The sequence below is a fragment of the Camellia sinensis genome, chromosome 12 (genome assembly GCF_055761805.1).
Source record: "Camellia sinensis isolate YWXY chromosome 12, ASM5576180v1, whole genome shotgun sequence".
NCBI classification, from domain to species: domain Eukaryota; kingdom Viridiplantae; phylum Streptophyta; class Magnoliopsida; order Ericales; family Theaceae; genus Camellia; species Camellia sinensis.
This window is the reverse complement of record NC_138972.1, coordinates 111,955,703-112,027,791: the sequence shown is the minus strand read 5'-3', so window position 1 is coordinate 112,027,791 and position 72,089 is coordinate 111,955,703. Positions and strand designations below refer to the sequence as shown.

The following is a 72,089-nucleotide window of genomic DNA, read 5'->3' as shown; positions in this document are numbered from 1 at the left end:
GAGTTATTTACATTGATGCATAAAAAATTACAAATTTAAATAAGAAATAATGTCCTCAAATGAAATTAGGCACAAATCTCTATAATCTTAATAATTTCAGTTTTCAAAGGAGTTCTGATTAATTATTGGGCAAAGCACCAATAAATCCTAAATTAGTAAATGTTAAACCATTTAGTCCTGTGTTTATTTTGAAACACTAATAGATCCCATTTCAATGTTAAAGATGTTAAAACCCATGTTTTATGGAATACGTGTCTAAAAGTAAGGGGTAAATATGGGGCATCATTTGTTGTTGAATTTACCGAAGAGGCCAACATTGAAACGGAACGTCCATCTAGTGTGAGTGAAAATGGGAGGTAATTTCTGGATTGGGATCGTGATTCCGATGTTGAAGCGATTCCGAATCTGTGATTAGAGAGACTGTTTGTTAAGATTGGTGTTGTTGATGTGAAATCCTTATTTGACGTTCGATTGCCGAGTAGAACCCTAGTTAGTGGAAAACCTCATTCGTGGAAATACGGTGTTGGGATCGTCAGAGTTGGGTCTGAATAGCGTGAAGAACAGTATTTGGTGTAGAATACGACATATATAGAGCGTTGGCGCCGGTAATTGCCGTGGAAACAAATGGCAGCAGGTGCATGTTGTCGTTTTGTTTGATGTTGTTATATGTTGATGTCACGACCCAAACCCGCCCCTATAGGTTTAGCATCGTAACCGGCCAATAATCCGTGATTACCGAAGGCCTGATTAACAGTAATGACAGTAATGCAATATAAAGGAGCTGGTGGAAGCCAATCAGTAATAGTTTACATTGTCCAATGAGCTGTGAAAACCTGAATGAGAAAAAATTTTATGGATATAACCACATTCAAAGTCATATATACATACATACCAAAAACACATATATGAAGTAGCATATAGGTTAGGGATTTAATCCCTTCACCATAACTGTACAATCAGAAGCCTTAGACATTCAATATATTAACAGAGACAAAAATGGTGAATCTGAAACACCCCAAACAGCCTTGACTCGTGCAGGTTCGGAACCTCGATATGAGGCGTGATGGTTGGCTTGACAAAACATGAGTTTAAGTCGGCGCCTCTAGCTCTGATCCAGTGTTTGGCCACCTACATATATATATATAAACTGTGAGCTAAAACCTATTGAATAACAAATGTGTAAAGGGGTTAAGAATGAATGTCCTTTCTGTAATTAAAACAATCATTTACATCAGTAGATCAATTATTCAATCAGTGCCTTATATTTCATGTCATGTAAGTCATTTAGGGATCATAGCAGTCATACGTGGTACATCCAATAGCAAAACAGTACAGTAGGTTTTAAAGACCAAATAGTCATTTGATGGCTATCAATACAGTAACTGTAGTTCCAAGGATAGGAACTGACAGAGATCTCTGTAACAGTAGCAGTAACAGTCAGTCGCTATGGATGCCACGAGTGCAGTTCATAAAATAGGACATACATTCATTTGGTAAACAATGTCATTTCAAAAAACAGTACAGTTAATCATTCAGAAAATAATTATAATTGAACATAGCTTTATATCATTGTTACTCATAGATTACTGGGCTATAGGCAGGCTAATCAGCGTCCTTGGGTGCCAAACCTACATAGTTGCAGAACGAACATACACTAAATTACACACTCAGAATTAATAACTTAGCCCCTTGCTTTCCTTGGTGTGGGTCTAAACCATTATCCTCATTATGATGCCTTAAACATGGCTTAGTAATGCCTATGATGGAATGAGGATGCAAAAATGTACTTAAAAATATTTTTCAAAACTTGTTGAAGACAGAGGTCTCGTTCGAGCGTGGCTTCCTTCGCTCGAGCGGACATGCAGAATGTGCTTGGTCACTCGAGCGTAGACTCCTTCGCTCGAGCGATTTGCAAAAATGTGAAAAGTACTGGTTGTTGAAAATCTCCGCTTGATGCTCGCTCGAGCGTGAGGCACAGTTCTTCGCTCGAGTGCAAGTCTTGTCGCTCGAGCGTGCTTCTGCACACGCAAAAATTCTGAGAGCTTGCAATTTACGCTCGAGCCAGTATTCCGTTGCTCGAGCGAAATTCTGAAAACAAAGGTGGTCGTTCGAGCGTGAAATCCCTCGCTCAAGCGAGGAAGCAAAATTCTGGGTTTTCCAGATTTGCTCCCAAAGCTCAAACCATGGATTTAATATGCCAAAACTCATCCTTTTGGGCCAAAATTCTGGAAAACACTTAAAGACTCATAACACAACATGATTTAAAGACTATTTCATAAAATTAAAGCCCAAAGGTATGCCAATTGAACACAAACTCAACTTCAACTTTATGATTGATTCAAAAACATGACATGCATGAGCTCCCATGAACTCCAATACTTCAAAGTATGATCAAATGCAAGATTCAACTCAAAAACATGGTGAATTTCTGGAGTATAACCATAATATGAACATGCATGTGGAAATTTCATGAAAACAACTTCAAAATTCCATGATATGGCCATGCATGCATGAATTAATTTTCAAATCCACTCTTTAAGCTATTTCTTGACTTTAGTCCCTAATTTCCATGAATCCATGCATTAAACAACTTCAATTCACAATTAAAAGGGTAGATTCCTACCTTAAGCCTTGAATTTCCAAGTGTGGTAGCTTAATCTTCAAAATCCTCTCCAATCTCCTCTAAAATTTTAAGCTATTCACTTGTTGAATTCAATCTCTTCCTACTTTCCTCTTTCTCCCTCACGGTTTTGCAAGATGGTGGAGGCTAAAGGTGTGACAACATATGGAGAAATCAAACAAATGGCCTTGTAAAGGCCCACCAATGGCAAATGTGAAAACAACTCAAGCTCAAGTAATTTAACATGATTTATTCTAACTTAATTGTTCTAAATCAAATTTTAATTAAACCTACCATAAAATTCTATAAATCCTAATTAGCATATAACACAAGTCAATTTCTGAATTGGTTGCCGATAAGGCTTTCAATTCGCAATTTGAAATTAAAATGTAGACAGATCGTTTCATATCAAACAGATAGAAATGCAATTAAAACAAGACACTCACATAATCAATTTGGGATTTCATCTTAATCATTTACTTAGCATGCTTAATCATGAATTAATGCTAGGTCAGGGTTGTCACAGTGGACCACTGTATTGGTTCGGGGTAAACATTGCATTGATACTTGTCTCCTGGGATGGCCTAGTTGTGTGTTTTTATATGTTTGTGATGGAGCCCTACTTTTGGGTGTATTGGTGATGAGGGTGGGAAAAGGTGGGAATTAATTTTGATTGGGTGGGGTTTGATAACAAGATAATGGGCAAGGTGGTTTTGTGTAGATGTCAATGTTAATTTAGTCGAAGAGGTGTTTGGTAAATCCAGTTGGTTTTTTTCCCCGATATTAAAATGGCCATGTTGTAGGTGGACCATTGTCTTAGGTTGGGCAAACATTGCATTGGTCGAAGTGGGGATTGTTTTCTATTGAATTGTGGGTAGTAGTTTGGGCGGTGCTTGATAATAAGGTCTCGTTTGGGAATGGGTTTTTTTAGTAACTTTTTCGCTTTTTGGCTAAAATGTGATGTAAAAAAAACTAGTATATTTGGGATGACTTTTTAATTTTTTACGAAAAGATGTGCAAAAAGTAGAGAGAAAAAGAAATCTTTGACTTTTTGTTATGGGTTGTTGGCTTTTTGATTTTTTTAGGGACTTTTTGGCTTTTTGACTAAAACAGTCACTTGCCAAATGAGGCCTAAGTCAATGGTCGAAGTGGTGTTGTTTACATGTAAATGTTAACTTACCGGAAGTGGTTTGGTCAAATTGACAATTTGTTTTTTTTAAAATGTTGAATTGTTAACGTCAACGGTGGACCAGTGTATTGGGTTGGGCACACATTGTATTAGTATTTCACTTCTATTATGGCCCCAGCCAGTTGTGTGTTTCCTATGTTGGTGAGGGACCACTGCTTTTGTCAATGTTATTGTAAATTTGCAAGTTATTTGAATTACATAGGGTTGTAGAATATAATGGGGTGTGTCGAAGTGCTGTATGTGGGTTAGGGTGACGTGGTAATGGGTGGTTAAATATGAGTTGGTAGGCAGTTGGGTTACGAAATAAATTTCTAATGAATCTTGTATTGTTATTATGTCAAAGTTAATTTAAAAGTAATTTTGCAAGTTGATTGTATGCCAATGTGGATTGCTGAAGTAAAGTTGGGTTTCAAAGTGGCGTGTTTGATTTTGAGTGGCGTCGAGTGGAATTTTTTTTTTTTTTTTGAATTTGGTCACGGTTTGTGTATAATAAATCAGTAAAGATCGGTGTGTTATTTGAAGTGCAATTTTAATTTGAATGTTTAAGTTTTTCAACTTACAATGATGAGGGAGTAGGGGTAAAAAATAGTGTCAAGTGTAATGTTTATTGTTAAGGGTAATGTTGTATGTTAGTGCAGTTTCAGTTTGTGTTTTTTTGCGTTTGTTTCGTGGGGGGATGTTGAAGCGTGATATGTGTTTAGGTCTTGTAAATGATATATGCGAATGTTGTGTTGTATGGTTATTGTTAGTCAGGTTTTTTTCATGGTGCTATTTTAGTAATGTTAATGTGATGCAGGAAGTGGAAGCCGGCAGCGTGCGACATGTAAGGCAGAATGCAGAACTCCACAATCACGATCTTCTATTCAAATGTCAACTCGATTAGCTGTAAGGAGACAATCAAAATTGCCATTCAAGACAAGCAGGATAGGTACACGTCCTGGGAGAAAAGCTTTTGTCGACACAAAGAAGCTAATGTACCGGTCGAACATTGCCGGGGTTATGAAAACCGTGTTGGAGTTTGATTTCAGTGCTCGTCATGTCAAGCAATTACAAAAAACCCTGTTTTGGCTCATGATTGACGCGATCCGAGTGCATAAATTGGATCCGGCTGCATATAAGAAGTGTGATGCGACGGTGTGCCGTATAATACAGACGTACAACCCTATTGATGAGAAATTTTACATCGGGGGAATAGGGCTGCCAATCCGAAATAGTGACATCCGTAATAGTGATATCCGTTTATTATTTGGGTTGCAATGTGGGAGGGAGAAGTTAGATTTGGCGCATGTTGGTAAAGGACCGACATATTTTATACAAAGACGATGCCCTAATGTCAATCAGATTTCATCGAAGGTAACCAAAGATGCGCTTGTAGTGGCAATGCATGGGAGGACGGAGCGAGACGAAGAAGATGTTGCAAAGCTGATGTGCCTGTACATATGTGCGAAATTATTTTTCGCAACAACAGGTGAGTCTATTGGGTGGGCGTTTGTGCGGGTTATCGATAAGTTGGACACTTTACGGTTGTATGATTGGACAGCAGCGATCCAAAACTCGCTAGTTTCTTCGTTGAATGAGGCGCACAACAGGCCAGAATGGGTCACCAGGTGTGTTGTAGCATTGCTGGTAAGATTTTGATTTAAAACCCAAAAAAACCATTAAGCTTCCAAATTATTAAGATTTTGATTTTGTATGAGTAGTTGACGTTGTGATTGACCATTTACTATTGTTTTTAATTTGTAGTTTCTGCTTTGCGAGCACACGAACATTATACAGATGGATAGGCCGAATGTTGCACCACGGTTTTGTCGGTGGAACCTTGGAAAAATAATCAGGAAATTGAAAAGTGTGGAATTATCGGTGGAGGGTTCCTTAGAGGTATGACATTCAACTTATTGTTGGCATATGGTATACGTTTGGTTGATTCGTACTTAATATATAGTACCATTTTTTTTTTCCGCCCAGGTTAATCCTAATAAACTTTTGGGGACTGTCATCGAAAGGTATTTCGTTAAGAAATCGGAGGATGCACGAGGCAGTGTGGAACAATGAGGAAAAGTGTTGGTGGTGGAGCTGGTGAGTACGTGGAATGGTTTGTTTACTAATGCTCCTGATGCTGCTGTGAACGTTGCTGTACCAAGTTTAGATTGTTGGCATCCAGATTCACTCCATGGTGGTGAGGTTGAATGGACGTCTGCCAATAAGAATGAAGAAACTTACAATCCACAGTCATATGGTACGAGCAACGAGGGTGGTAATATATTAGCAGATGGGAGATCGTGCCCGGTTTTGTTTCTTGATCTAATAGACCTGGCAAGCACACAACCTGGGGGATCCGTTTGTGAAGACACCAATGACGCAATCGAACAGTTGGGAAAAGCTATGAAGAGAATTAATGAATTGGAGATGGAAGTTTGTGTGAAGTCTGTCCGTGTGCATGATCTAGATGTTAAAGTTGAGGCGATGGAGAGGATGGTAGGTGCACAGGTCACCAACCTATTCATCGGTTTCGAGAGTGTAATTGTTGCGAAAGATGCTGAAATTTTACGGCTGACCAAACAAGTTCAAAAGCTAGAAGCAAGGATAACAATTTTGGAAGACCATGCGGATGAGTTTGAGGTGCACGAGGTAATGCAATAAGTTTTTAAGGAGAAAAACAAACAGCAGGCATCATGGGAAAATAATTCGGGCAAAAGTAACAAGTCTGAAAGTGTGTCAGTAACTGGTAGTGGTGAACGTTTAGCGGATAGTGGTGGAAGAAATGCAAATATCGAGCCTGCCACGACAGATGACATTCAAGAAATGGACTGGGTTTGTAAATTGGCTGATGAACAGTTTGTCAATAGAAACTGTGATATGTCATCGAAAGAGAGTGACGTTGAGAATGTTGTTCTCAGTGAACAAGAGAATAACCTCGTCAACATTGAAAGCATTACGATAAACGGGACTGACAGGTTGAAAGACATCAGACCTAGTCCGGATATGACATTGTTGGTGAGGAGAGTTAAGAGCAAGGCACAATGTGAATTTCGATTAAGTGACTATGATTACCCCAATTTAGGTGGTCGTGGAAAACAGAAATGGAAGATGGGTAATAGGGAAACTGTAGGCCCTGAAGTAATATATGACGTTGAGGATGTTGAAGTTGGAAATAAAACATGGCAAGGATTTGGAATGAGCAGAAAGCATGCTGTGTGGAACATGCTCGATGAAGATGAAATTATGCTTCTGGAAAGAGTGTACACATTTGACGGCGACGGGTAAACAATATGAATGCGAATGCATTTCTATGTAACTGTGTATGTCAAAGTGTGTAATTTTGTACATTTGGTAATGATGTGATGTTGTTTGCAGAGCTGTAATATGAGATGGAGGTGAAAGCAGTATACAAGTTCTGTTCGGTGATATCCGTGACCTAGTGTAGCGATCATCTATTCAAAGGAACGTAAGTATGATGTTAACACACTGGAAACTATGTTTAATACATAATCCAAACATGAATTTTTTGTATGTGATGTTTGTGTAACAGAAATAATATCGTTGCTGGTTGGTGTAGGTCATTGACGCGTACGCAACCATGTTGATGGAATTGTAGGGAAAATATGTTGGTAGACAAGATGCTGGGGACAGTTCGTATGTTTTTAGCAGCGTATGCTCAGTAAGTGTATGTAAAGTAAGCGCGCATAATTAGACGTATATATTCCCACACCACCCAAAGTGTTAAGTGCATTTGTTTTTTTTTTTTTTTTTTTTTTTTTTTTTTCAGAATACCTGATTTTTTTGTACGACTGGCCAAATAAAACAGGATTTTATGAGGAATCCAAGTGCACTGTTGCGGGGGAAATATTTGAATGTGCAAATCAAAGCTGCAAAAGGACACAAATACACGCATTACCTTGTGTATCATGCCAAACACTGGACTGTAATGGTGCATGATACGGTGAGCGGGTCATGGAAACATTATAATTTTTCGAAACCAAGGCGATGAATACGTGATGAACATTACAATGAATCACTGAACGTGGTACGTTTGTCAACATAAAATTAAGTTTTACCACACGTATTTAGTTTTCCCCATAAGTTAGTGACATGTCGGACCATGTGCATGTTTTACAAAAAAACATTCATTATTAAGTTTAGTTAGTTTGATGTAAATATGTGTGTCACAAAACTGACGTATATTAAATTTGATTTCGTAGAAACAGTGGGTGGAAGAATATTATACAAAATTTGTCTGGCCACGGTTGGCACCCGGTACTGTTAGAATGCTGAATTTTGACAGACCGCTTGTTTCAGTCATTGATTGTCCACAACAGAGCCCGGAAACATAAGTTGTAACAGTGGGTTGGTTATTTATTAATTTTTTTTAAACCAAAAAAAAAAAAAAATTAACTTCTTCTTACAATCACGGGAGTGTTGATATGGTTGGTTTTCTGTTTGCAAATCAGATTGTGCAATCTTTGTCTGCTACATCATCAGGCAGTACATGCATGGTTGTGACATTGGCGCCACGATGGACGAACTAACGCCACTGGAGTTACGCGCAGCAATGGTCAAGATGTTCTGAAACGACTCAGTCAGAGGACTTTGCGCTACAATACGTTGATGGAACTGACAGCGCTATCATCCCAGCAATAATGGAAATTGCAAATAGATTCTGGTTTTACATTTTGAAGGTTGATTATATTTTTGATGAAAGTCGTTGACAGATTTGTTTGTTTTGGTTCAATTACTTTGAAGTAGTGTGACGACCCTCACCTCTGATTAGCGTTAAATTATGTTCGAGCATGATAATTAATTGATTAAGATGAAATCCTGAATTGATTGCATGGGTGTGTTGCTTTAATTGCATTTCTATCTGTTTGTCATTAAATGATCTGTTCATGTTTTGATTTCGAACTGCGAATTGCAAGCCTTATCGACGATCGATTCATAAATTGATTAGTGTTATATGCTAATTAGGATTTATGTGATTTTATGGTAGGGTTAATTAAAATTCAATTTGGAATGATTAAATTAGCATTGTTAATGTTAAATTATTTGAGCCTAGATTATCCACATTTTTGCCCTTGAGTGGGCCACCTTTACAAACCTTGTTTGGGGTTAATTCATACACTTAGACACACCACTCTTCAGCCATTTTCAAGACCAAACCATGAGAAAGAGGGAGTGTATGAGAAAATTGATTTCATCAAGAAATTGGCTTGAAATTTAGAAGGAATTGAAGAGAATTTGCAAAATTGAGCTAGCACACTTGGAATTCAAGATCTAAGGTAGGAAATTCACCCTCTTAATTATGAATTTCGGGTGTTACGTGCATAGTTCATGGGAAATTAGTGATTAGAGTCAAGTTATAGCCTTAAGAGTTAATTTGAGAAGCAATGTGTGCATGCATGTCTATATCATTGAGTTTTGAGGTCTTTTACATAAGAATTTCCACATGCATGTTCATATTTTGATTACATTCTAGAAATTCACCATGTTTTTGAGCTCAATCTTGCATTTGATCATGTTTTAGAGCATTGGAGTTCTTAGGAACTCATGCATGTTGTGTTCTTGCTATGTTCATAAAGTTTCATAAAAAAATTGTGTTCAATTGGCATACCTATGGGCTTTAATTTTATAAAATGACCTTTGATACATGTTGTACTATGGGTTTGCTAAGTATTTTCCAGAAAATTAGCCCAGAAAAATCGAATTTGAAGCTTTTGAGGTTGAGTTTCGTACTTGAGGATCAATCTGGAAATTCCAGATTTTTGATCCACGCTTGAGCGGAGGACTTTACGCTTGAGCGTACACTCTGAGTACATGCACTTCTGCTCGAGCGTCGATATTCACGCTTGAGCGTGAAATGCATATGCCCAGAAGTTCTTGTGTTTTGCAGTCCGCTCGAGCGAGGCAATTTGCGCTTGAGCGAGGGTCTGTGTCTCACGCTCGATCGTGGGTCGAGCATCCATCGAGCGTGAAAAACGTGCAACCAGTACTTTTTCATGAGTTTGCAGTCCGCTAGAGTAAGGGAAATCACGCTCGAGCGGAGCCTCTTTGTCTGCATGTCCGCTCGAGCAGGGAAAGCCACGCTCGAGTGAGACCCCTGCTTTCAGCAAATTTTGAAAAGTGTTTTAAAGTGTATTTTTGCATTCTCATTCCATCCTAGGCATTCCTAAGCCATGTTTAAGGCATCTTAATGAGGATATTGATGTAGAACCACACCAAGTCAAGTTAAGGGCAATGTTGTTAATCCCAAGTGTGTAACTTAGTGTGTGTTCGTTCTGCAACTGTGTAGGGTTGGCACCCGAGGACGTTGACTAGCCTGTCTATAGCTCAGTAATCTATGAGTAACAATGTTGTAAAGATATGTTCAATTCTAAATATTTTCTGAACAATTGACTGTACTGCTTTCTGAAGTAACATTGTCTACTGAATGAATGTTTGTCCTATTTTAGGAACTGTACTTGTGGCATCCATAGCAATTTACTGTTACTGTACTGTTGCTGTTACTGCTACTGTTACAGAGATCTCTATCGGTTCCAATGTTTGGAACCACTACTATTTACCGTTTGATGGCCATCAACTGACTGCTCGGTTTATTAAGACCTACTGTACTGTTTTGCTATTGGATGTACCACATCTAATTGTTATGATTTCTAAATGACTGATATGGCATGAAATATGAGCCACTGATTGAATAACTGATCTACTGATGCAAATGACTGTTTTAATTACTGAAAGGACATTCATTCTCAACCCCTTTACGCATTTATTATTCACTGGGCTTTAGCTTACTGTTTATATATATATATATATATGTAGGTGGCCAGGCACCGGATCGAAGCTAGGAGCGTCAAGTTAAGCTCTCGTTTTGTCAAGCTAACCATTGTGCCTCACTTCAAGGTTCTAAGTCTGTTCAAGCCAAGGCTGTTGTGGGGTGCCTCAGATTCACCCTTTTGTCCCCGTTTTGTATAGAATGTTTAAGACTTTTGTCTGTACAATTATGGTGAAGGGATTTGCTCCCTAACATGGATGTTATGCGTATTTGACGTATGTATATATGTTTTGGTTATGAATGTGGCTTTGTACATAAAAGTCGTTTTCCATTCAGATTTTCACAACTCATTGGACATATTTTATTTACTGTTTGGCTTCCTCCAGCCCCTTACTTTGTATTATTGTTACTACTGTTAAGCAGGCCTTTGGTAATCACGGATTACTGGCCGGTTACGATGCTAAACCCATAGGGGCGGGTTTGGGTCGTGACAGAGTGGTATCAGAGCACGAGTTATACCGCACACACGTATCCAAATGAGCTTCAGGATGTCCTAGAAAAGTAATTAGGGCATTACATGAGCATGAGAAAGTGTGTGTGGCCATGATATGAATATTTGTGCTAATGTGCTAATGTGCTTAAGTAAGCAACTTCCTATGTTTATTATTACCGTATTGCATATAGTGAAATGAAGAATGCAAGAAATACCGATGAATCTGAATCATCTGAGACAAGAATGGCAAGGTTAGAAAGAACGGTTGAACTGTTGATTGAGGTCCTAAGGCAATGACAGAACCAACAGCTCTCACCTCCTCCAGTACAACCAGAATCGAATGTTCATGGTGATGTAATTGCTTTGACACAGAAGTTTAACAAAATGAAACCACCATCATTCCAAGGAGGTCTTGAGCCATTAAAGGCCGAAGCATGGGTTTTGGAAACCGAAAATTTGTTTGAAGTGTTTCCGTATTCTAAAGCACACAAGGTATTACTGGCTACCTTTACTTTACAAGAAGAGGCTAGACGGTGGTGGATGCTCGTCTGTGACACCGACAATGCTATGACTTGGGCTCAGTTTAAAGAATCTTTTTTTGAAAAATACTTTCCCCAGTGTGTCCGAGACCACAAGGTAACTGAATTTGAACAGTTAAAACAAAGTACCATGTCCGTAGCAGAATATGAATCTAAGTTCACTGAACTCGCCCGATATTCACCACACATGGTTGATACTGATTACAAAAAGGCCAGAAAGTTTGAAGGCAGGCTTAATGTAAAGATACTGGATCGAATCAATGTTTTGAAATTACTTAAATATGTGGATGTCCTTGACCGAGCAATTATGGCCGAGGCAAATGTCACTGTATTGCAACAAACTAAGACACCGGTGACTGAATGGCGGGGTAAGATGCGAGGCTTCAATTTCAAAAAGGGCTGAAATAACTCATTGAATAAAAAGCAAAACACAGGGTCAACGAGCAGCTCCAGTCAGGGAAACAGTTCCATACCACCCTGCTTCGAATGTGGAAAAAGGCATATGGGGGTTTGTTACAAAATTTTTGGTGCTTGTTACAGGTGTGGCAAGTGGACCACATGGTCAAAGATTGCCCTTCCACGTCTCAAGGCAATAGTAAGGTTGCAGCTAGTGCCGCAGCATCAACTGTTACACCGAAACCCAATCCCAAAGCTACTGGAAAGGAGCCTTTAAGGCAAGCCTGGGTGTTTGCACTCGTACCGGGAGATGTGCAGAACACTGAGACAGTTGTGTCAGGTATACTCTCAATTTGTGCCCAAAATGCTTATATTTTGATTGATTCGGGGTCTACACATTCATTTGTCTCGCATGCTTTTTCACGAAAATTAAATAGACCACTGGAACCCATGAACTATTTGTTGGCTGTATCTTTATCTGCTGGGGGATCCATGACTTGTGCTTATGTGTATCCTGCATGTGAGATTGTTATTGGGAATGCACTTTTGTATATTGATTTACTGCCTTTGAATATTGATCATTTCGATGTGATTTTGGGAATGGACTAGTTAACAAAATATCATGCTTCCATAAATTGTGCAATGAAACAAGTTATTTTTTGTCTACCTAGATTGCCTGAATTTGTATTTAACGGAGTTGGTGTAGTACCTCCCCCGTATCTAATTTTGTCCATGAAAGCTTTTAAATTAATCAAAAAGGGGTGTAAAGGGTATTTATGTTGCATATTGACGGTACTTGCTGATACTAAAGCTAATGTGGACATTATTCCTATAGTCAGAGAATTCCCAGATATTTTTCCAGATGACTTGCCAGGGGATTTGATTGATAGGGAGTTTGAGTTCACCATTGAAGTGTTACCGGGTACACAGCCAATTTCTAAAGCTCCGCACAGAATGACACCTACTGAATTGAAAGAATTGAAAATTCAGCTGCAAGAATTGTTGGATAAGAAGTTCATTAGGTCCAGTACTTCACCATGGGGCGCGCTAGTTTTATTTGTGAAAAAGAAAGATGGCTCACTAAAAGTCTGCATTGACTACCGTGAATTGAACAAGGTAACAGTGAAAAACAAGTACCCACTGTCTCGTATTGATAACTTATTTGACCAGTTACAGGGTGCTCAGGTTTTCTCCAAAATTGACCTTAGATTCTGTGGAGAAGTGGTTTGGAAATACTCTTCTGATCCTGGAGGACGCTAGTGATCCTCCGGTAGTCACCTGAAAAGGAATAAACACTTCGGTCGAGGATGCTAGAATTAGCACTCCGACGGGCAAGTCAGTCTCTACACTCAGGATTACTTGTATTCTAAGTTAAGCATAATAGTTCTCACATACCTTTCTTTGACTGTTGTTCCTTTATTTATACTCGTTTCTAGGGCCTCGAGACCTGGTCCACTTTTCGCTCACTATCTGCTTATTTATTCGGCCCCATAGTTCAATAGTTACTCGCCCTATTAATTGTATTTGGCCTCATAATCGTACAAGTTAGGGCTGAGTAATGTCTATCTTCTAAAGCGTACGCTTCTGATTTTACTAATTATTCAGCTCCCACAATAGCCCCTCAAACTCTCCATTGACGGCAGTTAATGGGTGTGTTTGGTTTTGAATTCGAAAAATCAAGAGAAATATAAATTAGGCAGCTTCACCTATCCCAATGTGAATGTCAGAACACACACGCCTTTCGGTCATCATTATACGTTCCCACCTCATTCATGCATCTTTTGCATTTATTATGATTTGAAACTTCAGTCTCTTTGAATGCATACTTTTTGAATATTTGAGCCTCTTGGATTGCCAGCCGGAATCTCTCCTCTATTTTGCGTCTTTTGTAACTCTTCCCGTCTCTCCTTGCCTCCTTTGCCTCTCGTAAGTTTTCTTCTCTTCGCCTCGTAATCCTATTTTCCGTGTCCATTTTTGATTTAGAATACCTCTAAGCCCTTGCTTGAAATGGCTACGCATTTGAAAGACCTCCTTTCCAAGGGTCGTATTTCTGGGTTCCGGTGACATTTTCTATCCCTGATGATGTCTATATATCTCTAGTGACGGACAACACCCTTGATATGGAGAGGGAGGACCAAAATACCATCATCTTTCCCCTCCTATCCATTGCGGAGGGCGGGGTTCGCTCTCCCCTACACCCATTTCTTAGGGCTGTCCTCCGCCATTGGGATCGGATTCCTTCCAACCCAATGTGAATTTCTTTTGAATCATAATGGGAATCGTAGAATTGAACCGGTGCCTTAGGATCAACCTTGGTATTTCGGCGATTCGGCACTGCTATGCTTTAGCCAAATCCTCTGGTCGGCTTGGGCGCTACTTTCTCAAGGCCAATGACACCAACCATCACTTGGTAACCATGCTTGCCAGTTCCGGCAAACGAGTTGACGATGTAATGGTCAATGTCCGAGGTAACTGGGAATTCGGCGAGGGCGAAGATCGCCTAGACCCTGTTCCCAAAAAGAGGGGCGAACCAGGTTTCCGTGTAACTCCTTTTGTTTATTGATCTTTCTTTTATTCGACTTTTTGTTTAAGTCTAATCCTTTGTTTTTACAGGCAATAAATTGAAGAAGATTCAGACCTCGGCTGACGACGCAGTCCTTGCAGAGATTAAAACTGCACTCAAGTATTTTGGTCGTCCAAACGTATAGAAGCAAGGGAGAGCCGCCCATATACTTCTGCGGTACGAGCCTACTTATACTACGTTCTCGGCCGCAGACGACATTTCGATCCCATCCGGCGAACACCACCTTACGGCTCTTATCTTCCCCACCTTCAAGAGCCTTAGGCAAATTGGTTTTGAAGCCTCTGATTCGAAGCAAGACGTAGAGACGGTGGTCGAGGTAGTTGCCGAACCAACGAGAGAGTTCATTACGGAGGCTGAAGAGGTCGACGAGGCTCTAAACTCAGCGTTTGAGGCAGCCGGTCTTAACCCGTCTGACTCACCGTCCACTTCTGGTCGGGCGGAGTTTTCCTTCGAAGATATTTTTACAAATTTGGGAGATCTACCTAGCGATTTTTCTGGAGGTATGGCTAAGGAAAATCTAACGCAAATGGCGCGAAAGAGAAATGTCGAACACATGGCCGCGCGACGGAAGGTTGAGGCCACCCGTTCTGGACCTGCCCCGATTGAATCTTCACAACCCGTTATTGTAGAGGAGACGGCTCAAGTTGTTTTGGCCGAGTCAGATAATTAGGCCGAGCAGTAGATTCCAGAAGAACGGCCAATTCAAGAAGTGCGGGGTGAAAAACGTACCGCCGAAGGAGAGGCCGTCTCAGAGATGAGCCCTGCTGACAAACGGCCTCGTCCAGAGGAGTTAGATGTGGTTGTTCCTTTCGTTGTTCAACCAAAGATCAAAAACACACCGATCTTCTCTGACGCAGCTGCCCTGAAGGATCCAGTTGTAGCGTTGAACTTGGCCGTTTCAGTCTCGTTGCCGGTTGACAAGGCCACCTTTCGAGCAGAGCCAGATTTGGTAGTTATTGCGTTAGCTGCCCAGACGGCCCTTCTGGTATGTGACTTGATCTGTTTACTCCCTCTTTGGTTTGGTTTGCATACGATATTTCTTGGTGTGTGATGATCCTGACTCCTTGTTTTGTAGACGGTATGAAGGACAGCCGAACTAGGTTGTCGCCAGCACGAAGCCATTGAAAGAATTGGCCGCTTAAAGTCGGAAGCTAAAGGTGAGAGGAGCAGGGCCGAGTTTGAGGCGATGAGAGCCGCGATGGAAAGTGCTCGTGCCGAAGCTGAGAAGGAGAGGGCTCAAACTGCTGACCGGCTCAGATCCAACGTCGAGGAGAGGGCGAATGCGAGCGAGGAATCGCTCAAGTTAGCCAAGGAGGCGCTTGCCAAGGTGGAGGCCGAGTTGGAAGAGTTGGGGAAGGCCAAGGAAAAAGCCGACTCTAAGGCTTCTGCGACGTTCGAGGTTGGAAAGAGCGATGCCCTTAAGGACTACGTAGAAGAAGTCCCCAAATTCGAGAATCGGAGATTCAAACATGGGTGGCTCAAAGCCCTTGCTGCCGCTAGAGTTACATTGGCCATGCCATTTCCATACGAGCAAGTGGACGTTAAGCCACTCGAGTTTGATCCCGAGGATTGATCTGGGAGACACTCTAGTTTTATTAAGTATTTTCAATTTCAATGTATGTTTTTGTTTTGTAGATTTCTGTTAATTCTAGGTAATTTTCATGTATAAATTAGTTACTATCTGCACTTAATTTATTAATGAAAATTGACTTTTCATTTCACTATTAGTTGTACGCAGTTTTTGATTTTAATGAAGAGTTTTTCTTTTCACTACTTTGGATGAAATGATTACTGCCTGTTGTGCTTGCTAACTATCGATCCGATAGGAAGTAGGATCATGAGATGAATAGATTAAATATCCCACTGCATAGCTGCCGATTGGATAACAGTGTAAATCGACTCGGCCCCGTCGCATGCCTTTGCTCCAGCTGGTTCATGAACATTAAACACTGAATAACATGAACTTATGAATATTGTATTGATGAATTGATGCGTGGAACGGCTGGGGCACTTAAGCCCACTAGATTGATGAATCTGCCCTTGCCCCAGCTGGTTCATGAACATTAAACACCGAATAACATGAACTTATGAATATTGTATCGGTGAATCGGCTCGTGGAGCGGCTGGGGCACTCAAACCGACTAGATTGATGAATCTGCCCTTGCCCCAGCTGGTTCATGAACATTAAACGCCGTATAACATGAACTTATGAATTTTGTACTAATGAATCGATTCGTGGAACGGCTGGGGCACTCAAGCCGACTAGATTAATGAATCTGCCCTTGCCCCAGCTGGTTCATGAACATTAAATGCCGAATAACATGAACTTATGAATATTGTACTGGTGAATCGGCTCGTAGAGCGGCTGGGGCACTCAAGTCGACTAGATTGATGAATCTGCCCTTGCCCTAGTTGGTTCATGAACATTAAACACCGAATAACATGAACTTATGAATATTGTACTGGTGAATCGGCTCGTGGAGCAGCTGGGGCACTCAAGCTAACTAGATTGAAGAATCTGCCCGTGCCCCAGCTGGTTCATGAATCTTAAACGTCGAATAAAATGAACTTATGAATATTGTACTGATGAATCGATTCATGGAGCGGCTGGGGCATTCAAGTTGAATAGATTGATGAATCTGCCCTTGCCCTAGCTGGTTCATGAACGTATAACGCCAAATAACAGCGGTTGATGGGGCGCTTGGAGCATATGACTCAGTCGGTGCTGGGCTGTTGATGTTTCAATATTAATGAGATTGTCTCGGAGGTGCTGCCCTCGTAAGGAATAAATGGGCGTGTATTTCGTCAACTAAGGTCCTATTTATGCGCTCAGTCAGTAACTCAGTCCAGCTTTTTAAGGAAGATTAAACAACTGCGAATGTCGAATAGCCTTTTTTTTAACAACAAAGGGGAAGCGATGACGCTAGCTGAGCTGGGATGAGGTATAGGTCGAAGTGGTGAACCTTCGCGCATGGGAAGTAGGACTTCGAGGGATCGGGAGAGACACCCATCTCCTTGTCGTCGAAGTAGGTTGCCCAGGAGGGACAAGCAGCCACAGGGCAAATCTCTTCAACCCCATTCTAGAAGGGAATCTGACGCGAATCCACGCCCATTGAGTTTTGCGGTCTTTGTGGGGAATAAAGCCATGACAAAGGCAGATTCGATCGTTTGAGATCCAAATGTGGCAGTCGAGTTCGCTCGACAGATTTTTTCACTCGAGGTCCAGCAGTCAATGGTGGGTTGGCAGGACTTCGAAGTGTTTCGTGAAAGCGTTCATGGGGCAGTGAGGGGGCTCTACTTCGCTTATGAAATCGGCATGCGTCTCTGCGCCACCCGGCGCGATATAGAGCAGAGGGATGAACGCATTCGGAAGTTAGAAACTCGTGTAGAGAAGGCCGAGCGCGAGCTAAAAAAAATCAAGTCCGTTGAGTCTCAATCAGCCAGCCATCCCAACCCGGTTGTGGAAGAGAGGGTGACCCAAAGGCTGATTAGTGATGCTATTGCCGATCGGAACACGGCTAGCATGTTCGCGATTGAGACTGGAAGGGCCTCGGCCTATGAAAAAGGCTTCCATGACGGCCGAAAGGTTGGAATTCAGAAGACCAAGGAGAAGCTTGCCGAAGAAGTTTACTGATGTGAAAATCGTGGGTATAGGCACGGTTGGATCAAGCACTTCAGGAAGTGTAGGCTCTCCAGGCAGCAGGTATGAATTCAGCGTTTCTGTTGTACCAACAAAGTGATTTTCCCTTCTCCGCTTTCGAAATTGAGAAGAGTGATGATGGGGGAGCCGCCGAAGAGAAAAAGGCCTTGTAATGCTTATGTAGAAATTATGTATTTATTGGCTGATTTTAATAAAACGCTTAATTTTCAATTTGTAGCGTACTTTTTATTTATGTCAGTAAACTTGAATGTTCGCATGTTTTTAGACTATTTTTGTGCGGCCTGAACTATTCTATTTTGAATAGATGCATATTTCAGTAATAAACTATTCCATAAGTCGGGGCGATGATATAATAAACTTTGACCGGCCCGAGTTAAGTAAGCATTTCATTTCGAATGTTCATGTGCTTTAATGTGTAAACGGTTCTTGCCGGCTCGATTTAATCGACATATATTAAATGTTTAATATTATTTGGCATGTATGCTTTACGCGCGACACTGGCTTTGAATCCGAAGGCTTTTTCGGCCCAAAGACGTCATGCGCCAATGGGGCTCCGAATCCGGAGACTTTTTTGGCCCAAAGACGTCATTCGCCGATGGGGCTTCGAATCCGGAGACTTATCTGGCCAATCATGATATCCATGAAGATTGACCAATCGTGTTATCCTCGAAGGGCGCTTCGAATCCGGAGACTTATTTGGGCAATCGTGATATCTACGAAGGGCGCTTCGAATCCGAAAGCTTTTTCGGCCCAAAGACGTCATGCGCCGATGAGGCTCCGAATTCGACGACTTTTTCGGCCCAAAGACGTCATTCGCTGATGGGGCTCCCAATCCGGAGACTTATCTGGCCAATCGTGATATTCACGAAGATCGGCCAATCGTGTTATCCGTAAAGGGCGCTCCGAATTCGGAGGCTTCAATCGGCCAATCGTGATATCCGCGAAGGGCGCTCTGAATCCGGAGGCTTTTTCGGCCCAAAGACGTCAATCGCCGATGGGGCTCCAAATCCAGACACTTATCTGGCCAATCATGATATCCACGAAGGGCGCTCCGAATCCGAAGGCTTTTTCGTCCCGAAAACGTCATGCGCCGATGGGGCTCCGAATCCGGAGACTTAATCGGCCAATCGTGATATTCACGAATGGCGCTCCGAATTCGGAGGCTTTTTCGGTCCAGAGACGTCATGCACCGATGGGGCTCCGAGTCCGGAGGCTTTAATCGGCTAATCGTGATATCCATGAAAGGCGCTCCGAATTCGGAGGCTTATCAAAAATCTTTTGAACTAGATTGCACTATGAATAAACAAGGATCTTTTCATTACAAAAGTAGAGCGTATACACGTTGAACTATTCAGAACTAGTATCATTCCCCATAAGCCGCGTTTAATGATAGAATTTTCATAAGTGCGTTGAATTCCAAGGCCGTGGAAGACACCGTCTAGACATGTCTTTTAGCCGATATGCCCCTACTCTCGCGATCGAGTCGACCTGATAGGGGCCGTCCGAGTTTGGACCCAACTTTCCATCGGCCGATTTTCTGGCAGCGGGAAGTACTTTCTTCAGGACCAGCTTCCTTGGTGAGTAGCGGCGCAGCTGAACCCGTTGATTATACGACTTAGCAAGCTGCTGCTGATACCACACCACGGATGCAAGGGCACGGTCTCTTCGTTCTTCAATCAGAACTAAATCCAAGGCAAGCATCCTGTCGTTTCGGCCTAAATAAAAAACTTTCAATTTTAAGGTTGGGAGGCCGATTTCTAGGGGTATGATTGTGTCACGACCCAAACCCGCCCCTATGAGTTTAAGCATCGCAACCGGCTAGTAATCCGTGATTACCAAAGGCCTACTTAACAGTAGAGACAATAATATAGAGTATAGGGGCTGGCGGAAGCCAAAACAGTAAATAAAGATGTCCAAAGCTGTGACATTCTGTATGCAAAAAGACTTTCTTGAACATATGCACATTCATTACCAAAACATATTTACAACATATACACAAACATCCAGGTTAGGGACCAAATCCCTTTCACCATAACTGTATAGTCTAGTCTTATTCAGTCAGTACAAAACAGAGACAAAAAGGGCAAGTCTAAAACACCCCAAAGACAGCCTTAGCTTGAAACGACTTGGAACCTCGCAGTGAGGCACAACGGTTGGCTTGACAAAACAAGAGCTAACCCAACGCTCCTAGCTCCTATCCCGTGCCTGGATACCTACATATATATATGAACAGTGAGCTAAAGCCCAGTGAATAACAGTTGTGTAAAGAGGTTAAGAATGAATGTCCTTTCAGTAATTAAATAGTCATATCAGTCATTTAGAAACCATAACAGTCATATGTGGTACATCCAATAGCAAAACAGTACAGTAGGTCTTAACAGACCGAACAGTCAGTTGATGGCCATCATAACAGTAAACAGTAGTGGTTCCAACATTGGAACCGACAGAAATCTCTGTAACAGTAGCAGTAGCAGTAGCAGTATAGTAACAGTAATTTGCTGTGGATGCCACGAATACAGTTCACAAATAGGACAAACATTCATTCAGTAAGAAATATCTTTTCAGAAAGCAGTACAGTTGATCATTCAAAAAATATTCATGATTGAACATATCTTTACAACATTGTTATTCACAGAGTTCCGGACTACAGACAAGCTAATGAGCGTCCTCGGATGCCAACCCTACACAGTAATAGAATGAGCACACGCTAAGTTACACACTAGGAAATCAATAACTTAGCCCCTTAACTCGACTTGGTGTGGTTTTACATCAATATCCTCAATAAGATGCCTTAAACATGGCCTAGGAATGCCTAGGATGGAAAGATGATGCAAAGATGTACTTTAAAACACTTTTCAAATTTGCTGAAACAGGGGTCCACGCTCGAGCGTGTGTTTTTACGCCCGAGCAGACATGCAGACAAAAGAGCTCCACTCGAGCGTGACTTTCCCCGCTCGAGCGGACTGCAAATTCAAGAAAAGTACTAGATGTGCGATTTTCACGCTCGATGGGCGCTTGACCTACGCTCGAGCGTGAGACTCAGGTCCTCGCTCGAGCGTGAATTCTCTCGCTCGAGCGGACTATAGAACACATGAACTTCTGGGCATAAGCATTTCATGCTCGATCGTGACTTTCCACGCTCGAGCGGAAGTACATGTACTCAGAGTGTACGCTCGAGCGTGAAGTCCCTCGCTTGAGCGTGGATCCAAAATCTGGAATTTCCATATTGATCCTCAAGCTCAAAACTCAACTTTTAAAGCTTCAAATTCGATTCCCTTAGGCTAATTTTCTGGAAAACTCTTGGAAACTCATAGTGCAACATGTTTTTGAAGATCATTTGTAAAATCAAGCCCAAGGGTAAGCCAATTGAACACAAAAATTAAGTGTAAGCATGAAGAACAATGCAAGATCATACATGCATGAGTTCTCATGAACTCTAGAGTTCCAAAACAAGATCAAATGCAATGTTGAGCTCAAAATCATGATGAATTCATGGATCAAAACAAAGATATGAACATGCATGTGGGAATTCCATGAAAAACAACCTTAAATTCCAAAATAAGGACATGCATGCATGAATTCACCTTCCACTCAACACTTTAAACTAATTCTTGACTTTAAACTCCAAATTTCCATGACCCATGCAAGATACAACTTAAATTCACAAATGAGAGGATGAAATCTCTACCTTAGGTCTTGAATTCAAGGTATACGAGCTCAATTATGCAATCTCTCTTCAATCCCTCTAATTCTCCAAGCCAAATTCTCAATGAAACCAATATACTCTCACTCTCCCTCTCTTTCTCGGTTTGGTCTCAAAAGATGAAATGGATGATATAACAAACTTGAATAAAGTAGGAAAGAGATGGTCTAGAGTCAAGCCACTAAGTGGTAATTATGTAAATAATCAAACTAATGTAAATCAAAATTATTTAATCTAATTTAATCATCCCAAATCAAATTTTAATTAAACCTACCATAAAATCACATAAATTCTAATAAGCATATAACACTAATCAATTTCTGGTTCGGTCGCCGATAAGACCTTCAATTCGCAATTCAAGGTTAAAACAAGAACAGATCATTTAATGACTAACAGATAGAAATGCAATTAAACAACATACTCATGCATTCAGTTCAGAATTTCAGTCTGATCAATTACTTATCAAGCTTAATCAGAGATTAGCACTAATCAGAGATGAGGGTTGTCACAGATTGCCTGTGTTCCAAAGCATAGGGCAAACGACGTTTCCCCAGTGGATCACCTCGGCGTAGTTCGATGAGCCCACAACACACTCGGCAATTCTTCAACCCATTTGCCTTTAGCTTTCTCCAGCCTCTTCTTGATGCCGTCTAAGATGGATTTGTTAGAGGCTTCAGCTTGACCATTGCTTTGGGTGTAAGCCGACGTGGAAAAGTAGAGCCGGATATCATACTTGCTGCACAGCTCTCGGTAGACGCCACAATCGAACTGGGTGCCGTTGTTTGAGATAAGAGCTCTCGGAATGCAGAATTGTGTTATGATATTTCTCCATACAAAGCGCTTGACATCGGCATCTCGAATGTGCGTTAATGCCTTCTCTTCAACCCATTTCGTAAAGTAATCTGTGGCGACGATCAAGTATCGCTTGTTCCATGGGGCCCTTGGCAATGGTCCTACGATATCAAGCCCCCACTGGGCAAACGGCCAGGGACTGGTGATAGAGTTTAACTCTTCAGCAGGTAGGTGGGTTAACGGGGAGAACTTCTGGCACTGTTCACATTTCTTCACATAGCATTCGGCATCAGCTCTCATTGTCGGCCAGTAATACCCTTGTGTTATAATTCTATGGGCCAAAGAGCGCCCGCCAGAATGGGCACCACAACTGCCTTCATGTATGTAAGTAAGAAGCTCTTCGACTTTGTCAGGGTGCACATATTCCAAATATGGACCAGAGAAGGATTTTTTATAAAGCCTTCCTTGCGGATCCAAGTAGTATCGCAGGGCTTTGTTTCGCTGCTTGTGCGCTTCTTTCTTGTCCTATGGGAGCTATTTGGAAGAGAGGAATGCAGCAATGGGATCTATCCAACTCGGTCCAGACTCTATAACATTGACCTGGACTTCTTCCGAAGGGCCAATGCTTGGCTCCGAGATGAAACCTACTTCGATGGTCCGTTTAATCTCTGAGTTAATGGCGGAGGTTAGGCAGGCAAGGGCATTTTCATGTGTGTTCTGATCACGAGTTATCTGGTTCAATTCATGATAGTAAAATTTTGCTAGCAAGGAGTTGGCCGTCTTCATGTAAGCCGCCATACGGTCGTTTCTTGCCACGTATTCCCCCTTTAGCTGATTGATCACCAGTTTTGAATCGTAAAATACAAGCAATCGCCGAGCACCCAGATGATGTGTATTCCGCAAACCAGCTAGAAGGGCTTCGTATTCGGCTTCGTTATTTGACGCTTCGAAGCCGAGCTTGATGGCCGGCTCAATTATTGCACCGTCGGGAGCCATGATCACAACTCCAACTCCGCTGCCCCGCTGATTGGATGATCCATCACAGTACAACTGCCAGATGTCCCCAACATAAATTCTCCAGTTCGGCTCCGGTCGAATGTCATCGGACTTGAAATCGACAAGACCCCCAATGAATTCGGCAACAAAGTCGGCTAGCACCTGGCCCTTGATTGAGGCTCTAGGTAGAAACTAAATGTCGTACTGGCCGAGTTCAAGAGCCCACTTTGAAACACGTCCCGATTCTTCTGCACTTCGTAATACTGATCGGAGGGGATAATCTGTTAGCACCCCAATGCTATGTCCTTGGAAGTAATGCATCAGTTTTCTTGCCGCCATGACTAGGGCTAGGATGAATTTTTCCAGCGGAATGTAGCGTGTTTCGGCGTCAACCATTGCCTTGCTCACGTAATACACTGGCCGCTGCTCCTCAGGTCTTCCTTTATCAGTACGGCGCTGACGGCCCTATCGAAAACTGCCAGATACAAAATGAGCGGGTCACCAGCAACAGATGTTGTCAAGAGTGGTACTGAGCAGAGGTAAGTCTTGAGGCCGTTGAAAGCAGATTCATATTCAGCGGACCATTCAAAAGCCTTGCGCTGCCGTAGTGTATGAAAGAATTGTCGGCAGCGATCTGTAGACCGACTGATGAACCTGTTGAGTGTCGCGGCCATCCCCATCAACTTTTGAACCTCTTTTACTGAACAAGGGGATCTGAGTTCCAAGATTGCTGTGGTTTGCCGCGGGTTGGCCTCGATTCCCTGGTGGTTGACAATGTAACCCAAGAACTTGCCAGAGCCGATCCCAAGCGCACATTTGGAAGCATTCAACTTCATTTTGTATTTGCGTAAGATGCTGAACGTTTCTTCTAGATCCGCTAGATGGGTTTGCTCTTCTTTAGACTTGACCACCATGTCATCAATGTATACTTCCATAGTGTGGCCGAGTTGCTCCTTGAACATAGCCGTGACCAGTCTTTGGTAAGTTACCTCTGCGTTCTTCAGCCCAAAAGGCATAACCTTATAGCAGTAGGTTCTTCTTGGGGTGAGGAATACAGTTTTTCCTTTGTCCTCAGGGTGTATGGCGATCTGATGGTAGCCTTTGTAAGCATCGAGGAAGCTCATACGCTGATGGCGTGCTGTCACATCTACGAGTTGGTTTGGGCAGGGGAAAACAATCTTTGGGGCAGGCTTTGTTTAGGTCTGTGAAATCGACGCAAACTCGCCAAGTCCCATTTTTCTTCTTCACAACCACTGTATTGGAGAGCCATGTAGGGTAAGTCATTTCCCTAATTGCCCCGGCATCAAGCAGCCTGTCAACCTCCTCAACAATGGCGGCAGTGTGCTCTGCGGCTGACCGCCAGCTTTTCTGAATAATCGGCTTGCGTTTAGGGTCAAAATTCAAACGATGCTGTGAAACGAACAGATCTATACCCGACATCTCATATGGAGTCCATGCAAAGACGTCAAGATTGCTGAGCAAGAAAGAGATTAGCTCTTGTCTGTCGGCTTAACTCAGGGAGGAGCCGACCATGAAGAACTTCTCCGGGCTTCCGTCAATTTCAACTCGGTCTAGGCTTTCCGTGGCCTTGTCACTTGGAAGCCGCCCAACATCGTTGAGGCTCTCCCGATCCGGCACCTCAATGGAATTTACTTGCAACTCCTTTGCCATCTTTCCAGCGAGGAGATAACATGCTTGTGCTGATTTTTGGGAGCCGCGGATTTGCTCAATGCCGCGTTCTGTCGGGAAGCGTAGCAACTGATGATACATACTCGGCACGGCCTGCATGGTGTGCAACCAAGTTCGCCCCATAATGAGATTGTACGGTGATGGTAGCTTGACGACCAAGAATTCTACATCCATTGTTCGGGAGCCCGCTCGTACAGGTAGTGTGATTTTCCCTAATGGGTACTCTGGATTGGCATTGAAGCCGAATAGTGGATAAGGAGCCGGAGAGAGATCTGATTCGGAGAAGCCGAGTTTGGTGAATGTCTTGTAGTACATAACCTACGATGTGCTCTCCAGATCAATGAGTACGCGCTCAACTGTGAATCAGTTTACGCGTAACTCAATTATCAAAGGGTCAATGTGGGGCAGTGTCACTCTGGCCAAGTCTGAGTCATCAAAAGTAATGCCTGCGGCTTCATGGGCCTGTTTAGTCGGAGTGAGTTGGTTTTGAGGGTTGGAGCTCGACGGAATCGTATGCACCGCCGATGACGTCGACATGCTGTATATCATGTGGATCACGCCAAGCGGAGGTGAATCCTGTCTTAAGGATATTGCTTTGGTCGGGTTGTCTTTTCGGACGTACTGTTGTAGTCGGCCATTTTGTGCCAATTCCTCCAGGTGATCCTTCATTGCATAACAACTCTCAGTATCATAGCCATGGTCCTTGTAATACTTGCACCGTCTATCCCGTCTTCTCGTGTCGGGAGGTCCCACCATTTTCGACGGCCATTTGAAGAATGAGAGGTGTTGGATTTTGGACATAATCGCACTGATCGGCTCTGTCAACTCCGTATACTTCTTGTTGGCGCACCTGTTGCGCCTGCTGTCAACTTGCAGTTGTTCATTTTCTCGGTGGGAGCATTGGTCACTTGATCTGCGAGAATCTCGTCTCTTATCTCGTTTCGCTCGATGTTGTAGTTCAGGGCTCTGAGGTGCTACAGAATTTAATGGCTGTGCAATTTCAGCAGGAGCCGTCTTGTTGGTCGCATTTCCGATTTTAACCCTGAAGGCATCATCTTTCACTTTACAGTATTCTTCAACTTTCTTTATCAACGACCAAACTGTTTTGGGGGGCCGTCTGGTCAAAGAGCTGCGGAGGGCACTGTCGGGATGCAGCCCCATCTTGAAGGCGGTGATGGCCATGGAGTCGTTGTAAGCATTTTCTACCAGATTGAAACATTCCCAATACCGCGCCGAGTAGGCACGAAGGGTTTTCCCCAGTTGAATCTGCATTGCCCAGAGGGAATCGGCTTGCTTTGGCTGGACCTCATTAGTGATAAACCTCACCCTGAAAGATTTTTGGAGTTGGTGGAAGCTTTTAATCGAAGCCGGCTCCAGTTTATAATACCACCTGACAGCTAGTGGTCTCAAACTGCTCGGAAATATTCTGCACATCAAGGCCTCGTCATCCGCATGCCGCGTTATGGCTTGCTTGTAATGGTGGATGTGATCGGTGGGGTCTGATTTACCTTCGTACAAAGTGAAAGATGGTGCTTTGAATTTCTTGGGTAGCACTGCCTTTGCAATCCGTCGTACAAAAGGGTCGTGCTGGTCTTCATCTGAACTGTTTCTTCTTCGCTTATGCCTTACATGGGGACTCTCTTTAGAGAAATTGGTGGTTTCAGATTGCCCCTTCTTCTTGGGCTCCGGGGATAATGAGTCAGAGATGCTATCAGTGTCTTGTTATCAGGCTCGAGATCGTCGACCACCTGCCCTCACAGGTCGTTCTGGGTCTTGGCGTACAGCTTGTTTGGACTTCGCCACCTCCAAGGCCAAATCCTGACAGAGACGTTCGTTCTCTGCGATCATGTTCTCCAACCTTTGTTCGTTTTGTTTTGCTTGTTCTATGATCGCTTGCATTGCTTCATGCTCTGGAGTCGAGGGTGAGGCAAAGTTCAAAGCGTGTCTTACGGGGATAGTCTCCAGTCCAAGCATGTTTGTTGGAGTGAGGTCGTCTCTCTGCGTGGTTTCGTCAGTGACTATCGGAGGGTCTTCCGTTACGCCCGCCATAGATGTGTTTGAGTATTTCCACAGACGACGCCAATTGTGGAGAAGTGGTTTGGAAATACTCTTCCGATCCCGGGGAACGCTAGTGATCCTCTGGTAGTCACCTAAAAAGGAATAAACACTCCGGTCGGGGGTGCCGGAATTAGCACTCCGACGGGCAAGTCAGTCTCTACACTTAGGATTACTTGTATTCTAAGTTAAGCATAATAGTTCTCGCATACCTTTCTTTGACTGTTGTTCATTTATTTATACTCGTTTCTAGGGCCTCGGGGCTTGGTCCACTTTTCACCCACTATCTGCTTATTTACTCGGCCCCATAGTTCAATAGTTATTTGGCCTATTAATTGTATTCGGCCTCATAATCGTGTAGGTCAGGGCCAAGTAATGTCTATATTCTAAAGCGTACGTTTCTGATTCCGCTAATTATTCAGCTCCCACAGATCCGGATATCACCAGTTGAAAGTCAAAACAGAGGACATTGAAAAGGCCGTCTTTCGAACGAGGTACGAACATTATGAATTTCTTGTTATGCCTTTCAGAGTTACTAATGCGCCTGCTGCATTTATGGACCTTATGAACAGAATTTTCAAACCATTCCTCGATGAATTTGTGGTTGTTTTTATAGATGACATTTTGATCTATTCCAAAAGTAAGGAAGAACATGAACGTCATTTGAAAATTGCCTTACAAACCTTAAGAGAACAGAAACTGTATGCAAAACTAACAAAATGTGAATTTTGGCCTGATAATGTGATGTTTTTGGGGCATGTAATTAGTAAGGATGGCATCTTAGTTGACCCACAGAAGATTGAAGCAGTGGTGAATTGGCCTAGACTGACTAATGTTACTGAAGTTCGAAGTTTCTTAGGTTTAGCCGGGTACTACAGAAGGTTTGTGAAAGATTTTTCCAAAATTGCTTTACCATTGACTCAGTTGACTCGAAAAAGAACATCATTTGATTGGATCGATCAGAGAGAATCAACTTTCCAAGAATTAAAGACTTGACTTGTGACTGCACCGATTCTTACCCTACCCTCAGGTACGGATGGATTTACTATTTTTAGTGATGCTTCTTATAAAGGTTTGGGGTGTGTATTAATGCAGAATGGTAAAGTTATTGTGTATGCTTCTTGACAATTGAGGCCACATGAAAAGAACTACCCTACTTATGATTTAGAACTTGCCGCAGTGGTATTTGCATTGAAAATTTGGCGCCACTACTTAGATGGGGCAACATGTGAAGTGTACACAAATCATAAGAGTCTGAAATATTTCTTTACACAGAAAGAGTTGAACATGAGGCGGCGGAGATGGTTAGAACTAATAAAAGACTATGACTTGCAAATTTTGTACTATCCGGGGAAAGCTAACACCGTTGCTGATGCACTGAGTCGAAAATCAATTGGAAATTTGGCCTGTTTACTCACCAAACAGAAAGAACTGCTATGTGATCTTGAGAAATTTGAAGTTGAGATAGTCTTACGAGAACAAGGTGGGACATTGGCTGCTATTTCTGCTCAACCGACACTTATTGAGGAAATTAAAGAGAAACAACACCTAGATGACTTTTTGTAGAAGGTCATTGATAAACGGGAATCCAAACCTAGGCCGGACTTTAAATTTGAAAACAATGTATTGAAATTTCAGGGAAGGTTGTGTGTACCAAATGATTCTGAACTGAAAAAGTGAGTTTTGCAGGAAGGCCACAACTCAAAACTTTTCATCCATCCAGGAAATACAAAAATGTACCAAGACTTGAAACTTAATTTTTGGTGGCCGAGAATGAAGAAAGAAATTGCCGAGTTTGTGTCGAAATGCCTACATTGTCAACAAGTCAAAGTTGAATATCAACGATCCGCAAGCTTACTACAGCCCTTACCAATACCGGAGTGAAAATGGGAACATATTACTATGGATTTCATTGTTGGACTGCCTCGCTCTAGTAAATGTATGGATTCAATTTGGGTTATTGTTGATCGATTGACTAAATCTGCTCACTTCTTACATGTCAAAACAATTTATAATACGGACAAATTAGCTACAATTTATATTGATGAGATTATCAGATTGCATGGAGTGCCTGTATCTATTGTTTCTGAAAGGGACTCGAAGTTTACACCGAGATTCTGGCAAAGTCTGCAAACGGCATTGGGTACCGAATTGAGACAGAGTAGTGCATACCATCCTCAGACAGATGGCCAATCAGAAAGAACCATCCAGACTTTGGAAGACTTATTGCGTATGTGTGTTCTTGATTTCCAAGGAAATTGGGAAAATCACTTACCTTTAGTTGAATTCGCCTACAACAATAGTTTTCACTCGAGCATTGGTATGGCGCCTTTCGAGGCTTTATATGGCAGAAAATGCTGATCTCCTATTTGCTGGGCAGAAGTTGTAGATGGGCCTTTACTTGGGCCCGAGATTGTACATGAGACCACAGAAAATGTGAAACTGATTCAACAAAGATTGAAAACCGCACAAAGCTGACAGAAAAGTTATGCGGATGTACGAAGGCGAGACAGGGAATATGAAGTGGGTGATCATGGTTTTGTTAAAGTGACACCAATGAAAGGATAGACTCATTTTGGGGCTAAGGGTAAGCTAGCACCGAGATATGTTGGGTCATATGAAATTATTGAAAAGATCAACCTAGTGGCGTACCAAGTAGCGCTTCCTCTAGAAATGGAGCATATGCATAATGTCTTCCATATTTCAATGTTGAGAGATTATCTTCGGGATTCCTTCCATGTTATTGAGCCTACTCGTGTAGTGCTAAGTGATGACTACACTTATGAAGAGCGGCCTATCCAGATCGTAAACCGACGAATCAAGAAGTTGAGAAATAAGAAAATTCCGTTAGTGAAAGTGGATTGGCAAAACCATGGTGGCATCTATGCCACTTGGGAAAGGGAAGACGATATGATAAAGAGATATCCTGAATTGTTCCCCCTGAACCCAGTGTTCTTCCGAAATGAAAGTAATCCGAGTTTGAAGGACCAAACTCTTTTAAGGGGGGAAAGACTGTGATAACCCTCACCTCTGATTAGCGTTAAATTGTGTTCGAGCATGATAAGTAATTGATTAAGATGAAATCCTGAATTGATTGCATGGGTGTGTTGCTTTAATTGCATTTCTATCTGTTTGTCATTAAATGATCTGTTTATGTTTTGATTTCGAACTGCGAATTGAAAGCCTTACCGACGACTGATTCAGAAATTGATTAGTGTTATATGCTAATTAGGATTTATGTGATTTTATGGTAAGGTTAATTAAAATTCAATTTGGAATGATTAAATTAACATTGTTAATGTTAAATTATTTGAGCCTAGATTATTCATATTTTTGCCCTTGAGTGGGCCACCTTTACAAACCTTGTTTGGGGTTAATTCATACACTTAGACACACCATTCTTTAGCCATTTTCAAGACCAAACCGTGAGAAAGAGGGAGTGTAGGAGAAAATTGATTTCATCAAGAAATTAGCTTGAAATTTAGAAGGAATTGAAGAGAATTTGCAAAATTGAGATAGCACACTTGGAATTCAAGATCTAAGGTAGGAAATTCGCCCTCTTAATTATGAATTTCGGGTGTTACATGCATAGTTCATGGGAAATAAGTGATTAGAGTCAAGTTATAGCCTTAAGAGTTAATTTGAGTAGCAATGTGTGCATGTCCATATCATTGAGTTTTGAGGTCTTTTACATAAGAATTTCCACATGCATGTTTATATTTTGATTACATTCTAGAAATTCACCATGTTTTTTAGCTCAATCTTGCATTTGATCATGTTTTAGAGCATTGGAGTTCTTAAGAACTCATGCGTGTTGTGTTCTTGCTATGTTCATAAAGTTTCATAAAAAATTGTGTTCAATTGGCATACCTATGGGCTTTGATTTTATAAAATGACCTTTGATACATGTTGTACTATGGGCTTGCTAAGTATTTTCCAGAAAATTAGCCCAGAAAAATCAAATTTGAAGCTTTTGAGGTTGAGTTTTGTGCTTGAGAATCAATTTGGAAATTCCAGATTTTTGATCCACGCTCGAACGGAGGACTTTACGCTCAAGCGTACACTCTGAGTACATGCACTTCCGCTCGAGCGTCGATATTCACGCTCGAGCGTGAAATGCATATGCCCAGAAGTTCTTGTGTTTTGCAGTCCGCTCGAGCGAGGTAATATGCGCTCGAGCGAGGGTTTGTGTCTCACGCTCGACCGTGGGTCGAGCATCCATCGAGCGTGAAAAACGTGCAACCAATACTTTTTCATGAGTTTGCAGTTTGCTTGAGCGAGGGAAGTCACGCTCGAGCGGTGCCTCTTTGTCTGCGTGTCCGCTCGAGCGGGGAAAGTCACGCTCGAGCGACCCCTGTTTTCAGCAATTTTTGAAAAGTGTTTTAAAGTGTATTTTTGTATCCTCATTCCATCCTAGGCATTCCTAAGACATGTTTAAGGCATCTTAATGAGGATATTGATGTAGAACCACACCGAGTCAAGTTAGGGGCTATGTTGTTAATCCCAAGTGTGTAACTTAGTGTGTGTTCGTTCTGCAACTGTGTAGGGTTGGTACCCGAGGACGCTGACTAGCCTGTCTATAGCTCAGTAATCTGTGAGTAACAATGGGTTAAAGATATGTTCAATTCTAATTATTTTCTGAACGATTGACTGTACTGCTTTCTGAAGTAACATTGTCTACCGAATGAATATTTGTCCTATTTTACGAACTGTACTTGTGGCATTCATAGCAATTTACTGCTACTGTACTGTTACTGTTACTGCTACTGTTACAGAGATCTCTGTTGGTTCCAATGTTTGGAACCACTACTGTTTACCTTTTGATGGCCATCAACTGACTGCTCGGTCTATTAATTTGATGTACCACATATAATTGTTATGATTTCTAATTGACTGATAGGGTATGAAATATGAGCCACTGATTGAATAACTGATCTACTGATGTGAATGACTGTTTTAATTACTGAAAGGACATTCATTCTCAACCCCTTTACACATTTGTTATTCACTGGGCTTTAGCTCACTGTTTATATATATATGTAGGTGGCCAGGCACCGGACCGAAGCTAGGAGCGTCAAGTTAAGCTCTCGTTTTGTTAAGCCAACCATTGTACCTCACTTCGAGGTTCCAAGTCTCTTTAAGCCAAGACTGTTGTGGGGTGTCTCAAATTCACCCTTTTGTCCCCATTTTGTATAGAATGTTTAAGACTTTTGTCCGTACAGTTATGGTGAAGAGATTCGGTCCCTAACCTGGATGTTATGCGTATTTGACGTATGTATATATGTTTTGGTTATGAATGTGGCTTTGTACATAAAATTTGTTTTCCATTCAGATTTTCACAGCTCATTGGACATCTTTTATTTACTGTTTGGCTTCCGCCAGCCCCTTACTTTGTATTATTGTTATTACTGTTAAGCAGGCCTTTGGTAATCATGGATTACTGGCCGGTTACGATGCTAAACAAATAGGGGTGGGTTTGGGTCGTGACAAGTAGGTTACTTAAATTTTGTTTGTTTGCTTCACCACGTACATTGTGCCTTGCTTTTTATAAACAAATGTCACGACGTTGAATAATTTACATATCCACTCAGGCTCAAATGTTTTGTGTACATGGTTTTGTTGGCTCTGCTGGAGAATGTGATTGGAACGTTATGTCGTTGAGATTTTGGGGACATGCAATTATGTGCAGAGACTATAATGTTATCCAAATGCAGTTGTTATTCTGTTGATTGTTGTGGTAATATTGTTGTCGATGTTGGTTATGTTTGTTCTTGTTGGTCGAAGTGATATAAGTGTTACATTGGACGCTTAAATGTGATAGTTGACTAATTTGTTTCGGTATTTGGCAATAATAATGTCGAGAGTGGGTGTGTTTTCAATTAATATGTATGTTGTTTTGTATGGATGTTGTCAAATGATGGTAGTGCATAATTTCATGATAGATTTGGCTAAGGAAATGACGACTTTTGGGGTTTTTTTTTTGTACGTACACAGATGATGTGATTGTGAGGCGTGTACAACATGTACATTGTGAAGGTTGTTTTGGCGTGAAACGTTAACTTGAACGTAAGCCATTTAACTAAAATCAAAGTGGGTAAAGCTGCAGTATGGTTTTATTGCAGGTGGCTTTGAAAAATTTCATCATTCAACACAATTCTTTATTTTGTTAAGTGAAAGGAATGTAGTACCCCCCCCCCCCATCGACATGAACTACAAACAACATTGATGATCAATTGTTTGTTATTGTCAAATTATCCATGATGTACAACATATTTCTGGGCAGAAGGACATGTTATGTAACGTGTTTAAACAAGAAACTACACTGGTGTTATAGTAAGATGAGCGAAAACTGTGAAAAATATATAATGTTTCATAAACTTCTATTAATGTAGAGTAATACGGTAAAGTTCTGGGAAAGTTAACATAATTATTTAATAATGTAAGTCAAATATTTCAGCAATGTTCTGAGATAAGCTAAAGTTGACAACAAGTCTGCTACATTGCTTCCTTGCATGTTTTTCTGTTATGATGACCCATTTTGCCACAGCGACCACACCGAATGTGTTGAACCACCTCGCCCTTTGATGGAATTCTTTTTTGCTTTGGCTTTCCGGGAGGACGTTTGTAAACGAGTGGTGCAATGAGATAGTCTGAGGGTGTGAACTTGGGTTTCGCCACAGTGGAAATTGGGTGAATCAACCCTTCATACGCTGCCCTATACTTGACCACGTGATAAAACGGTTCAATGTAATCGTACACATTCTTACCACTATTCTGAAAAGCTACAACCACGTGGGGACATGGGAAACCATTTAGTTGCCATTGAAAACAAGAAAATGAACGATTGCCAATGTCAACTAACACTGATGGGTGTGACCGAACCTCGAAAACATTGTTATCCGACTGGCTGACAATCCAGTGCCTGCTATCTTTAAACTCAGACATCAAACACTTTTCCATTTTTGGACAAAGTTCACCAACCCAGACGATGGATTTTACTTTACGCTTTGACATTTTTTTCCATAATCTTCCCCCTTATTGCATCCACCAATTGAGTAATGGGCTTGTGGCGAGCTTCCCGAATCCAATTATTGAACGACTCTGCGGCGTTGGACCACATCTCACCATATTGATAACCCCTGTGAAAGGGAAACATTTAGTGATGTACATACCCTTCAATTAGTAATACACGAACAAATGAAAGACACAAATATGACGATAAAAAAATACACGAAGTACGCGTTGGCCCAATGTTGGGGATGCAGGTCTTGCAAAAAATTACCAACCACTGTTGGGCTACATTGTTTTAAAATTTCAATTTTCTGGTTGAATGACGTTACTGTAGGTGCGTAAGCACAATCTCGTAACTTCCGCATTAGACCAACTTTCTGATCAGCGTTAACATATTTCATCCGGTCACAAAGATTCATCTGAAGATGTAGCAAACAAAATGCACGGTGTGCCGCAGGAAAGACAACGGGCATTGATTGTATTAAACCCAAATTACGATTAGACACAAAAGTTAAATTCCTTGACTCGTCTACAACTTCGGCCAAATGACGCAAGAACCATTCCCAGTTTGATGAGTTTTCAGAATCAACAATAGCAAATGCGACGGGGAATAAACTTGCATAACATCATGTCAGTACCATTCTAGGCAGTCAAGTGGTTGCTACATAATGCAATATAAAATTATACGAATTGCAAACTGTAATTCACATGGTATGGTGACAGGCAAATGTGTAACATAGTCCTGAAGATAGTACAAATAACCATTACAAATTGTCATCCATACCTTGGTTTCCATCCTTAACGGTGGCTGCGAGCAACGTCCCCTTGAACCTTCCTTTCAAAAACGTACCATCCAAAAATAGAAGTGGACGGCAACCATTGAACCTGTCGATGCATGCACAGAAAGCTATGAAATACCTCACAAACCTCCCAGTTTGCTGATCGAAATCCAAATTAATGTAGCTATGTGGGTTGTTTTCCATAACAACATCACTATACCACCTAAGTTGGTCGAACGACATAGCATGGTCGCCAAATACTTCGTTCCTTGCTTTTTCCACCCCTAACAATGCAACCCGGTAACTAATATCCAGGCCATAACCATCCTTCATGTCGAACACCACATCTGTCGGTCGTGTCAGTGGTTGTTCACGCACACGTCCTGTAATCACATCAGACACCAAATTTGACCCAGTCCGCGGATTACGGTACGTTCGTACAGCAGCCCTGCAGGAATGTACACTAATAAATCTCTTCAAACACATAATACCATTCGAAGGAGACACCCGTGCGTGAACCAACCACCTGCATGCAGTTGACGTTACAAATTTGCATATAGCAGTAACACGTACATCATCGTTTTTGACATACTTGAACTGAAACCCATATTCCACTGCATACTTGCACAATACCGTTCGGAATTCATGTGCGCCACCCAAAAAAATTTGGCCGACATGTGTAATACCGAATGCCCATCCAGCAGACAAGTACGTCTTCGTTCGATGGGGACAATATGTCGCCAACAAATCCGTTCAGTCTATCATATCGGCCATTCGCATATCCACAGTCTCACACTCCCCATCATCATGTGACACTGAAACACCACATTGAGTAGCAGACCCATTACCCCGCATTTGAATTATCACGTCAATATGGTCAAGCCCGAAAGACTTTGCAAGTAACAACATGTTTCACACATCATTCTCGGAGTCAACCTTAAACTTATTATATCCTGGAATAGTAAACAATAAATAAACCAATTCCTGCTCCATGATATCAAACTTGTCGCAAACGGCATCAATTAATTGTTTGAAAGTGAATGCTTGATGAATGTGGAACACTGCGTTCGTTTGACTGAACGTACATAGCAACAACACTGCAAACTCCATACCTGCCAAAATAACCTGCAATAACAGACACATTACATCCAAAAAAAATTAACCATAAGCGGTAATGTACATTTTACACCCAATTTCCAATAACAGACCTCCACCCATTCACTATACGAAAAAAAAGATAGTCATACGTTAAAAACTACATTCTTCACTACAACAACACTTCTAACTGCTCCAAAAACTTAACAGATTGTCAAAATAACATATGGAAATTGAGAAACTAAATATCGGCAACATAAAATTGGTAGCAATAAGTAAGAAAAATAGCACAACCCGCAAAGGTATTTAAACATACAAAATTAAATATATATGTATGCATATAGACAAGTAGAACAGATACATCACACTTCACTACCAACCAAAATAACTTATACTCAGTCTTGGAATGTATTCGATGCAATAAATTGCACTGTCATATGTTTAAACACTGCATCAACATATGCTAATAAACTCCTATTCCATCAAGATTAACATCAATACGGAGAAACTATCACAACACAATCGTGGTCGGAACATCGCCCATATATATGACCCACAAACCAACATCAAAACACACATTACCAAAACACCAAATCCCCCATATATTAAGCAACCCCAAACACACCCACCCGAACTGTTGATGTTGAAGGAAAGTTACAATAACACAGCCCCACCAACACACCGTCTATACATACCATCAACAATTCAATACTGAAAATACACTTCACAAAAGAACAAATCCCCCGCAAATAACCCCAAAAACAATTCCGAACACCCCTATACAAAATAAAGAAACGGCAATGCGAGAAACAATAATAATGAAGCATAGAAAACAACATAAAACCACAAACAAGCATCATACATACAATAGTCCAACAAAACACACCCAAAGACCATCAGAAATCAATCGCAAACATAATACACAAACACTAACATCACCCGAACCTGGACGAACGTCAATCGAATAAAAAACTGCAAGGATCAAACCGCAACACGCAAATAACACACCAAGAAACGAACCACCACAGACCCAAAAACAACGTTCTCAGCAAGAACACTAGAAGGGAAACATCCTACACTTCCATACGAGTCCACGCCATCCACGAAATTCCCTCCTAATAAAAAGGAATGTTACAGTATGTCCTTAATAAACAAACACCAAAAAAACATCAAAAACAAAACAAAATATGGGCAAAAAGGTAAACATAATATATAATAAATTAAAAAAATATATTATACCAAAAATAAGCAGGACTAAATGGTTTAATAAAAAACACTCAGGACTAACTAGTGTAACAATTACCAAAATGGGATTTATGAGTAATTTTTCCTTAATTATTTGACGCATCATAACAACTGCAAAATTTTTATTCCAGCCAAATTATTTTTACATATCTTTTTTGGTAGAACTCATGAAGGTGCATTATCAGCAATATTATATATTCAAAATTTATATTTTAAAATTATTCAAGAAACATCAATAGGTGCCTTAAATATACATAATCATTTTCAATGAATTATTATTCTTTAATAATACTACATACTATTTATCATTTGGTATTTATCAATTTATCTTCTAAAAATTTAACAAAAAAAAGTATTAAATTCTATTATTTTAATCAATTAATATTAAATTAAACATTATACGTGTATGTAAATAATTTCTACAAATATGATGTCTGAAATAAAATCGCAATGGAATTAAATTTAATTAATGTGATGATATTTTATACTATGATATGTGTTATAAAAGAATAATAATTGTGTTTGGTTTTAATTTTCTGAAATTAAATTTTTTTGAAATTGAGTTTTTTTTTTCGTTTTTGTTTTTAGTAAATATTTTTAAAATTTTAAGCAATTTTTTTTAGATGTACCTTACTTAGATGTATCTAAATAGTAAAATATTTAAGAAAAATATTTTAAATTTTTAATAAATACACAAAAATACAAAAAATATACTGAATTTTCATAATATTTTTTTTTGTATTTTTAGTATTTAGTGTATTTTTTAAGTTTTTTGTTTTTTTTTTTACAAATATTATACTTTTTAAGTGTATTATGTTAGGAGTGTTTAAAAATTAAAAAATTGCTTAAAATATTAAAAAATTCAGTGAAAACAAAAAAACAAAAAACAAAAAAATAGAATTTTTTAAAAAGTGAATTCTAAAAATGGAAACCAAATAGAGTGAATAATTTTAATTTAAAATAAAATTTTAATTTTAATTATTTGTTTTAATAATCTTAGCCTTATCGTTCTATAAAAATATTACTTGAATATTTATATATAATAAATTTAGTTAAATTAATTATTTACTTTGATAATTTTAGTTCTATTATGCAATGAAAGTGTAATTATCCTATAATGATTTTATATGATATATATATTAACTTATAAGATAATAAAATAAACAATCATTTTGATGTTAATGATAATAGTTAAATTAAAAAGAGAAATAGTAATATAAAACTAAAAGTGATTATAATTATTTAATTCTTTTTAATATTTATTTGGAAAATAAAAATATGTATAAATAGAAACAAAATTTATTTAAAAAATTAAATATAAATTTGTGATTTGATTAAGAAGAAAATATATAAATTAAATATGTAGAGTATTGATTTTTTTCTTTAATATTCTTTTTGAATTATTCATACATGCTGTATATACGTATATAAAATTTAAATTAAATATAAATATTTTTTAATAAATAGTATCATGTTAAATAAAAAATAAAATATAAATTAATATTAAGACATCAATAAGATAGACAAAAAATAAAAACTATAAAAGAAAATTAATTTGATTCATGCAATGTACATAATTAAGAATATTTTGTCTTATTTATTTACATATCGAGAATTTTTTTTTCAAATATCATAATAATTAAATTAAAATATAAACTATATAAAAGAAATTTGAAAATGACAAAACAAAAAACACAATGAAAAATATATAGAAAATAAATATTTCTCAAATAAAGTTCATATAAAATTTGTTATTATAATTGAAATTAAGTTTGTATAGAACCCTATATGTAAATGGAAAAGACATGATGATGTGCTTTTTTCAGAAAAAGTACGGTTTTAGAATATGCCACTTAACTAAGGGAAAAAAAAAATACTTTTAATATATATATATATATATATATAAGTAATGCTAGAGACACTAAAAATTTTACTAAAATTTTTACTAAATGTCCCACATGAATTTGGGACCCACATGGTGTGAGTCCTATACTCATGTGAGACATTTGATATAAATTTTGACAGAATTTTTAGAATCTCTAATATTTTTCTATATGAGTAATGCTAGAATATTAGTAGAATTTTTTGACTCACACCATGTGGGTAACATAATTACACCATGTGGGTAACATAATTACATTGAGGCTATGTTTGGTTTTGGTTTTGGCTTTTTGGCTAAAAAAATACAAAAAAATAAAATTGACTACATAAGTCAATAAGATAAAATGTCACATCTAAACTATAATCATTATACTTTTTTTCTCATAAAAGTCAAAAAGCCAAAAATAAAAACCAAACGAGACTAAAATAGCCAAAAAGTTAAAAAGTCAAGCTATTTTAGTTCTTCCCAAACAAAGACTGACTTCCCTTAAGATTTTAATTCACGTAACACTTAAGTCATTTTTCATTAATAATTCGTTAATAAAAAAAATGATGTTGTCATTTTTTATTTTCTAAAATCTATAGTATTTATCTTTATTTATTTTAATGTTTACCCACTATCTGTATTAATTTCAATTGATTTAGCTTTACAAAAGGGTGATCAATGTAAATATATCAAGAGTATAAAAATAACTATATTTTTTTCAAATTCTAAATCTAAACATAGTTGGAATTGCTTTTGATTTTTTTTTTAATTATTTTTTTAGACAATTGATAATAGATTTTTTACAACGGCCGTGCTTCAGGGCCCGAAAACAGGGGGCTCGAATGCCCCGTATTTCCATTTAAGGTAAAAAAAAAAAAAAAAAAAAGGAAAAAGAAAGTAAAAAAAAAAACAGTTTCTAAAAATGGAAATTAGGGGTATTAGGGGCAACTTTTTTAGGGCCACCAATCATTTTCCTTTTTACAATATGAAAAAAAAAAAAAACTATCCCAATAACTTAAGAAAGAGGTTCAGAATAGAAAAATAAATAAAAATAAACAATCTAAAGAAAAGTCTTATAAGTAAAAATTATCAATATTTAGTAAGGATTAACTCCTAATTTTCACACAAGAATGAGAAATTAAGTAAACTTATGTCTCGTTTGAGAATTAATTGTTTTAATTTTTTTAAAACAAATATATAAAAATTAAAAAGAGTTAACAATTTATAATGAATTTTTAACTCACATCAAAATCTCAATTTTACTTTTGAAGATTTCAGTGGTTCACTAAATGGCAAAAACAGCTAAGCTTGGACAAGGACATCAAATCCCTATTTAAATTAAATTTGACTTTATGGGCCTTTTGGTTGCTTAGAACATTTGCTGGACAAATCCACTTTAATTTCTTGGATTATATACAAACTAGTGTTTGAATATGTTTTCTATCACGACAAAAGATGAAGTCATTGTCATGAAATTACTTTTTATTTAATCATGATTATTAAAGTTTTACTTTGAAGACTATACTTATAAATTTTAAATTTATAAAAAAGGGCATGACTTTCCACAGTCCGTAATTAAATTGGAAAGTATTATTAAACTTGTGGAGGTCTATTACGGGTCTCGTTTCGATAATCTAAACTGTGCAATATGTAAAACTCATCGAGTACTATATGTATGTAAAAAATCAAGTTGATCGGATATCGATAGCTTATATGATCAAATCAGATTTTCATAAACTGTTTATTTTTTACCGTCCATTTTTTTTATACAAAACTGATTTGATCACATACCTATCGATATCTGATCAATGGGATATTTTACAGGCGTATAGTACTCGACGAGTTTTACACATTGAATGGTTCGAATTATCAAAACGAGACCTGTGGTAGGCCTCCACGGGTCTAACATTACCGTTCAATTCGTGATCGGACTGGAAGGAAGCCATTCTCTATATAAAAAATAATAATAATAAATAAATAAATTGATGGTTTGTGGTGTTAGCATCTTTGATTCCTCTAGTATGTCTCTTGAATGAATGATAGAACATTTTTTTTTTTTTTTTTTTTGTTGGGATCACTGAGTGTTTGAGTCAATTTACTTGCACCTTGACTAATTTTGCAAACCACGCAAAGCTCACTTTCCACTTAAATTGGACAAATCTCAAGCATGCGTGATCCCAATAAATTAATAACACCTAATAAGAGTTGAACTTGATACTTAGAAAAAATACCTACTAAGTTAACCCTTTTGAATTGAATGATAAAAGTTCATAGCATCTTTGCTTTCTTACCTTGGTGTATCAATTAATTCCTAAGTCTTGTGAACTAGCTTGAACCAGTGTTGTTTTTTATGATCCAATTGAGTTTTGCGTGCATAATTAGGAAACACGTTAGTGAAACGAAAGTCAAACTCGTGATATTCTAATGAGGTACAAAAATTTTAACCATTAAATTAAGAATTTGTTCGGGCAGAAACGTTTTCTGTGATTTTTTATTTGTTAAAATATGAGATAAAAAAATTAGTATTTGACAATGATTTTTTTACTTTTTTAAAAAAAATGTGTAAAAAATAGAGAGAATAACAATGAATTTTAATTTTTTATATGACTTTTAAATTTTTTAATTAATTTTTTGACTGAAAAAATAAATTGGCAAACACACCCTTCCAGTGATTATGTTGGTATTATGTGATCCTAATCTTAAAAAAACAAAGCATGGGCTTCATCATCATCCCCATATATATATATATATATATATATGTTGATTACACTATTGACTAGAGTTTGCTTTGAAAAATTGATTTAAATCTCATTTTTGTTTCATACTATTATTATTATTATTATTATTAGGTTATGTTTGGCATGTTGGTTCTGGACTAAAATAATCACAAAAAAATAAAATGGGTTAAAAAGTAATAAGATAAAAAACCACATCTAAATCATAATTATTTTATTTTTTCTCACATAAAAGTCAAAAAAACCTATTCCAAACAAGGCTTTTTATTCTCTAGTTAAAATAATTAAAAAATTAAAAAGTCAACCCACATCTCAAATAAAGGCTTATTATTATTATTATATTATTATTATTATTTTATGATGAATAACCTTCTCAAGACAGCATCCTTTGATCGTACCAAAGTGTGAAGAAGATGATCTAACAGGTTTGAAAAAAAGAGGTAGCATAGTTCAAATCCAAACAAGACAACCATGTAGGACAACACTTGCAAAAATGAATTAAGGCTATAGCAATAAGTAATCGTTTGATATAGTTATAAGTTAAAAATTGATAATTAAAAAATAGAAGTTAGTCGGTGGTGTTTGGGAAGTCTTGAACTTGGATTTTTTTTTTTTTTTTTCACAAAAAGACAAACTTTTTGCAAAATTAAAAAAAACACATCCAAACAAAATATCACATCTAACCCCATAATCATTTCATTTTTTCTCTCACAAACATCACATCCAATCACAAAAAAACTCACCTATCTTTCCAAACACAAAAAAAAAATTTCTCCAATAATATCCTACAACTAAAAAAATCTACATAAAAACTCACTTCCCAAATTTGTTTGGTTAAAGTTAGGTTAGAGAAGTACAAAAGATAAAATAGACTAAATAAGTCAATAAATAAGACAAAATGTCACATCTAAACTATAATCATTTTTTTTTCTTTCACAAAAATAAAAAAAGTCAAACCAAACGAATTTTTTAGTCCCAAGCTAAAAAAGTCTTAATTCAAAAAAATCAACTAAAAAAATCAATGCCAAACCGCAACTTAAAGGCATCTCTTTATTAACTTTTAGATATTTTGAAAAATTTATTAGAATTTTTTTTTTAAGTACTTATATTTCAATTCGTCCATAAGATATTTTTATATCTCAATAAGACTTTTATCTATCAAATTGTAATTCTCATATTTAAGATATTTTATGAATATTTTTATCCTTACAAATAATTTTTAAACCCTTAACAATTTGTTGATGTGAATATTCATATTTAATAAATTTAACAGTGTAAATGTTCACGTTAACGGTCTTTTGGGAAGAAAATAAAAATCAATTTTTAGCTTTTTTATCTATTTTGGGTCATATCACCTCTCACATTTTTTATTCACAAAAAGACAAAATAGACTAAAAAAGTCAAAAAGTCAACTTTTTATCAACTTTCCTAAACACTCCAATATAAACATCAATATGCACTTCACCCTATTTATTATTGGGGATATTTTGGTAGCTATATCATCCATAAGACTTATTGAAATATAAAAAAATAATTTTGATTAAGTGGAATATAAAGTAGGACATGAGAGATTTAGGAATAAATACTTCTATTTTTTTCTTTAACTTATTTAAACTATTTATGCCCAATACCCAATAAGTTATAAGTAAAAATTACATCAAACAATCTCGTATAGACTATCAAAACAAAATAAAATAAAAAATTATAAATAATTCAGATAAATTATTCCAAACAGCCTCGTTGTCCGTCCTTATGCCTACACTTTGGCAGGAAGGGTTCTCTATTTTCATTTTTTTTTCCCCCCCAACATTCTGTCATTAGAAAATGTTAAAATTATCAGATATGAGAATCTAGTTCATGTTTAATTGTCGAATTAAGTTGATTGAAATTATGCACTCATTTGGCATATTAGTTGGATTGTTTTTTTTTTTTTTTTTGGTTAAAATAGTCACAAAAAGATAAAATAAATTAAAAAATCAATAACATAAAATGTCACATTCAGACTATAATCATTTAATTTTTTCTCATAAAAGTAAAAAAAGACTAAAAAACTCATCCAAAATGAGATTTTTTAGTCCCAGATTAAAATAGTCAAAAAATTAAAAAGTCAAAAAGTCAATCCACATTCCAAACAAAACCTATTAATATAATGGAATTAAGGAATGAGATTATTATAGTATAGTATAATGATATTGAATTAGAAATGTAATATAAATTGTATTTGTTTGTATACTATTATACTGATATTAGTTGACTCGAATTAAATTTATAAAAGAACAAATTACTCATGTAGTTCTTGAATTTGCCTCTTGTGTCAAATTGGTGATTGTAATTTTAAGAGTACTGCTATTAGCACCTTAGAAATTATTTTGAATCTTTCAATTTTTAATTTTTTTTATTACAATAATAACCTCAAATAAAATTACTAAAAAGGACATCATTAATTTTAGGACACTCCATCTTATAATTAAACATGAGTAATGCTAGAGACCCCAAATATTCTACCAAAATTTTTACCAAATGTCTCACATGGGTGTGGGACCCACACAATGTGGGTCCCATGTGGGTCCCACACCCATGTGAGACATTTGGTAAAACTTTTGGTAGAATTTTTGGGACCTCTAGCATTTTTGATTAAACATACACACTCACTACATCATGAATTAAGGTTTATAAGAGCACCCACCTTCATCAGCACCCATCAATCTTCCCAAAATCTCACCTTCAAAACTTTGAAAATCCTTTAGCGACAATATTCCACGTGATAACAGTGACAATCATTTGACTACCTATACTTCTTTGGCAATGACAATGAGTGGAAGTTTTTCTGGTAACCACAACTCCATAAGACGAGAGGAGTACAATAATAAAAGCTTAGAGGAGGTTCATAACTTTGATGTTATTCTTAGCTCAGAGGAGATTGGCCTTGTAAGGGTAAGTTTCTTTAAAAAAATGGCAAAAATAATAAAATATGTTCGTCATTTTTTCAAAACTGAATTCCCGAACATATGATCGAAATTCAGGAATACAGGCCCGAACATTGTTTATTTGTTCAGGAATCAATAACCACACATTTATTATTTGTTTGGGAATGTAGGTTCAAACATGGAAATTTTTTAACATATTGAACAGTCAAAATTGTTAACGCTTGCAGAAGTTTTTATTTTTTTAAATTCAGGATTATAGGCCCGAACATTACTTATTTGTTCGGGAGGACAATGTAGGTCCGAACATGAAAATTTCTTAATACATTGAATGGTCAAAATTTTAAACACTTGCAGAAGTTATCGGAAGTAACCCCAATCCATTATTAGGTTCAAAAGTTATTCCTTCATCGCGTAACTTTGATAATATTGTTGCGTAATTCTCTGTTGAACTCACAATTTTTTAATATCTACCAACAAAACCATTTATTATAATTTTTTTTCCTGCAAGAGAAGAAATTATTACGAAAAAATTAAGAAATTATGTATATATATAGAGAGAGAGTATACCAACTATGACAATGATGGATGAGACGGCAGAGACAGTAATCACATTGGCTCTTCTTCTTCTTGGTGGGTTTTGTTAGGATTTTTTGGAAGAAGAGCTTTTTTTGAGGTGTAGGGGTGTAGGAGGTGTGCATTTACTGGATGAAATATTTTCATAAGGATAATTTTGATATTATTTGAGGGGAGAAAAATTTTAAAAAATTTTAAAATTTATAAGTAGAAACCAAAAAAATAAGAGTCCAAAATAATTTATGTGGTATTAACAGCACCACTCATTTTTAATGGTATCCGTTTTTTAAAATTCCCAAAGCACACATTTATTGAATTTGGTATAATATTAATGGCCAATTCATGATTTGGATGTTTTATTTACGGGATTTCATTTCCTCAAAGATGTAGGACTCAAGAAATGGGTCCCCCCAAATTCTCATATAATTGAGGAAATGGGAACTCAGGAGCAGTTCTGACAAAATGTTTTTGAAAAGCAGAAAAGGGGAACAACATAAGTTTCACATTTTCATTGGCTTTCCTCTTATTTTATTTATTATTATTTTTTTTTTTTTTTTTTTTTTGGTTGTTGTTGTTGTTGTTGTTGTTGTTTTTTCACCGACGAATTAGGATAAACAATGGGGCTTAAGCGAAGGAGTACTGTTTATTACTACACTTTAAAAATAATTTCTCATTTGGTCTCTCTAATTCGTGATCTGACTGGAAGTATTGTTGGGTCTGTGAAAGTTTACTATGAGTCCCGTTTCGATAATCCGAACCGTGTAATGTGTAGAACTCGTCGAGTACTATATATTTATAAAAAATTATTTTGATCGGATATCAATAGTTATATGATCAAATCAGATTTTTATAAGTCATTCATTTTCATACAAAACTGAAAGTATATAAAAAGTCAATTTTTTTTAAAATTTTTTTTAATCTTTTTTAAAAATTGTAAAGAAAATTAAAAAAGTGATATAATTCGAATAAGTCAATAAATTGACCTTTTTTATTTTTTTATTTTTTTTTCTAATTGTCAAAATAAGTTGTACCAAAAAAACTCTTTCATGCAGTTAGAGAATGCTTTACTGGTGGTTATATATATTATATTAGACATATATTTGCTTGTATGCATGGTGAATTTTTTTTATTGAACTTCTGACTTTTAAAAATCTGGTTTCGTCTCTAACTTTTGCTAACTTGACCTAGTCTTAAAAATAAAAATAAAAAACTCAAAAAATACTTTTCAGTCTTGTTTGTCTATTTCAAACTAGGAGTAATGTATATTACCCATTTTAATAAAAGCAATCTTGACAAGTACTTGTATTTCAAAATGAAATATCCAAATTCAATCACATCATCATTTATATAAAAAATTTATAAAGATTTTCTGTTTATATAACATTTTTTTGCATTTAAGGAATCTTAAATTTTATTTGTTTTGGCCAAGGTTTAAATCAAAATAAGAGGAGGGAAAAATTAAATAGCAGATTTCAAATTGAAAAATGCTATGGACCCTGAATAAATTATCAAATTTTTTACCAAATCTCTCGTATGAGTGTGTAGGATCCACACAAATCAAATATGAGTGGATCCCAAAGATTTGATAAAAAAATTTAGTAATTTATTTAAAATCTTTAACATAACTCTTTCCAATTATCATTAGTTTGGTGGATCTCACTTAGATGCTCTTATGTTAGGTACACACTAAAAACAAGGCACATAAAAAACAACCAACCGACTTTCACCTAAATAAAAATAAAAATAAAAATAAAAATAAATCACTGTATCTGAAAACAACATATATATATATATATATATATATATATCAATAGATTCAAGCCATTGAATTTACCGAGTCAACAATTACAAATCAACACACATCTGTTCTTTGATAATTAAAAGAATTTTTTTTATTTATTTACAAAACAAATGAGCATTAAAACTTTAGTGTATTTGACTGGTTGGATCTACTGGGGCCCCAAGGTCTGAACAATGAAAGAGATCATTCACAAATTCAAGAATTAAACACAGTATATGAGATTTTAGCGAGAAAAGAAAAGAAAAACCAGAACATGTTAGCAATTAAGTAACTGATTTCCACAATGTCGTTGAAATAAAGTTCCTGCTACCATTTATTGGATTCAACATATTCTTTGTTGGGATTAGCAGCTCCCAAAAAATAAAATAAAATAAAAAATGGATTTAAATTAGTAACAAAGAAAGAATTCCCAACTGAAACATTCTACAACATCTAGAATAGAGTTCCAGCAATGGCAAGAACTGATTCTAGACAATTCAATATGCAATACTTTACTTCCAGCGGATAATTCAATCCTTGTGCTTCAACCGTGCCAAAATAGACATTGTATTTGATTGATGGCTGAAATGATCTTGCAAATGTTGCATTCCCTGTTTCTGTCAGTCCCAAAACTTTGAACATCAATTCTGTGTCCTCGTATTCTACAATGGGCTGGGATTTCGTGCAAAACAAACACACCAACTTCATGACTGCAACGGATTTTGGTAGCCATGGTTCATCAGAAAACTACAGCCATTTCTGCAATAAAATAATGCAGTCAATCAATCACTCGTACTAAATACATAATAAATTACCAGTATCTACATAAATTATAACTAACATATTATCGATCAGAGCTTCAGTGTTGAGGCATTTAATGGAGAACCTATCATATCTACTATCATATAGGTATGCTCAATACAAACTTTAAGTGATTGTTTGTACTAAAGAAGCAATTATTCAGGTTTTCATCATTGATTAATCATCCTATGAATTACTGATCAACTTGCACTAGTTTGATTATCCATCAAAAGCCAGAAAAATGTGCACTTCTCAAGATATGATATGGTAGGCATGCACAGTACATAACTGAATTTCCCATGGTTCATGCCTACTGTGGCAACATTCTAAGGTCAATACAGAGAAACAATGAAGAAGAAGAATGAAAGATGGGCAAAAGAAAAAGGCCAAAAAAAAAAAAAACATTCAGAAGGAAATGGTAGGCCTTTCACCAAAATCCCCATATAGCACAGATATGGACACGCGACAAAAACATGACACGACATGACAATGAAACAAAATCAGGGACACAATGAACAAAATATATACAAATACAAGTATTTATTGTAAATTCATATAGAAAGTAGGAAACCGCATTATTTCAATCAAATTAGAGATGAAAATACACAAATGACAGTTGTATAATGAATATATGATATATCAAAACAACAGAGCTACTAAATAAAAATCAAGAGCTAAGCATCCATGCCATTTTTCATATAATCATCATTCAAAATTCTGAAGTCCACCATTTGACATCATATAATCAAAATCATAAATTTGCCAACTACACAATACATCTACAGTCAAAAACCAAACTTTTAAACAACACCCACAGACACAATAATATGCAGAGATATCAAAACAACAAAGCCACTGAAAAAATTTCAAGAACTAAACACCCTCGACATTTTTCACTTAGTCATCATTCAAAAGTCCATAATTCCACCATTTGACATCATATAATCACAAAGACAGACCGGGACTAACCTGTGAAGTGAACAAACTACAAAGCTTCCACGAACAACGTTTCCCTCTTTTCTGTTTGGAAAGAACATCAAGATTACAGTGGGCCTTCCATGAAGAAGAGAGCAGAAGGAAAGACAGAGAAACAAAGATTGGGGCCATACCTGACCAGCGATCAACAACCTTTGAAGAAACTTCAACACACCGACCTCCTCCTCCTCTTCTCCTCTCCCTCTCTTGGCTAGGGTTTGTTTAATAAAAACTTCTATGCTTTTCTTTTGTTTTATTTTGTCCCGAGTTTTAATTTCACACTATGACCCCACAAAATTTTTCCAAAAATTCGTTCTGAGGTCTGACTGTCCAAACCAAACTAAGCCTTGAATCTCAATCAAGTGGGGATCAACTACATGAATCAAGCAGGGTTGGTTATGACCCTCAACATGTCTGAGCCAAAAAAATAAGGAAAAAGGCAACACTCCTAATGCATCAAACATTGAAATTCAATTAAGATGCTTCGTAAATCACAAATCTAAAATTCATGATACTCAAAAGGATATTTGTGTCTATTGAAGGGCACAATGATTGAGCTGCATAATCCACAAAACTTGTATCATTGAGAAAGATGACATCCTATATGAGTTTTGCAAAGGTGGAAAGGAATAAACTTACAACTTTAATGTGTTGTTTGCTTGTGTTATTTTGCTAGTTTTTTTTAATTTTATGAAGCTTTGATTTAATTTGTTTTTCCTTTTCCGACCCTCCCCAATTGAATTGTTTTAAATTTTCATTATGAAGAGTTCATTTTGGAGCTATGTTACACGGACTCGGGTGCGGGTGCGGGTGCGGGTGCGGGTGTGTATCTAGGGGTCGGACACTTCAAAATTAAAAATTGAGGATATGCGAATATGTATCCAAATTTGGATACGGGTATAGGAATACGTTAAATAATTTTTTTTAAAAAATATATATATTTATTATATGAAAAAAACTATATTTATTCTATGAAGATAAGTTATATTATATAAATAACAAATAAAAATTATTTTAGATATAAAATAAATTATATTATATATAATAAAATAAGTTATTTTTATTTTAGATATAAAAATTATATTATCTATGATATATTATATTATATAATTTTTTTTGAATGAGTGATATTATATATTATTATATTAATGTAATTTATACTATATGTTAATGTAAATGTAATATGAATAATGGATGAATAATATTATATGATATGAATAATATTATATATTATTATATTAATGTAATTTATATTATATACTAATATAAATGTATATAATATTTATTATATATTATACAATATAAAGAGTAGAGAGAGACAGAGAAGGAGAGAGAAGCCAGACAGACAACAGAAGAAGAGACAGGAAAGGAAGAGGGAGATCGAGATCGAGATCGAGAGACGAGAGGAGAAGAAGAGAGATCGAGAAACGAGAGTGAAGACAGAGAAGGAGATCGAGCATTGAGCATTGAGCAACGAGCAAAAGTCGGAGCTGTCGAAGCAGCGAGTCGGTGACTGATGTCTTTGTCGTTTCGAAAGGGACCAAGTTCTCTCTTGCTCTCTCCTTTTTCATTTGTTTTGTTGTCTGTAAAGAGCCGTGTCTGAGAGAGAAGAGGCAAATCTGACACAGATCCCACACCCGCACCTGTGTTGTGTCGTGTCGACACGGGTACTTCACCCCAAAGTGTCGAGTCCATGGAACACAGTTTTGGAGAAATAAACATGCTTGAATTATTATTATTTTCAAGAGCTTCCCACATTGACAAATGCCAAAAAGAGAAGGCCTTGAGAAAGCAATATAGACAGATGTCGATGCAAAGTGAATTTCCAAAAGATCACACTAACTAAGCGTCCCCAATTGGTATAGGGGTTAAATTCCTACCCTTAAGACCGTAATTGATAGTTTACCACCCCATTTTTCTTAATAGTCAATTCTTTTGGTGTCCCATTTTAATCTAGCATACCCAACTAAATAATTTTTCTTCTTTCTCAATCAAACTCAACCAATTTCAACGGCCATGCATCATTATTGATTCGAATTGAAATAAATCGATTACTCTATCTTCAATCACTAGAATCGGATTCTAATAATATAAAGAGTAATAATAACACACGTCACTAAAGCAGAAGAAAAAAATGTTAACATAAAATATAGAGGTAAAATCACTTACTCATGACTCTTATATTATTCTCTTAATAAATAAAAATAAATTCAAGGAGCACATTTTTATTGAAGAGAAGGGTAATTCAACTCCCAACTTGATTAGAACGATTAATACTAGTCAAATAATGTACTTAACATTAGAAATGACGATTAGCTCCAACCCCTGCCCAACCCCAAGAACCGCAGCCTGTAAGGTTTTCCTCACCTCGATAAGAAAATAGGAAGGTGACGGGATTCAAATCTCCTACCCCATTCTATCCATCCCCACCTCCATTTTATGTATAATTTAATTTTTTAAATACATTACAAAATATTAACCTCACTCTCATGTTTCAATTCTCTATCTGTCATATTTATTATTATTATTATTTTTTTTTTTTTTGATTGGCAATGGGGTGTTCGGTTCAAAACAACCTGACTAATCCTCAGAAGTGCACAAGCCCTCGATAAGGAGTTTACTGCAAGTACACTACGGTTAATTTTTCTCCAGTCCGATGGCTCCAAGGAACTGTTAACACCTAAGATGTTTCGATCTTTGACCCTTGGAGAGAGCACACCCCCAAGACCCAAGGCCTTGCCAAAAGGTCAACCCCTTGGGGTTACTCATATTTATTATTTTAATTATCAGCACTTATCAATTGTTGTCTCTTATATGCTACATCATCTATCCCTCATTTGTACCACCCCTTCTAAGGGTGGCAAAATACCATGACATTGCCCTACCCTGCCACCACATCGATTTTCTTAGCCTTGTTAAGGAATTGAGTGGGAACGAGACACCACCAACCCAATCCTGCCTCGTTTGTCTGCTGCCATTACTATTTACAATAAAACCAACTTTGCAATTTGGGCCCACATACTATGGGCCAATTCTACATACAAAATGCAACATAAAAATCTTCTTGGACTGAATCCTAGAACTTTCTAGTTTAGCGGAATTAAGTGTTCAAAGTTGATATTATTCCTACGGTTAGGATTTGGCCCATAAGACTTTTATGTTAATAGACCCAAATCGACTTTAACAATGAGCCCAAAAACAATAGTTATGCCATTAGGTTAAACCAAGCTCCTTGATGTTGTAGTCCTCCTAAAGAACTTTCTGTTGGCACAAAAATCGCATCAATTTGACATTGCATGAAAAGCTATGTCCGTTTATACAAAACGAAGCGTATCAACAAAGTCAATTCCTCCTAATGGCTCCAAATCATATGGTGATCCTTGTGGATCAATACACAAACCTAAATTTATTTCAAAGATGTGTATAACAATTTGAATGGTTAATGGCAACATTCAAACATGTTAACTATTGACAAAAAATTATAAATGCATTAATATCTCATAGCATGTGCAACCATACTTGATTGCAGCAAGGGGTATAAACTAGATGTATTTAGGTATTGAAAATTACCCTGTGAATGCCATCCAACAATCTCTTACTTGTTTACTAGAACAGTGTGTCATATAGTTGCCAATAAACTTCGTTTTTCAAGTGAAGGAGTTCTCCACAAAACTCATTTAAAAAATTGGGAGATCTATGTTATATAGATTCTTCTAAATGTATGAAGTACCCATGTCAGACACTCAATTCTTGGATAAAGGTATGATATATGTATCCAACATGTGTAAAATATTCACCTCGCAAAATTTTTTGCAATTCGAATATTTTATGAAATCCATATATTATGCATGAAAAACTTTATGAAGCCTTGTCAACATCATTTTACCCTAAAAAATATAAGTACATCAAGAAAGAATATTTTGTCATGTCATCATGTCTTTGGACATGAGAATTAGATGACTTGGACACTTACACGCATACCCACACTTGACATCAGTATCAGAGTCCCTATAACATAGATTGGGATGAAAAATTCAAGAAAATTTGAGGGTAACCACTTGGAGATCTTTACAAACATTGTAGAAACAATGTATAAACTTGTAGGCTTTCAAATTTTAGGCTAAATAAATTATAAATAAGTTTTACCAAACAAAGTTGTATGCTCTTGAAGCCCTTTCTCAATTACAATATATAGTTTCTATTTAGAATATCTTCAATTATTACAAGAAGTTTGCACACCTTGTTAAACAGTTAACAACCAACTCATTTAAAAACTTGTTAGAGTGAGATATAAATTAATCACTTGTATTCTCAACAAGCCTCCTCATGTATAGCAAGACTATCTACCATAAGTGAACTAAACACGTGCAAGTACTGAAATAATTGGGTAAGTGGTGAGATTTGAACACAAGATCTTCTATCTACTTAAACCAAGTTGAATGTTAACAATATAACATAATATACTATCTTTCAAATGATTCAAATTGGTTCTAGCAAAGGTACTAGGCTCAATTTCTCATAAAAAACCTGTTCAATCAAATCATTTCTCACTTCATGATTAGAACATATCAACTCTGTTCTATCAAGCAGATCTATTTTTGAAAACCAAGCTTTCCAGCAAATACATTTGAAACACATAAATAACATACATCTACTTTCTTATCATATGGTTATGCCATTCATATCGAGGAATGAAAAAGCAACCTACTAAAAAGCAATGACCTCAATATTCCAACACAACGTCCATTTAAATGTCAACATGGATGACATATTGGTCAAGACAAGACCCAAGTTAGATATGACAAGAGAAGCTAGTCTTTTGTTGAAATACACCAATCAATTGAAGTCTATCATAAGAATCCGCTAATCATTTCTGATTCTATCATAAACTAGAGTTCAAATCTCAGGGACAACCTAGAGAATGATAACCATAATGCTTATTTAAATTATTAGCTTGGTTTGGTTATCTCCATGTTCCATTTTACTTTTTGATGGCCAAATGGTGTCATATATTATGCTTAAGTTTTGAGTTACTTAGGGATACAACTCGAGCGAGTTTGGTTAAGATGGGAGGGCTGTCTAGACCCAGCTTGAACTATCCAGCAAAAGCCCAGCCTGAGCTCAGCAAATCAAGCTCAGATTACACTCAGGTTGCCCAACCTTCCCAAATAGCGACAATCCAGCCAAAAAAAATGCAAAAAAAAAAAAGAAAAAAAGAAAAAAAGAAGAGGAAAACAAAGGTTTCTCACCTTATACACCAACTCTAGCCGATGCATTTGCATTGTCCAAGAAGTAGTTCTTTCTATCCTTGTTGATGTTATACACATCCAGATTACATCGTGGGAAGAATATTTCGTTGAAAGCCCTTCAGATTTCTATGAATGCCATGGCGAGACCACCTACATGGAGGAGTTCCATAGCCAGACCACAGCAGTTCATTTAGAGTCCATGTGCAAAGCATGGTTGTTAAAATCGCGATCCGGATCGTAGGATCGTACGATCTTACGATCCTACATTGCTAAAACGATCCAAATCATTGTAGGATCGATGTTATAACAGGATTGCAAGTAGGATCGTGTAGGATCGCATGGGATCGTGTAGCATCGTATGGGATCGTAGGTAGGATCATAGATTTTATGATTTTTCACCTTATTTTTAATATGAATCATTTTAATTTTAAGTTTTATCTTTTTTTTTAATAGAAAGTAGGATCTTACGATCCTCAATCTGATCCACCAGACCCTCTCACCGATCCTACTTAGGATCTCGATTTTAACAACCTTGGTGCAAAGGCCAACGGCCTGAACAAGAGTGATTTATTTGCCTGACAGAGTTTGTTAATCTATATATACATATATGTTGTAGGGTTTTATATATTATGTATAATAATACAAGATAATCAATACAAACGATCCGATATTTGATACCTCAACAAAGCAAGCAACAAATATGCTACTGCTAAACATTCTGGGCGATGGAAATATCCATTTTTGGTTTGTGATCTGCCATTGGAGGACTTAGCTACCAAGCTAAAAGAGACAATTTGTGAGAAGCTTCAAAGAAGAGAATGCTGTTATGGCTCCATATAGCAAAGAAGTGTGTGTAATATAGACATATATCTAAATGTGACCCAAAGACTGAAAAATGTTACCAAGCACAGAAAAATTCCGGGTTGCTTGGGTTCAACTTGCCCAAGTTTCAACCCTAGAGTTACTAACCTCCACCATAGTCACAACCAAATTGGTGGACCTTTTAATGATAGGGTTCCTCATAAATTATCTTACATACAAAAGACTTGGTACCAAAAGGAAAGACTAAAGGACCATTACATGTGAAACTACAATTATGGATGGAAGTTGCAGAACTTGAATGAAAGACGACCATAACAAAATCAACCAGAGACCATGGATGAAGATGGACGATGGTTTGGGAGGTACGTCCAACAACAACATGGTTAAATACGAGCACAAAAGACAACAATCTGAGGTAGAAAAGACAAGTTCATATGAACCACAAAATGGTTCAAAAACCTATCATGATCAAAACCAGGATTAGAGCTACATACCTATATAAGATAGCCAAAGAAGGCAAGGTGCAATGATGGATAGGCCCAAGAAAACTCTTCAGCAAAGTCAAATTGGAATCCGGCTCACCAATTTAAATGACAAAAACAAACTGAGAATGGAGTCCCAACAGCAATAAGTCCCACTTAGAAGGTCAATATAAAATAAAATAAAATAAACAAATCAGCTGGATTAATAACTTTAACTTCTTATTCGCATACTCTTGTTGGGACAATTACAAAAGATTTCACAACATCCAAGGCGTACTGAGATTTGAGCGGCTAACATCATTTTATCTGGATGATTTTGGCACCTAAGCTGCCCATGAGACCTAGCAAGTGGTGGGTTCCAAACCTTTCTTTCAATTGACTTGTTATATTTATGGCCACATATCACACAAGTTGTCCTACAAAAGCAAGCCTTGCAGATTTAAGATTGCATTCACCCCAAGCTCACAGTAGAATAATCCGAATCTGTGACCTGAAACCTTGTAATCTAGTCACAAGTTGTCACGCAAGTGCCGAAAGACACTCGTAAAATGCACAATAGTTTCAAGAAAGGTCCAATGCCTGATGCAGCACATCTTCTTGCAAATCTTGGGAAATAAGGCCAGCCATGGCTGAAATATGTTCGCGGGTTATCTATTTTTAACAGAATAATGACAATTAATTTTAGTTAATTCACGGCTATTGCCAGGTTGTTCTGTGAGTCTGTGTTGGGGGAGAACTAATCCATGGAAAAAAAAAAATCAAGAACGTAAGAGGTCAGAAGTAAAGCTACAAGATAATAATATAAGTCTTAATTTTATTTTTTGGGGTAAATATTTAAGTCTTAGATAGTTTTGAGCAAGCACAATTCTGAGAACTAAAAGCCGAAGGAGACAGTAAATAAGTTGAGTTAATAAGGAAAGACTAATCCCTCATAGTATGATGGAAATGATGTTTTAGATCTGCTGAAATCAGTAAACTGATTTATATTTCCAATATTGTTGACCGCAAATATTGGGATAAAAAAAGGTCATTAACAATTTGTGCTTTTGGACATGGGAATGAAACTTGAAAATGAAGTTTGATCGTCTGTTCCATCATGGCAGAAGAAAATTTTCTTTTTCACCTCTAGGAAAGTATTTAGATATGGAAGGTCTATACACTTGTACCCTACACAATCAAATGTCATTGAATTTAAAGATGTTACATGATGAATAGGCAGAGAAGTGTATACTATAATATTTATATCTAATGCAAACATGCCACTATGCCAGTGCATAAACATAGAAATCAGAGGATTTACATAAGTCATCAAACCAAAAAGATGCCTTCTACTTTTGCAAGCCAACAACATGTGAAGGGAGAAAGATTTAAAGTGTCACATTATTAAATACTTCTTGAAACAATAGCATTATAAACTACAGACTACATAATAAACAAAATGGTCTCCTAGGTATAACTACCAACAGCAAGTGTGAAAGATAAAGACATGATACAAAAGAAGTTTCAATAACTGGAGTAGTTAACAAAAGGCAAGAAGTTTACCAATGAACTAGATGAATCTGTATTTCATCCTACAGATGTAGTGAAACATTTGCATTCACAGATATTAGATGAATGCTGCTCGACTGTTTCAGCACATACGTGCTATCCAATCAAAAGGTGCACTATGAAGTAAGTGTATCCAAAGGATTTCCATAGCCGTGCTTGCACATCAATCCTATCACCTGCTCAAGTTTATACTTTTGACCACATATAGAGTATGCCTTATATAGTATCCAAAATGTCTTTTTTGTGCGAACCAAATTCAAATTCTCCATCTCATCAAGGACTGTCTCCATTTCTGCAAGGCGCTTTTGTGATGCATACATGACCATCTTACAGTGGTACAGGGACCTACAGATTCTCCACCCACTACACTCTGCCCGCTTTACAAAATTTGCAAGCTTGTCCACTGCATTGCTTCGGAAATAACTTGCAATGATACAACGCATCACACCAACAGTTGTTACAGAGGTACTATGCTCAAATGCCTCATTGATTGAATTCTCCATCCCCTCTAGTAAATCCTCTTGTGCATATACCCTAATCAATAGCACATTCAACCAAGGCCTATACTCATTTTCGGGAATGAGCCTCAATAAAGCCTCAATCTTTTTAACTCTACTTTTGTCAGAACTTTTACAATATGCACATATCATAGATCTGATCAATGGAGTTTCGTTCTGACTAACATGATCTTTTACCAATTCATATATCTCTTCCATCTTTTCCAAATTTCCAGAATGTGCATACCCTCGAAGAATTAGGGAGTGGGTGATAATATCAGGCTTTACATTGCCTGCTTTCATAATTCTATAGGTCTTCTCCATACTATCCCACATCCAAGCTGTAATGTATCCAGCAATCAAATTATTGTACGTACTCAAATTGGGAGAGAGATTTAAATCCTCTATCTCGCGAAAGGTTGCCTCCATGTGATCTACCAACATCAACCGCCCAAAGGTGGAAATAAGTATATTATATGTTACAATTGAAGGAATACAATTCGCATCCCTCTTTAAATCTCGAAACAACAACTGACACTTCTCAGCAAAACCGTTGAACATATAAGCACCCATAAGTGCATTGTATGTAGAGGTTGCCTTGCATCTCTTGTTAGAAGCCTCTGTAAAAAATTCAAGTGCAAGATCAACATTCCTCATTCTACCAGCAACTGTAATACCCTTGGCATATTCCCCTGCTGTCATTGGAATGCTAAAATCTGTTTGTCTCCTTCTCCAATTAAAAACCTGAGGGGAAAACAATCATTGAATAAATAAATAAGCTCTTCAAAACTAAGTTTCGCAAGAGCAGAAATTGAAAATTGTTCTTTCCCAGCAATCTGAACTTGTCTTAGGTCAGAAATAATTGCAGAGGAACTGTCCGAAAACCCATGGAAACTGAAAACAGGGCTTATATTTTACATTGCATTAGGACATGAACAGACAAGTTTCTAATGTAGTCTCAAAATATCACCGTGGTTGCCAAATTACAGAAATAAGCTACTCCATAGGAAACTCTTTTCACCAAAAACTTTCGTGTGACGTGTGACTAGGAGTTGAACATTGTTCATCCCAAAATTTGTATCACTAGGTTATGCACGACGAATAGGGACAGCGCCGTAAGGGCTATTCTGGGGCTGTGAAGGTGCTGAAATTTAAAAAAAAAGAAAAGAAAAAAAAAAGAAAAGAGAAGAAGATAGATATAGGAATCACTCATAGAATTCCTTAGGCATCACACCAAGGGTTTGATTACATCACACAATCCATAAATAAGCTTCAAAGCTCTCAACTTTTTATAAAATATCAACTCTATTGAATAATAAGCATTACATGGCTATATATAGAATTAGGAAACTTCCTAAAATCTAATTAAATAACTTGACCCACACGACGAACCATGGGCGACCCATACAACCCATGTCAATAAATATAAAATTAACAAAATACCCCTCACCTAAAAATCTTAAAAAACATAAAAATAATCATAAAATAGAACTGTAATAATATTAGAAACATGATTATGTATGGTTCCTATCGATTTCTCTTTGAAATCATTCCAACTTTCAAATATCGCCACTTCTTTGAATTTACTCTTCTTCAAGCTTCTTATATTCTTCATCATTCTCCCTTGGTTGGAAAAAACTCGAGAAGTGTTGAAGTATAAGCATCCACAAGCTTTGAAATTGCATCCGCGACTTCATGCTAAAATCTTTAAGTTGTCACCGCCTTTTCTTTGTTGGAGATAGGAACACAAATTTTGAGAAATTGATCTTGTCCTTCATGAAACTAAATAAGTCGGAAATTACAAAATCAATAGAAGGAATTGAAACATTCTTGAATTGATCCAAATCTTAGGCAGCAAAATTCATTCCATGCATTATGTTCTTATTTGGCTCTGTTGGAGAGAATTTAGGCAGCAAATTGGCGACTTGTAAGGCCTTATTAAGGTTAGTATTAGCAACTTCTTGTTGTAATTCTTCTATCCCTACATCTTGTGTGGCCTCCAAATCTTCTATTTGGACAATACCCAAGCCTGTAGACTCCAGAAACAACTCTCTTGGCTCTAAATTAGATTCAGCTAGTAACTTATTAACATCTAAAGACAAATTTGGTTCTGCACCAGCAACTTGTTCTTGAGACTCTTGAACAACAATTTTTGTAGGGGATTGTTGGATTTCTTTTGAATCATCAATAACTGCTTTTCATTCTTCGAAATTTGGTCACCTTTCCCCATGGAAAAAGTTTGCTTGTCATCCACAAAATCTATCTTGGAACACATAAAATTTGGGTTAACAAATTTCTTTAAAGTTGGTGCCCCTTTGGGTGTTTTTGATTCATTAATCAAATTATTTTTTCCCCTTATAATCTGACTGTTTATGACCTTCTGTTGGGCAGCTTGTCTTTCCAAAGAATCAAGCCAAACTTGAAAATTATTCAACTGCTCCGCAATTTTAAAAAGAATTTGATTTCTTCGGTTTTCAGAAAATATTCCCCTTCCAAGAGATCTTCTAGGATGCGTAGACGTGTTTCGGAACTTCCACAAAACAATAGGATCTTTCGCTCTGATACCAAAATTGATGCAGGACAAATACGGAAAGTGCCGTAAGGGCTGTTCTAGGGCAGTGAAGGTGCTGAAATTTAAGGGGGGGAAAAAGAAAAGAAAAAAGAAAAGAGAAGAAGATAGATCTACGAATCACTCCTAGAATTCCTTTGATTGCATCACACAACCCATAAAAAAGCTTCAAAACTCTCAACTTTCTATAAAATATCAACTCTATTGAATTATAAGCATTACATAACTTTATATAGAATTAGGAGACTTCCTAAAGCAACTATAACCAAAAAAAGAAACTATTATAATATATTTGATTTCTAAAACTAATTTAAGACTAAATAAGAAACATAAATAAAACCTAATTAAATAACTTGGCCCACATGACAACCCTTGGGCAACCCATACAGCTCATGTCAGTAAATATAAAATTACCAAAATATCCCTCACCTAAAAATCCTAGAAAACATAAAAATAATCATAAAATAGAACTATAATAATATTAGAAGCATGATTATGTATGGTTCCTATCGATTTCTCTTTGAAACCATTCCAATTTCCAAATATCGTCGCTTCTTTGAATTTACTCTTCCTCGAGTTTCTTATATTCTTCATCACTAGGTTCACTGGTTTAACTTAAAAATAACAGTCCCAAGCAAATGGCAATTTAATATCTTAAAGCACACATTTTTGGGCATCTCCAACCCTTAACTCAAAAATTAGACTCAAACATAGATTAGAGTAAAATCCCCTCCACTCCTTTACTCAAACTTATACCAAATTGAGTTTTACACAAATCAAAGGAGACCTATTTTCTTTACTAAAATTTCTCAAACTTTGACAGTTGTGCACTTTTACCCTAACTTTCCACTAATATCTTTTGGTCCAAACACGTAGCTTCCACTAAAACTAGACATTTGGCACTTTTACTCGAATTTGAATTTATCATTGGAGTGCTTCATATCAAATGAAGCTTTTTGCGCAAAATTCATACTCAACTTCAGTAAAAGTAAGAATTGGAGATGGTCACCAATTTTTTCATCAAATCTAACTTCAAATTTGAGGAAAAAAACTTGATTTGATATGAACTATTCCAATCTTTTCATCGAAATCTTTTTAAAAATTTCACTCTGATTCCAAGTTTCCCTTTTCATCAAATTTGATAAATTACAAAAAAAAAAAAAAAAAAATCATCTTTGTAAATTTTCATCAAATTCAAATTTAATGAAGAATTTGATCAGTTCTCAATTTGATGAAAAAAATGACTCTCCCTTGATTTGATGAAAAGATTGGAGATGAACTTTGAACACTTTTTAAATTTGATGAAAGAACAGATGAAAGATTAGAGATGCTCTTAGCAGTTTAATTTGGAAATTCAATCTACTGTGTAAAGCGCAAATTGTTCATGTTTGTAACAAATGTCAATCAAAAACAAACAAACATTGGGGCACTCATAAGAACATCAAAGTTCAGAGAGCATTACAAGACACTACAAAGAGAAAGTAGTAATTATAATTAATTGGTGAAAAACACAAGGGACTCAATCAATTTCTAGGGGATTCTCTTCTCCAAGATACCACAAAGGGGAAACACAAACAAATCAATTGTAGATCGCAATCGCAAATCTGAATATCATAAATAAAAAATAAAATACGGAAATTACTACTACGTGAAGAAGAACACCTCTAGGACTAACGGAGGCCAAGAACGCAACTGATTCAACAGCTCAACAAAAGCAGAACCATCCGAATAAATCTTGAACAAAGAAACCCCCTTTTCTTCCAAAACCCTCACAATCTCATCAGCATCATCGACACTCTGAAGCAATTCGTCTCTCAAAAGCGAGACCTTAACGCAGAGATCTTCTCTGGCTCTAATGTCGGCACAACTCCACTTGTTGGCGAACAAGCCGATTATATTCGGGAATGAGAAGGAAGAGGGTTTAGGGTTTTGGGATGCGTAGAGTTCTCGAATGAATCTTTGGGTGGAGATTTTGGATAGAATGGGTAAAGGGTTTGTTAGGGTTTTGGGTTTTGCAGAGCTCCTGTGGAGGAACAGCTCTGCTTGTGCTGCGTCTGAGATCCTCCACACTCGTTTCATCATTCTCTTTTATTACTACTGGCTCTACCATACATCGTTCTAGGGTTTTGGAAGGGTTTATCTGATTCAATTCAGACAGCTCTGAGAGAGAGAGAGAAAGAGAGAGAGAGAGGCGAGAAAGTACAAGTGTTTGGGTACGGTGTTGATCGAAGCTCTGCGGAGTTGTACCGCGTCAGGGATATGCAAAAACCAATCCATCATGGGTTTTGGTATCCACTAGTCCAAACAACTCTGCCTCTGGCTTGGGCCAAGTTTGGGCTGGGCTTCGCATAAAGAAAGTTGGATTTGGAAAACTTATCAGTTGGTCCTATTAGTTGAAGTTATTACCCAATACGTTATGAGGGAGGTTTTTATTGACGTATATTATGTCTTGGGTCTTTTTTGGCAATGTTTAAAAAAGTCAAGTTATTGGTTTATTTGGTTCATATTATTTTTTTATTTTTTTTCACAACTTTTTATAATAAGCAAAAAAATTAATTTATAAATCATCCAAAACAATCGTTGAAAATTCGTGCTTTTTTACTTTTCGTGGAATCGTTGACTTGTTTGTAGGTAGTCAAACGAATCAAATTGCTCAAGTTTGTAATTCATATTTGTTTGATTAAATAATTATTTGAAATCCGTTCCTTATATAAATAAATGTAAGTTTAAATACATTTTAAAACTTGATAATTTTTCAAGTTTAACTTAAGCTCTGTTCATAAACTTATATGTACTAAAAAATTGTATAAAAAATTCAACTTACTTAAACTCAACTCCTAATCGGTTTTATTGAATCTCATTTAAAATTGACAAGTCTTATAAAAACAATTTTTGGGTAAATTAGATGGGCTCGAAAAACCTTATGAAACAATCAAATCGGATTGCATTTACTTTTGGATCTTAAATAACTTGGGCCGAGTTGAACATTGAACAACAAAGTTGTAATTGGTTATGTTCTCTTGTTCTATCCAATACAATTTTTTTTTTTTTCCATAAATAAACTCGTATACCACTTTCATAATTATCAACAAAATAGTAAATATTATAGTAAAAAAAAAAAAAATGTTGTTGTGAACCATTATTGTGAATTGTTCATTGAATTATTTCTGTGCATTTGCTTATATCTTATCTGTGTGAACAAATGGTTTGTTTGTAGTTAAAAAATGTAAAAAAATAAATTATTTATACATATTTATTTTTTATAATAATTAAACATTTTTTTTACTAGTATCTATTCATTTTATTCTCATCTTTCCAACTAAACAAAAAAGAAAAATATATAGCTCCTTTTTAAGTTGAATGTGCAACCACTCTTTCAAGTGTCCAAATACAGCAATAATCAACCAACTACTACTAAAGTAAGCTTATTAAATGCTTTGAGAAGCCCTGGCCAACATGAAGTAGTCATGAAAGCTATACAAAAGCATGGTCTATGAGGCCTCAATAATAAGCAACCAAACCAATTATTACTGGAAAGGCTAATTATCCTCATAATGCATTCACCATTTTATCACTTTTTGTTATTTGTTGTCTTGCATTACAAAACAAGGGAAGTCTCTACTTCTTTGAGTGGGTAGAGAGAAAGTTGATGGTAACAACTACAGTTGTATTTGGTATAACTCATTATAAATTAAATGTTTATAATTAAAAAAAACCCCTCTTATAAGCTAGGAGAATGATACTTTTAATTTTTTAATTTTTAATTTACAACAAATTGCAACCTAATAATGTATTGTTGCTTGGCTTTTACAATAATCTAGGTGAAGTTATACTTTTGGGCCCTGTTCTATGAATGTGTACATGATTTTCTTAGGTTGGTCCACTCCTATAGTTTGATTATATTAAATTAAGCCTTGTTTGATTTTTAGATATAGGAATTTGGATGGGAGATTATATACTGTGGGGGCCCTACATATCCTGTGTTTGTAATTTTTTTGGAGGAGAATATAGCATACAACTGGATTGTATATCCCCCAAATGGGTGGATATATAATACCCACTCTCCCCTATTATATCATATCCCATCAGATGGGATAAGAACTAAAAATACAATTTTACCGTTTTACAATGAGAAATCTGATTATGTGTATATATGAACTTTACAATAAGAAATTTGATTGTGTATATGAGAAATCCGGTTGTATATGACCAAAAAAATTATGTTCATGAATTTTATTTTTACATTTTTACAGTTAAATTTTTTACATAACCAATATATATAAACAAAAACGTTATTTCCTTTTTGGGATTCAAAGTTTTAATTTAATATTTTTAATTTTAAATATAAAAATATATTTATAATTATACTAATTAAAAAGGTTTTGAATTTCAAAGTTTTAATTCAAAAACTATTTACCAATTTAATAAGTAAATAAATAAGTGGACCAAATAAACTATGATATGTATTTTATTTTATTTTTTTTAAAATTTGCTAATTAAACTATAATATGTATTTTTTATTTGTAAGAATTTAGAATATACAATTAAATTTAGAAAAATAATTTTAAAAATGTTAAAACTTAATTGATTCTAAATTATTTTTCTTATATATTTTAAACAAAATTATATTATTATTTAATTTTTGATAATGTTATTACGTAATTGATTGTTTTTTATTTAATATATATATATATATATATATATAGACAACTATTACAAAAAGGTTAATACAATCACAAAACATAAATGGAAAACTTCTCTAAATACTTCTGTTACTTCTAGTCATCCTCCATTAGCTAATATAATTATTGAACACCAAGGATTTGAAGTCCCAGCCGCTCCTTTTAAGCTGCCTAGTACTGACCCTGAAATCAGAAAAGTTATTGAACAAAATAATTATACTAATCAATGTTTAAAAATAATTGGTAAACAATTAGATAAAATAGAAACCAATTTAGATGATTATTCGGCTAACAATACATCTACTAAACAATCCTTAGATCAACCTTTGCTTAATCTACCTAGTAATTGTTCCAAATGAAATAGTTTAGTTACCCAAGATAATACTGTTAAAGCCATAGAAAAATTACTTACCAAATTAACTACTTCTGAAAAAGCCTCTCCTTCTACTAAAAAAGGTCTTACTGTATTAAATCAACAACCTAGTATCGACACTGTTTCTCATCAATCTGAAACTGATACAACTGATGATGAAATTAATCAATTAGCTCAACAATTTCAATCCTCTAATCTAAATAAAATTCATTATCCTAAGCCTAATCCTACATCTCTTACTAAAAACTGGTATTCTAGACATACTCCTCATGATCTCCAATATGAAGAAACTAATCTTAATAATCAATTTTATGTATCTGCTAAAAAATTGTACGAGTGGAATATTGATAGTCTTAGTGAAGATCAAATACTTCAAAAATTAAATCATTTATCTATGGTTGCAAATAGTTATTTTAGTAATTACCCTGATTACACTCAACCTGAAATTGCTTCTTTAATCACTTTTGGTTTTACTGGCATGCTCAAATCTTGGTGGGAAAAATACTTAACTGAAGATCAAAGAGAATCTATTTTACATGCTAATAAAAAAGATGAAAATAATTTACCCATCTTTGATAAAACTATTGGTTACTATAAACCAAGGTTCTAAATATCGGCCGGTACGTTCCGTACCGGCCGGTTCGTACCGAAAATTGATAGGGCCGAGTCGGATACTCACCGGTATACCGGCGAGACTGAATTTCACGGCCGTAGCGGCCGATTCCCGACACGTATCGGGCTGAATCCGATACGTAAGCGATTTGTTGTCCGATACATGCCGATACGGCTGAAAAACGAGCAAAGCTCAGTGTCTTGTGTATGTATGAGTGTGGCTACTGAACAAAGCAAAGCATGGAGGAAAAGCAAAGCAATCACCTGGAGGAAAAGCAAAGCACTTTGAGGAAAAGAAAAAATAAAGCAAAAGAACCTGCAAAGCAAAGCACTCAATCGGACCAAACCCAACTCCTCAATCAAACCCAAATCTATCTCCTAGGGGCTTCAATCTTGTAAAGTGTTGAAGCCTGCAGGGAGAAGCATCGAATCGAACCTAAATCCATCACCGATTTCAAGCTTCTTCGTTGAAGGTTTGGTCTCTCACTCATGCTCTGTTTGTTTTGTTCTCTCACCGTATGATGCTCTGTTTTTTTTTTGTTTTGGGTCAAGAAAGGAAGTCATAGTTTTGGTTTATAAGTTGTGTTTGGTTCGGTTTGTTTATAATTTTTTTTTTCTGTGATTATTTTTTTAAATGCACATAATTTTTTGTATATATTATTGAGGTTATCGGGAGCAATTTTTTACATAATTTTAAATGCACATAAGTTCAGAAGGTGAATAGAACTCATATTTTACAATTCAGAAGCAGGTTTGTTCTCCCATAATTTTATATATATATATATATATATTATCAGCATAGAATATAATGTTTTATATAGAATATAATTTTTTATATAGAAAAATATTTTTTATTTATATTTTAAATGCACATATGCTCAATATATATATTTTTTATATATATTATTTAAAGAGATTTAATCTGTCAGATTTTTTATTTCAGATTTTTTTTATTATTTTAGATTTTTTAATCTGTGAAATCTTTTTATTTCAGATTATTTTTATATCATATTATTTTTATAGAGGTTTAATCTATCAGATTTTTTTAAAGAGGTTTAATTATTAAGTAAAGATGTTTAATATTTTAGATTTTTTATTTTTATTTTAAATACATTATTATTACTAACTAAATTATAATTACAATATTTGTTAATTGAAAACTGTTATTGTAGGTAATTGAAAGTTATAATGGCGCACGGAGGTGGGGTTTGTCTATAATTTTTTTTTTTTTTGTGGTTAGTTTTTTAAATGCACATAATTTTTTATATATATTATTGAGGTTCAATAGAATTCAGGGGCAATTTTTACATAATTTTAAATGTACATAAGTTCAAAAGGTGAATAGAACTCATAATTTTACAACTCAGGAGCATGTTTGTTCTCCCATAATTTTATATATATATATATATATATATTATCAGCATAGAATATAATTTTTTATATATAAAAATATATTTTATATATATTTTAAATGCACATATGCTCAATATATATATATATTTTTATATATATTATTTAAAGAGATTTAATCTGTCAGATTTTTTATTAAAAGTTTAACATATATGCCAAATAAAAAGGTTGAGACTAAAATAAATACATATCATTTAGTTGAAAATGAGTCAAGAAAGTGCCTCTACATATCAAAATTTTGATTAAAATGTGATAAATTAAGGCTAAAAGAGTCAAAAAATGCATAAAATTGAGTTTTAGATGGATTGCTAATGATTTTTGAAATTTCACAGCCGCGACGCCCGATACCCGCTACGTACCGGTCAATACTACCGATACCGATACTCCGCGATCGATACCGTTACGTTACCCGATACCGCGATTTAGAACTATGCTATAAACCTGATGGTGTTAACACATTAATCTATACCATAGTTAGACATTTCATAAGTACTCCTCCTAATATATATTCTCGCATCCATAATCAACTTAGTAACCTTACTTGTCCAAAATTAAGTGATTTTAAATGGTATAAAGATGTATTCACCTCTAGAGTTATGTTAAGAGAAGATTGTATTAAATCTTTTTGGAAAGGAAAATTTATTAACGGATTACCTAGTTTGTTTGCTCACAAAATTGGAGATAATCTTAGTCAACCTCCTAGTATCATTGAATATGACAATTTAACTTATGGTGATATCATTAGCACATTTCAAAAAGAAGGATTAAAAATGTGTATTGATCTTAAACTCAGTCAAAAAGCTGCTAAAGATAAACATAAGGCTAAATATGAATTAGGTAATTTTTGTGAACAATATGGTTTACCTCTTGTCGCACCTTCCCGTAGGAAAACACATAAAAAACATAATAAATCCCATTACAAATATTCAAACAGTGTTGGATTTTAGGGGTCTTCCGAAATGGGTATGTGTGAAAGCCTAGTATGTGAAAACATGATAAATTTAGACAATGTATTAAGATTCCTGTAAAACAGTTTAATTAAAGAAAAATGAGTCGATTATTTAGAAGTAACTCTTCAGTCAGTTCTAGGTCAACAACTTTGCCCTCAATACTAAATCACAGATTAGTAATTAATGAAGAAGAGTTAGAAAAATTGCGAGCATTCATTCCTCAAGAAAATAGCTTTCTCTGTAATTTTATAAAATTGTTTTCAGTTTACAAATTATGTATTTTGAAGAACTGCTTGCTTCATTCTAGTAAACATTGTAAGTTTTATTAACTTATTAATGTTTATTTGAAGTTATTGTTAAACTGTTTTCTGTTTATTATAATTATTTTAGTGCTACTTCCTGCTTCCAATCCCTTTTAGTGCTACTTCCTGCTTTCGATCCCTTTTGGTATCAGAGCCAAGTTATGTTGCCATCTCTTGCTTATTGCTTTGCTACTTCTGTTGAATCAACTCTATTTTCTGTCTGTTAATCTATTTCCAGTCATCTTAATCTCTCAAAAATTATATATATGTTTTTCTAAGGGAAGGTGCGACAGGAGGTAAACCATATTGTTCACAAAAATTACCTAATTCATATTTAGCTGTATGCTTATCTTTAGTAGCTTTTTGACTGAGTTTAAGATCAATACACATTCTTAATCCTTCTTTTTTAATAGTGCTAGTGATATCATCATAAGTTAAATTGTCATATTCAATGATACCAGTAGGTTGACTAAGAACATCTCTAATTTTGTGAGCAAACAAATTAGGTAATCCGTTAATAAATTTTTCTTTCCAAAAAGATTTAATACAATCTTCTCTTAATATAACTCTAGAGGTGAATACATCTTTATACCATCTAAAATCACTTAATTTTGGACAAGTAAAGTTACTAAGTTGATCATATATGCGAGAATATATATTAGTAGAAGTACCTATGAAATGTCTAACTATGGTATAGATTAATGTGTTAACACCATCAGATTTACAATAACCAATAGTTTCATCAAAGATAGGTAAATCATTTTCATCTTTTTAATTAGCATGTAAAATAGATTCTCTTTGATCTTCAGTTAAGTATTTTTCCGATCCCTTTTGGAGGAGCTCATCTTTGGATGACTTGGACTTGGGCTTAACCTTTGATTTAGACTTATCCTTTGACTTGGGCTGGTCAGTACTGGGCTTTGCTGACTTGGATTTAATCTTTGATTTGGATGACTTGGGCTTGGAATAACTGGATGATGGGCTTCCAAGATTGACTGGAGGGAATTGGCTTCCTTGTGTTAATGGAGCAGTTGGGTTCTGCTGAGCTTTAATCATGGCAGGTGTAGGGGCATGAATGTTGATTGAGAATTCAGTTTGAACAATTTCAACAATTCGTGGAATCTTGAAATTATCCCACCATTTAACCATGTATTGCCGGTAAATAACATCATCAGAAATACCATATTGCCATTTGAATATCCAAGGAATTTTGTATTTGGATATAAAAATAAGTAATGGAGGGAATTTCCTTTGCTGAGGAGTGAATGAGAAAATAGTGGAAAAATAGTTGACTTGATCCATAATGGCTGATGTGAAGATTTTTGAAATGGCGGCATACTGAGTCCACCATCGCAGAAACCAAGTAGGTAATTCGGATTTGAACTTTTGATCAAATTGAAGAAACCAAGAGTGACTGTTTGACTCATTTTGATACAAGAGGACTTTGAACCAAGCATCAATATAATCATAGTAATTGTATTGAATTGAATGACCAGACAGATCTCGTAGTTGATAAGGAGAACCCCAATCAACCAGAGAAACAAAGTTGTGAATATAAAGTGAATGGTACACAATTTTACTTGTGTAAGTACGATCATAAATGGGTTTAATCACAATTGACTGATGGTTGAACATAATGTCTTTGTAGAAAGTAATTGTTTTTTCTAGATGGAGAGGAATAAAATGTCATCCAGGAGGAAAATTAGATTTAACCAGATCATGAACAGTATGACTCTTTGAATGACTAGGTTCTTTGAAAAAGAGATTAGTAGTGGTTGATTTAACATAATCAGCTCGGACTGATTTAATAGGATTAGGAGGGTATGAAATAACTGCTTGACTAGATGAAGCAAAAGGATTAGTAGCCAAAGCAGATGAATAACTAGGTTTAGGAATGTTACCCAGAATTTGGTAACGGTTATACATAAAACAATTGATAAAATTTCTTATTTAATAGTACTATAATTCTTTTGTGCTTTATTCCAGACACCAGAATGATAACGAACAATTTGTTCAGATGATTGAGGAGTTATTTTCTGGAGAATAATGTCACCATAACCAATATCAGAGGCATCAGTTTGAATAATTTTGAATGAATTTTCAGTAGGAATAGCAAGACAAGAAAGAGACTTGACATATTTAATAGTTGTATAAAAATTTAGATAATTTCCAAACCAATAATGTTTCTCCTAATGAATCTGATGAACCTACTAACTCTGATAATTTTTTATTTGATAATCGATTACATCAATCTCAATCTCATAATCATGAAGATAATAGATTAAATATCCTTAATAAAATCCATATTAAAAAATGGTATTCTAAAATTAAAATAATTATTTATAATTTTAAATTACATGTTATCGCTTTAATTGATACTGGTGCCGATCTTAATTGTATTCAAGAAGGATTACTCCCTACTATACATATATATTGGCAAATGATTGGATGTAATAGACATACATATACATTGCCTGTTGATGGGTATAGGGATAAAATGGACATTAATGTATGTTTTTTTTTTGGGTAGGTAACATTAATGTATGTTACTTGCTTATAACCCATAATTCTTTTTGTAAAATAAATATAGATAAGAAATATTATTATATCTTGAACTCAACAAACCTGAGTATGAGATATGTTATTCAATTCATATATCTAATTTATTGCATATACTAAGTAAATTTGAAGACATATTATATTTTTTATTTTATATCTGAATAATCAAACAAGTCGTTAAAGAAAAAAGACTCTTAGGCCTAGTTTGGGAAGACTAAATAAGTGCACTTTTTGACTTTTTATGAAATATGGGTTGGGTTTGAAGTGATGTGTTAGAGAGGTGATGTGACTTAAATAAGATGATGCGACTTAAATAGAATAGTGACTTTTTGACTTTTTATCTTTTTTCAATCTTGTCAAACTTGACCTTAAAAAGGTAGACAAGAAAAAAAAAAAAAAAAGGTTCAAGAGAAATGTTGTCTCACATTGTCACTGGAGGTTGCTTAAAACATAAATTGGCCCCACACCAAATTTTAATAATAACATTTATTTGTGAAAGCAATAGTAATAAAATTGATACCAAATAAAGTGCAAGTAAGCAAGCAGAAAAAGTACTACTCCTTGTTTACCAAACACACCTCTATGTTGGTTCACCTTCTAATCACCCACGACCACGCACGTGCATTCATATAATATATATATATATATAGAGAGAGAGAGAGAGGGCAAAAATTATGGGGCTCTTAGCTGGAAAAAAGGCTACTCTACAAAAATAATAGAAGGGGTTCTCAAAATAATTAAAGACAAGGACACTGAGGGCCCCTAC

The 72,089-nt window shown here is 36.2% G+C and overlaps 2 protein-coding genes across 5 annotated transcripts; both read right to left on the bottom strand.

Moving 5' to 3' along the window:
- Positions 1–33,975: 33,975 nt before the first annotated feature.
- Positions 33,976–34,440, bottom strand: LOC145803815 (uncharacterized). Its single transcript, XM_082897176.1, has one exon. The coding sequence runs from the start codon at positions 34,438–34,440 to the stop codon at positions 33,976–33,978; it is 465 nt and encodes a 154-aa protein (XP_082753302.1).
- A 13,308-nt stretch (positions 34,441–47,748) lies between these two features.
- Positions 47,749–62,696, bottom strand: LOC114262612 (pentatricopeptide repeat-containing protein At2g30780). 4 transcript variants are annotated; one of them, XR_014347047.1, is made up of 5 exons: positions 62,098–62,696; positions 57,364–58,610; positions 49,403–49,641; positions 49,263–49,313; positions 47,749–48,251 (listed from the first exon to the last, which is right to left on the bottom strand). XR_014347047.1 is itself a non-coding variant. In XM_082899606.1 (2 exons), exons 1-2 carry the CDS (start codon positions 62,515–62,517, stop codon positions 57,486–57,488), a joined length of 1,545 nt encoding a protein of 514 aa, XP_082755732.1. In that variant the 5' UTR covers positions 62,518–62,696; the 3' UTR covers positions 57,174–57,485. The 4 variants fall into 4 exon arrangements, 1 of the variants encoding a protein (XP_082755732.1); XR_014347049.1 differs by lacking the exon at positions 49,403–49,641; XR_014347048.1 differs by lacking the exons at positions 49,263–49,313; positions 49,403–49,641.
- Between the last annotated feature and the right edge of the window lie 9,393 nt (positions 62,697–72,089).

Bases quoted from the DNA above. Each gene is read 5' to 3' on its own strand.
- LOC114262612 (XM_082899606.1), bottom strand. From the start codon at position 62,517: ATGATGAAACGAGTGTGGAGGATCTCAGACGCAGCACAAGCAGAGCTG. The intron at 58,611-62,097 runs GTGTTCTTCTTC...TTTTCCCCTCAG, and splicing joins GGCCTCCGTTAGTCCTAGAG to GTTTTTAATTGGAGAAGGAG.
- LOC145803815 (XM_082897176.1), bottom strand. From the start codon at position 34,440: ATGGAAAAGTGTTTGATGTCTGAGTTTAAAGATAGCAGGCACTGGATT.